Source organism: Pistacia vera, unplaced genomic scaffold (genome assembly GCF_008641045.1).
Source record: "Pistacia vera cultivar Batoury unplaced genomic scaffold, PisVer_v2 Contig155, whole genome shotgun sequence".
Classification (NCBI taxonomy): domain Eukaryota; kingdom Viridiplantae; phylum Streptophyta; class Magnoliopsida; order Sapindales; family Anacardiaceae; genus Pistacia; species Pistacia vera.
The window spans coordinates 767,571-838,960 of NW_022195630.1; the positions used below are offsets into that span (position 1 = coordinate 767,571).

At 36.3% G+C, this 71,390-nt stretch overlaps 6 protein-coding genes and 1 non-coding gene across 8 annotated transcripts; 3 read left to right on the forward strand and 4 right to left on the reverse strand.

Moving 5' to 3' along the window:
- The first annotated feature begins 10,066 nt into the window (after positions 1–10,066).
- On the forward strand, positions 10,067–12,127 carry LOC116124757 (solute carrier family 25 member 44-like). The gene has a single exon (XM_031410494.1). The coding sequence runs from the start codon at positions 10,787–10,789 to the stop codon at positions 11,825–11,827; it is 1,041 nt and encodes a 346-aa protein (XP_031266354.1). The 5' UTR covers positions 10,067–10,786; the 3' UTR covers positions 11,828–12,127.
- Positions 12,128–12,731: 604 nt separating this feature from the next.
- On the reverse strand, positions 12,732–16,955 carry LOC116124684 (PHD finger protein ALFIN-LIKE 4-like). 2 transcript variants are annotated; one of them, XM_031410422.1, is made up of 5 exons: positions 16,476–16,955; positions 16,337–16,369; positions 14,717–14,945; positions 13,692–13,767; positions 12,732–13,347 (listed from the first exon to the last, which is right to left on the reverse strand). In XM_031410422.1, exons 1-5 carry the CDS (start codon positions 16,819–16,821, stop codon positions 13,075–13,077), a joined length of 957 nt encoding a protein of 318 aa, XP_031266282.1. In that variant the 5' UTR covers positions 16,822–16,955; the 3' UTR covers positions 12,732–13,074. The 2 variants fall into 2 exon arrangements, with proteins under 2 accessions (XP_031266282.1, XP_031266281.1); XM_031410421.1 differs by having other exon boundaries at positions 12,744–13,347; positions 13,632–13,767; positions 16,476–16,889.
- A 251-nt stretch (positions 16,956–17,206) lies between these two features.
- Positions 17,207–19,266, reverse strand: LOC116124704 (pentatricopeptide repeat-containing protein At4g11690-like). Its single transcript, XM_031410442.1, has 3 exons — positions 17,607–19,266; positions 17,424–17,499; positions 17,207–17,228 (listed from the first exon to the last, which is right to left on the reverse strand). Exons 1-3 carry the CDS (start codon positions 19,264–19,266, stop codon positions 17,207–17,209), a joined length of 1,758 nt encoding a protein of 585 aa, XP_031266302.1.
- Positions 19,267–34,997: 15,731 nt separating this feature from the next.
- Positions 34,998–36,835, reverse strand: LOC116124706. The gene is made up of 4 exons (XM_031410443.1): positions 36,439–36,835; positions 36,088–36,347; positions 35,709–35,894; positions 34,998–35,573 (listed from the first exon to the last, which is right to left on the reverse strand). The coding sequence occupies exons 1-4, from the start codon at positions 36,833–36,835 to the stop codon at positions 35,571–35,573; spliced, it is 846 nt and encodes a 281-aa protein (XP_031266303.1). The 3' UTR covers positions 34,998–35,570.
- A 552-nt stretch (positions 36,836–37,387) lies between these two features.
- On the reverse strand, positions 37,388–38,965 carry LOC116124707. The gene is made up of 6 exons (XM_031410444.1): positions 38,572–38,965; positions 38,381–38,486; positions 38,055–38,242; positions 37,870–37,943; positions 37,610–37,759; positions 37,388–37,522 (listed from the first exon to the last, which is right to left on the reverse strand). Exons 1-6 carry the CDS (start codon positions 38,963–38,965, stop codon positions 37,388–37,390), a joined length of 1,047 nt encoding a protein of 348 aa, XP_031266304.1.
- Positions 38,966–39,569: 604 nt separating this feature from the next.
- Positions 39,570–44,762, forward strand: LOC116124697 (omega-amidase, chloroplastic-like). The gene is made up of 10 exons (XM_031410437.1): positions 39,570–39,861; positions 39,960–40,076; positions 40,242–40,466; positions 40,932–41,025; positions 41,648–41,722; positions 42,664–42,742; positions 43,352–43,367; positions 44,127–44,207; positions 44,319–44,401; positions 44,529–44,762. The coding sequence occupies exons 1-10, from the start codon at positions 39,613–39,615 to the stop codon at positions 44,605–44,607; spliced, it is 1,098 nt and encodes a 365-aa protein (XP_031266297.1). The 5' UTR covers positions 39,570–39,612; the 3' UTR covers positions 44,608–44,762.
- A 19,101-nt stretch (positions 44,763–63,863) lies between these two features.
- Positions 63,864–63,970, forward strand: LOC116124775. The gene has a single exon (XR_004127256.1). It is a non-coding gene; the product is annotated as a small nucleolar RNA R71 (small nucleolar RNA).
- The last annotated feature ends 7,420 nt before the right edge of the window (positions 63,971–71,390 follow it).

Consider the following 71,390-nt stretch of genomic DNA (forward strand, 5'->3'; position numbering starts at 1 on the left):
ACCTATTCAAAAAAAATTGACTATTCAAAAACATAATTAATTTATTTGACTCGCAAAAATTATAAGTAAACTCGTGATCAAGTCACCGAAATTAACCCTTGAGAGAAGGGACAATGTAATTACAGATTTCTCTACAGCTCTTTCACCAATATTGCAAAAGGTTTAATTAAATACTAAACAATTCCCCAAATTATGGGACTTTTCTTTATATTAATTAATCTACAGTTGTTTCTTTATATTAATTAATCTACAGTTGTTTATAGAGATATTAACCATAAAGTAACAACAGCGAGATGTTTAAAAGTAGATCAAAGTTTCAAATCGTTCAATTTAAGAACACTTAATAGTTGGTTGATGTTACACATAACAGTATATGAGAACAAATCAACAAATCAATAATTACACGTTATATAAGTTAAAAAAAAAAAAAAAAAAAAAGAGAGAAAAAGAATTAAAGTAAGAATATTTTATCCAATGAATGTTGAAACATAACCTTTAAAAAAAAAAAAAAAAAAAAAAAAGGAAAACTAATGAAAAGAAAAAAAAAAAAATAACACAATTAAGAAAAAGGACTTTTATGAAAACCCTTTGTAGATTAGCGATTACGCACCCACAAAAATAGGAAATATGGCTTAGCCCCCATTATGTTAATAAAAATCCACTAGATTACCAAATATATTTTTGCTCTTGATCATCTTTTACAAAATTACAAACAACCCCCAAAAGAGAAATTTCAAATACCCCCATCACTAAAAAGGTTGTCATTGCCACCTCCAAGGCCATAAGGCACTGTCGGAGGCTCCAAGGCCTCAGACAACTACTCGAGGTCGCAAGATGCCTTGCAAGAGCTACAAAAGTTAGGCTGTGCAAGATGCATTTCAAGGCTAGATAAGGCTTCTTAACAACCATTAGATCAAGCCTCTTGGTGTTGGTAAAGGCTAGATCCGATTTCCAGGCAACCAATATGTAGGTTGTATATGGAAAAAGAGAAGAGAAAAAAAAAATTAATAATAAGAGGAGGAAGGGGAAAAGAGAGAAAAGGAAAAAAACTATGGGGGGGAAGAGAAAAATAATCAAGGTTATATGGAAAGGTTAAAATATCAAAAATACTCTTCTTTAAAGTGAATATATCTACTGCAATTAATTAGTATAAAAAATTTAAGCCAAATTTTTTAGTTAAGATAGCCTAATCCTTTATATATATAATTCAACATGTAACATTTTATTCGGTCTTTTATTTAAACTTTATGTTAGAAATAACATAGAATAACATATATCCTAACATTATCCCAAGATCATAGTCATCATTGCAATCACATTTGTACATAAATAAACTATAATGAATTAACACAGCATAAATACCTCATTTCCTTATCTCTGAAGCAACAAAGTAATCTGGAAGAAAAACCACAAATCGTATTTCTGTTTTCCAAATTCTAGAGAGAGAGAGCGTATATTCTTTTTGCGTTTTTTAGAGTGACTGTATATATGACTCAAAGAAAGAATTTTTCTTTTATAAGTAGCGGTTAGAGAGAAACTGCATTTGGCAGTTTCATCTCACACACGTCGCTTGGGGTAAACCCATGAACCCATCATGGGTGTACCCTTATCCAATACTTTATTATAAAAATTCTATGTTATTAAAAGAAAAGTATGCACGGATTTTAAGTTCTTTTTTTTTCTTTTCAAATTTAGAATTTTGCAAAGGTTATGAGGCAAAAAGTATTTTTTTTTTTTTTTTTGGAACTTTCTTTATATTTTAGGGAGACCAACATTTCCCACCCAAGGTTTGGCCAAATGACACTTTCCCACCCAAAAATCTTCAAAACGCCACCTTCCCACCCATCGTTAAGATCAATCTGTCAACTTTAACTGAAGAATGATAGAATGGTAAATCACTTCAATGTCCATCCCAATTCTACCTCCACCACCAACTCCATGCCCTCCACCAACCACATGTGGCTCCTCTTCCAACACCACCACCTACATCTGCACCTCTTCGTACACCTCCATGACCTAAACCTTTACCTATTCCTCTTCCACATTCATCTCAGCTACTCTTCCACCACCTATGCCTTCACCAGCTCTACCTCCTTATCCCCTACTAGCACCAAAGCCACCCCCATGTCCAAATCCTCCACCTAATGCACCCTCAACTCCTTTACCTCCACCCCTACCATTATCACCTCCTCTTCTAGCACCACCACCAACACCACCGCCCACACCTCCTCTAGCACCAAAGTCTCCATCATTTCCAGAACCACCACCAACTCCACCACCTCCTCATCATGCTCCACCATCACCACCAATACCATCTTCAGCCCCACCACCAGCACCACCCCAGTTCCGAAGCCTCTACCTTACTTGAACCACCTCCAACGCCTCCTCCTCCACCACTAACTACACCTCCTCATCAACCTCAGACTCCAATTTTCTAGTTTTATTATTATTTTTTTTAACAGCCATACCCCATCTCGATTCCCCTTTCACAAACAAAAATCTTCATCACCAAATATTTGAAATTATCTTAGTTTTTTTTCACAACCAAATCTCTAACAACTTACCAAATCAAATATTTAACCATGTTCACACTCTCCAAAATGTCAATATACAACTTAAAATTCATAGGATCTATTACCCTAAAGTGAAAAAAATAAATCTTAAGAAAAATGTATTAAAAAATTGGTGATTGTCGCCCAATCTGGCTGCTGCCTGACCACATCATGCCAGCATGATCTGGGCAAGCGGTGGCCAGTTTGTGACTGCCACGATCTAGGCAAGAGGCAGCTAGATAGGGTCGCCAAAGTTTGGGCAGATAGGGCCTTGGAGAAGGAAAGGGAGAGAGAAAGAGAAGGAGAAAAAGAGAGAAGGAGAAAAAGAGAGAAGGAGAAAAGAGAATGGTATTTTCGTCTTTACACTATTTGTACCATGTATTTTACTAACACATCTTAATGATGGGTGGAAAAGTGTCGTTTTGAAACTTTTCGAGTAAGAAAGTGTTGTTCGACCAAACCTTGGGTGGGAAATTATTGTTCTCCCTATATTTTATTATAAAACTCTATGTCGTTCAGGAACAACATTACATGTTATATTGAACAATAAAAAATAAACCCTATTATTATAATAAAATAGCCATTATATGATACGAAAATGCTAGTTGGATCAATTGATCCTGATCTAATAGGGATATGTTTGACTTTTCATAGGGTGATCCATGTATAAAAAGACCTATTTGCCCTTGGTAAATTAAGAAGTAAAACAGTGATTTAATGGTGAGACAAAGAATGAAATGAAATTTCAAATTTCGTTTCATTCTCTCTCTCATCATTAAGTCTAGAAATCAAATTTCAAGGAGATATTTTCCAAATCTTGGATTTGTTGTACAATATTGGATTTGTTACCAAGAAAATTTAAATGTTATAATAAATCTATCGTAAATAAGTTTGAAAGTCCTTTTTAACTGCAACACAAACTACACAATTGTATTTATCAATTTGAAATCATCTTGGCATCCTTTTATTTATTAATTAAATTCACCAACATAATTGAGTCAATTTCTACTTCTTTTTGAACTCTAAGAGCAATGATGCTTTTTTTTTATAATTAAAATAAATTACATTACGCAACGTTTAAGATATATTATTGGATTGAAAGAGATAAAGGCAAGTAGAAAATTTGATACAAAGATAAAAATCAATTAATTAGCAAATATATACTTCAACTGGAATTTGTTAAAAATGTGTGCCTTCAAGAATCTCATAAAATTATCTCATTCGAATCTCTTCTAACGTACTATAAGAATAAATGTGTATAATGTATTAATGTGTGAGGCTATCTAATGATTTTTTTTTTTTTTTTTTATCTCTCCCTCAATTGTACCAGGCTTGTAATATAAGATCATCTCATATTTTATTATATTTTTCTTATTAAAACGTTTTAATAATTGATTAATTTATTCTTTGAAATACATGGATGTCAATTACAAAGACTAATAATTGATGAACAAATATATAATTTAAAAAAAATAGAAAATGAGTAGGCCAAGTAAATGTTTAGAAAATTAGAATAAGTTGCGACTTTACATCTAGATTTGTAAACAATATTTTCATTATCATAGTGTTTATAGATGAAACGCCTAAACCTAACAACAGACATACTGTTAACATGCAATTTTCACATAATTGTTATCATCAGTCATCAGAGCAACGTCATTAACCATGATTGTCTTGTTGTTCACATTTTAAGTTAATAATGCAGAGATCGTATGTTACGTAGCCCAACTTTTTTTCTCATACTTAAATTAATTTAATTCTACAACGAAAGCTACACAAGCTCTTAACCCATATAAATACTATGTACCATATTTCCTTTCATGTATATCGATAACTGTCACTATATATATACTTTCACTATAGACAACAGTTTGATTGCAAAAATTGAACCTACCTCCATTCTTAACTAACAATAATACACATGAACTGCAAAAGATTAAATTTTGAAACAACAACAAGATTAAACAAAAAGCCATCCACATGTGACACAAAGAAAATATTTCACTAAGCCATCGACATGATTAAACAAAATCAAAAATAGAAAATTGCAACAATTAAATCCAACATTTTTAAACTATTAATGCCTTAGAACTTGATGTATCATTTGAGATTTCAATTATTGGAGGGGCTATAGACTGGGCTTCATTTAGTTCTTCAAAAGCATGGTAGAATTTGACGATGGGGGACTGGTTCAGCAGAGTCACTTGAATGTATTTCATCCCAAAATGTTTTATGCATCGAGAGAGAAGATAATCCAATTCTTTCTTCAGCTCGTCGAGTTGGTGCTTTTTGGTTTTGTACAATGTCTCCAGACCAGCTGGAGAAGCTGGTAGAGAAGGTGTTAATGGAATTCTTCCTTTAATAGGTATTTGATCCATGGGCTGTCAAGAGAAGAAGAAAAACAATAAAGGACAATTGTTTGATCCGTGCTACTTTATACTGCATCATGTGGATGCAAATATTAATTGCAGGAGTTGTGCATGATGAGTTTTTTTTCATCCTTACCCATGAAAAGATTGGAGCTTGGACATTAATTAAAGGATTTGTTGAAGTTTTCTTGGAATATGAATTGGCATGCTAAAGAAAATTAAAGTGGACGTGTGAAGGAGAAAAATAAATTCCTACATGACAATAAATGACCAAGTGACGTGTTTGAAACTTTTGAGTGTTGTGTGCTTTTGTTTAGTATTAGTATTGGATGGGGCTTCACTTTTTAAAACTTTAAATGTAATACTCCTGCCCATTAATCGGTAGGAAATCATATATAGCAAGTAGTAATTGGTAAGAAAGAAAATGTTATATACATATACATGTTACATCTCAACAGTTGTCCATCTTCTATATACTTAACTTCATAAGTAAACTATTTGCGATACCAGTCATTCACTATACATCTCTCCGTCACCTTGTACTTCTCAACACCATCTTACTGCACTTCTTCATCGATATGTGGAGTAACATTGTAGTACAACATGCGCCTTATTTTGTCCTGAACAACTTTGAACATTCCGTTTCTGAATGCTCGTTGAAACTGTCTCTCCCATTCAAATTCAGAAATGCACTTAATCATTATATCTTTACTTCTAAAATCAACATAAAATTCCTTTTCCATCTTATCTTGCATAGCAATCTCATACTGATCCACAAATTGTTTAAATGTGCTCATCAAATTCATGTACCTATCAAAATATGCATGCATACCCTTAATCCTTTGAGTTGATACCATTTTGGCCCAGAATATATTTTTCAAATAGATTGGCACCCAATTCGCCCTTTCCATAAAAAGATTCGACAACCATTCATTTTCCGATAGCCCATGGCTCTCCACTAACCCCTTCCAATTGCTCTTGAACATCTCAACAGTTAAGTTGTCATATATGACAACTTTAAACTCACGAACTATAGTACCATAGTCTGCAACACTCTTAAACTTCTCTAGGACTTTACATAGAATATGCCACAAGCAAAATCTATGAAAAGTATTAGGCATGACTTCTAAGATGACTTTCTCGATACTTTTGCATTGATCAGTCATTATGGCTTTTGATTGAACAACTCCCATTGTTTACAGCCAATAAGTGAATAACCATTTAAAAGTATCAACATCCTCATGTGAAAGCAAGGCACAACCTAATAGAATGGATTGTCCATGGTGGTTGATGCCCATAAATGTTGCAAATGGCATTTTGTACTAGTTCACTAAGTATGTTGTGTCGAAGCTAACAACATCATTGAACTCCTCGTTAGCAGCTTTGGAACGAGGACCAATCCAAATGACATTGGACAACCTAGAATCACTGTCAGCATCAATCAAGTGAAAAAAAATCTATATCCCTTTGCTGCATCCACAAGAATAATTGGTGGATTGACTCAACATCACCTTCACTGAGTCTCAGCCTCTTTTTTTTTTCAATGAAATTTCGACAATGCTTTGGCAAACATGTTAGATTATCTGGCCCACCAAATTGGACTTTAAGCAACCTAATGCTTTTGCAAGGCCTAATCCTAGCAATATCATTAGCCTCTAGATTTTTCCTCACTTCAGGATTCAAATTCTTGTGCCTTGCCATGAGCCTACACATTGATGGATCCAAATCATGATTGTGATTTGTCTGAACTTTTGTAACTTGCCACTTTCCATTAGATCTTAGAACCGCGCTTAACCTAGCAAGACAATTTATCCTCTTTGAGGACTTCTCAAATATGTCTTCCTTCCTTTGTCACAATTAATAATCTGATATCTTCGATCACCATTCCTCCTCTTACATGTTGATTTCTTCGCAATAGCAAAGCTTTTATATTTTGCATGCTCTTTATATGCCTTGAAAAGAGATTCCAAGCTACGAAAAAACATACCTGGCTAAGGACCATGTTCAACAGTCGCTTATGTTTTATTAGTACTTGTTTAGGTATCCGAATTTACAATTTCATTGCCATGGGTCACTCCACCCTCGTTCATGTCATAGGTCATTGAGTTGTCATCTTCATTGTTGCCAAAAATTGCTTCCAATATTGTGTTTTGCTCTTTGGATTCCATAGTTTCCTTTCAAATTGAACAATGAATAATGCTTTCCTTTCAACATGAAAATTAGTTGTCTAAATTATTGATTCTTACATTACAAAACAAACTTCATGATTTCTCTTTAAAGTAAACCAATTTCATTACAACTTCTCTAGCTGTTAAATGTTTACATGTCCACTATTTTTGTCTTAAATTTCTTTCTTTCCTCTTTAAAGTCTCAAATTCCCAATACTAGATTTTTATTTCGTATTTAACTATTAATGAAATTAAACATAAATCAACTTAATTAAACTAAAGAATTAAACTGTATAACCCTTGAATCAGTAATTTAATCAATAATTGTGTTTTTTTCTCAAAGAAAAAGAATAAGGCAAAAGTGAAATTATAAATAAGAAGATGGAATATGAGATAAGTCAGAAGGGAGATTTATTACAATGGAGTTGATTATTAGTAATAATAAATATTACATTTAACCCTCCGATGTTGTAAGAATTTATGAAATTATGTAATTAATAGAAAACAAATAAAAAAATATACAAAGACCATAGAACAAATAAACGGAATTAGAGAACATGGTCCACGCTTGTTGAGCCAAAGCAATTTAAAGAAAAGCCAAGCATATATATATATAGTTTCAATCCAATGCTCTTACCAATTTCAAAATATTATTTCTTCAAATAAAAAAGGAATTACTATCCATCGTCCCAACTTTCCTTCTCAAAATATTCACTACAAACATGAAAACAAGTATTGGATAACAATAATATCTCTTATTCTTCTTCGAAACTCTTAGGTTTTCAAATATGAACATTTTTTATCCAGCTTTCTCTATTTTATCACAATATGAACTATCATTTTTTATCCAGCTATCTCTATTTTATTATAGTATGAACTAACATTTTTTATCCAGCTATCTCTATTTTATCAATATACATAAAACATTGTAATCAATATACAGAAACATTTTTTTATCATGTTCTCTCTATTTTATCAATATTTAGATCAATATACAGAATACATTCAGATCAATATACATAAAACATTGATATACGAAAAACATTTTTTATACAACTCTCTCTTTTTTATCCACACAACATTCAGATCAATATACATAAAACATTTTTTATCCAACTTTCTCTTTTTTTTCCACACAACAATCAAATCAATATACATAAAGCATTTTTTTATCTAGCTCTATCTATTTTATCCACACAACATTCAGATCAATTACCGAAAACATTTTTTTATCCAACAACTATTTCATCATAATATGAACTAGCATATTCATTTGTTGGCGAAAATGAGATAAAACAGTGTACCTTTGTATGAAAATGTGTTGAAAATCAATGCATTTCACTTTGGGTGCTTCTCATAAGGGATTACACTTGAAAATGGTTCTGAAACAAGAAAAAAAGCATGCACAATCTCGGTCATCGTCCACATCCATGCATTTCTACCCAGCTAATCATCATATTGCTTAGCAGTCTTTACATTGTCTATACCTTATTTGTATCGTACCAACACTTGCAAAATTATTAACTCTATTTCTTTCAATGTTCATAGTTCATTGCACCCATCTATTCATATACTCGTATCTCCAAAACTTGTAGCTTCATTCATCTCATTCTTTCCACCTTTTATTATAATGAGCCGCCACTGAAGTTTACCTATTTTTTTTTTTTTATTTATTAGTGGTGAAGATGAATAGCAAGATGTAGAAGAGGAAAGAGTTTACATGTTTTGTTTTGTTTATTTTTTTTAAAAGAAATTTAATTATTACAATAAATTAATTTCATCTTTCCAACTTCTATTCTTGGAAATATTGATGTAATCATTACTTCTCTCTCATCATTCCATAATGTTAATGGAGGAAATTGTTTTCCCTCTAAAAGACAGGGTTTAGGAGCCGAAAATAAATTTATTTTACTAAAGGGCAAATTTGTAAATTTACCTTCCCAAAAAAGTTTTTGATCAGGATCAACTGATCCAAATAGCATTGTCCTATATATAATAAAAATCATAATACTAATCTTGCAAAGATAAAATCTAAGGGTCCGTTTGACACACTTTTACTATCTTATCCTATTCATCATCCTATCCTAAAAACCAAAAAATGCATTTGGTTTAAAATTCTCAAAATCTAATCCTATTCAGTTCAATTCAAAATATTTAGATTATTTTTAACCCTCTAGATTTGTTAATTTAACTAAACACCCTCAAAAATAAAAGTTTATAAATTGACAAAAACACCCCCACCCACCCACATATTGTCGGCAGCCAACCATTATCGCCGATAGGTGGTCGGAATCTATCGGAATGGTGCACGACAGGCTGGATTTGGCTAGTCGTGCACTGATTTGGCCTTTTTCGACCAGATCTATCATGAATCTAGCTGGAAAATGCTAAATTTAAGGCCAGATTTGGCCACATCTGGCCATTGACGACAGCCATAACTTGGCCGTCGTTGACAGCCAAGATAACGACGGCCAAATATGTGGCCTATTTGGTCAAAAAAAGTCAAATCAGTGCACGATCGGTCAGATCCATCCAGTCATGTGCTATTTTGGTAGATTTCGGTCACCTTCTGACGGTAATGGCTGACTGTCAGCCATAAGTGGGTGGGTGGGGATGTTTTTGTCAATCTATAAACTTGTATTATTGAGGATGTTTAATTAAATTAACAAACCTAGAAGATTAAAAATCATCTAAATATTTTTAGTAAGTACTATTAAAAAATATATAAAATACTTCTCAGAATCCAATCATACTTAAAAAAAAAAATGCTAAATAGCATAGAATGTTATTCTAATTACATTTGTAATGCAAGTTGCAAGGTGGCCCCATGAATGAAAACCAAATGGTATTATGTGAGTAAAATGAAATGGCCAAAAACACGAACCCACTGGCGCAAGATGTTGATCACCCCGGCAGGCACCCACAGTTAATTTATAACCCACAAAACAGAGGGCAGAGGCTCTGTCTGGTCAGAAACTCAACCTCATACCAGGGCGAATATCTCGAAAAGTTCTCGAAGTGATAACTGACACGTGTCCTTTTACCTCGATCCACAAAACCCTCGCTCATATCCATACTGTTGTCCTCTCTTTCCGTTAAAGTCCCCCTCTCTTCTCCTTCTCTCTTCTTAAATTAATAAATACAATCAATCCACTTTGCCTTCTGTGATATCCACAACTCTAATCTCCTTCTTCACTTCAGATCTCACTCTCACTTCATCAACTTATCAACATGTACCATATCTATTGACTCTTGAGTTTTTCTGTTTAATTAATTAATGTTCCACCCATTTATGTTGACGCACGTTCGCTCTCAAATCTGGTTGCGCAAGAGGAAAAGGTTAAAATCCAACAATACCCTTATCTGAATTTGTTTATTTACCACTTTTTATCATACTCGTACATCAAATCTTCAATCTTTATTTTTCTTCTATATTTTTATAATATTTTTCAAGGTTCTGCTGCCTATGGTTAGTTGTTGGTTAATTTCTTGCTTTCATACTGATTAGTACTTGGAATTGTATAGCGAGTTACAGTTAATTAGATTAAGGCACTGTTGGGTGGGTTTAGTTGATTTAGTTGGCTTTGTAAACCTATATTAGGAGTTTGAGTTGGGGCAAGGAGAAGGTTAAAGTTTGGGTTTGTTTTGAGGATCAATAGAGAGTGAAGTTTGGTGATTGGTGTCAAAAGTGGCGAAAATGAGTTTGGGCACTGCCGAGGATGATTCGGCATCAGAGATTCATATACCAGCGGATATAGATTGGCATATGCTTGATAAATCTAAATTCTTCTTTTTGGGTGCGGCTTTGTTTTCTGGTGTTTCTGCTGCTCTTTATCCGGTCGTTGTGTTAAAAACCCGTCAGCAGGTATCACATACTCCAGTTTCGTGCTTCAAAATGTCATATACCATTATGCGTTATGAAGGTTTTAGAGGTTTCTACAGAGGATTTGGTACCTCTTTGATGGGAACAATTCCAGCTCGTGCACTTTACATGACGGCACTTGAGGTTACCAAGAGTAATGTTGGGACTGCAACTGTTAGATTAGGATTTTCAGATACTACAGCCACTGCTATAGCTAATGCTGCAGCCGGGTTGAGTTCAGCTATGGCTGCACAGCTGGTTTGGACCCCAATTGATGTTGTGAGTCAAAGATTAATGGTTCAAGGATGCAACAATAACAGTAGCAAGAACATAGTCCCTAATATAAGTTCTTGTAGATATAGTAATGGTCTTGATGCATTTAGGAAAATCTTGGTTGCGGATGGTCCAAGAGGATTATATAGGGGATTTGGGATATCAATACTGACATATGCACCATCTAATGCAGTTTGGTGGGCGTCTTACTCTGTGTCACATAGGCTCATATGGAGTGGTTTCGGTTGCTATATGAGTAAAAAGGATGAAAGTTCTTCGAGTAATGGGTGTTGTTACAGGCCTAGTTCAAAGGCAGCAGTGGCAGTGCAGGGTTTAAGTGCGGCCATGGCTAGTGGTGTATCAGCTATAATTACTATGCCACTTGATACAATCAAGACAAGATTACAGGTTTTGGATGGAGAAGAAAATGGGCAAAGAAGGCCACTGACTATCCTGCAGACAGTTCGAAATTTGGTGAAGGAAGGAGGATTGGCAGCTTGTTACAGGGGATTGGGGCCTAGATGGGCTTCAATGTCTATGTCTGCAACCACCATGATCACTACATACGAGTTTTTGAAACGACTTTCTGCTAAGAGCCAATAGCACTAGACATCATAACAAGAGTAGCCACAAGAAACATAAATTTGCCCATCTATGAGCCCTGTAGTTTTTGTTTCTGGGTGATTATTGTAAATTCCCTGTTTTGTTTCCCCTTTGTTGTTTTCTTGATCATGTTGGAGATCACTGGAAATCAATGTAAACTTGTACAGTAGTAGCCGGATGCCACTATTTCCCTATCTGTAATAATGTACTTTTCAACGCTCATCTATGTCCATACTGTACAAGTATGATGTTAACGGTTAACAAGTTTTAATTTTATGTGTGTGACTTGTTCTGCATCGAGGGCTGTGAGTCACTGTTATCAATTTTCACTTGGTAATTTGTTATTATTGCATAATATCTCACTATGGCTTAAAGGGAGACAAACTTGGGTTCTTGTCTCTTTGCAATATAATTAAGTTTATACAATGAAAGATGGTAAAGTCAGATCGTAGAAAGGGCAAATCCGCTCCGCCCCTTCTCTCTTCTCCAAAGCCAAGCAGAGAAGAACTTTTTTAACTTTGAGCCACTTTTAAGTTGGAAGGTTCCAAATTCCAATAACCCAAATCTTTAAAGAATCAAAGTCAAACAACTTGTTTGCCCACTATGTTTTACATGCAGAAGAATTCGAGTGGAATCGTTACTTGTTCTTAGAATACCATTAAACTACAAAGAGTGAAGTAGCATTATATTTAAATCTTTGAAAACACACTGTTGGAATTTGTAAGTCCTGTTACAATCATATCAGGCATTCATTTGGTCTGCTTTTCACTACAGGACGATCAAAAGAAAACCAAACGAGCACATAGGGAAAAATAAAGCACATGGACATTTGACAGTCGTTGCTCTCCAACATGGACTGTCCACTGACACCCAATTTTTAACATTCAAACTTGACCTCAAATTACCGCAAGTTCAAAACAAATGTTAAAGTGCCTTGATTTATATGTAAATAGATTGGAAAACTAAAACAAATTTCCAGAATGGGCATAAATTGCATATAAACATAAGAAAATTCTGACATAATAAACAAGTTTTCCTCCAATGGCTGGGGAAGGGCAAGATAATTCCCCTCTTGACCAGAAGTACTCTAATTTTTGATCTAATAAACAGAAAATTTCCACTCTACACAATATCCCAGATGGAGACCCTAGAAATGCCTGACTAAGAACAAACCTAACTTACAAACCTACTAGCAGTTAGAAGCCCCGTAATTCCAGAATACACACAGCCAGTGGCCCAGCAAATCATCAAGGCCGTGCTCTCTTGTTGCTGCTACAAGATGGACATTTGTAATGTTTAATATGCTCAGCCCTTGCCGGGGTCATCTTAACACACTTTCCATGGAACCATTTCTCACAGGCGTCACAGCAAATCCAGAATTCATCAGCTGCATAGTTCTCTCCACAAGCCCCACAGAGTGTATCCCCATGCTCCTCATCATCTTCCTCTTCTAGACCTTCCTCATCCTCATCCTTGGCTTGCATCACCTTTGTATACTTGGGCTGAGATTCTGAGCCTCTCTGCATATGGCAATACAAAAAGATAATTAAGTTTCAAAAGTATTCTTTCTGAAGAACAAAAGACACAAACGTGGAGAACCATTTCCTCCAACTAATAGGCTTACTTTCCCACCTTAAAGCCAAAACGCACCCATAATATCCTATAAAATAATTTTTAATACGTACTATAGACCAATCAGTTAGCTTTAATCAACCCATGCCAACATCAAAATCGGTAACATACAAATAAGTACAATAAACAACTATGGTACTGATACACTAGGCCAACGGAAGTCCTTCTATACCTTCGGGTTTGATTTAGATTTGTTGCTGCTGTGATTTGAGACTGAAGATTTTTCCTTTACCTGTTGTTTCTTGGCTGTCCCTGTCACAATCTCAAATATTGTTGGAAGATCATTTATCATATTAAAAAGCCGTTTCCTGCACCAAATATGTCAACAAAATAACATTAAGGAAATAATAAAGGTCAATAATACAAACCACCTATTAACAAGTTCACACACACACGAAATGTTGCCAGAAAAGTGATATTTAGTATTTACAGGTTACAGCCATTATCAGAAAACTTCAAAGAAAACAATTTAAGACTAACTTCTAATACCCTTATTCCAGACACTACAGATTTAAATAAATGAAAAATAAAATAAAAAATATGCTACTGACTATCTACTAGGGAGTCAACATGAAAGCTACAATTCATTCTAATATTAATAGTTAGAAAATTTAAAATATAGGCTAATCAGTTTAAAGCTTTGAATAGTCTTATCCCAAGAAATTGTATAATGATAAAATCTTGAGACAAATTGTTCCATAAAACAGGAAAAAAGTCTCTGGACAAGACCAGTAATCCAAACCAAATTATTCTAGTCCCATTAATAAGACTTGTCCAATTTTAGTCCAACCTTTCAAAAAAAGTTTTAAGGTCCAAATGTTGTTTATTGGTCAAATTTGGCTATTCAAGGTTTCCTTAGCCAAAAGTATATCTTCTACTGCTCAAGAACTAAAACATATTTCAAATCTAGCATTTAATTCACCAATCAGCATAAACATGCCACAAAAAGAGACAAGAGCATAAAACCAAAAATAAATTTTCTGAAGTATAAATTAAGTAATTTGTCAATTGGGAGTTCTAAAACATTGAAAACTAGGACATAATAGTTTTAACAGAAATCAATAAATCACATAAGAAAATAAGTATAGTTATCAATGGTAGGCACTTTTTGTGAGTTTAGGGGAAAGAGAATAGAAAGTGATATAAGCACCCTGAAAGAGGTGCAACCAACACCAAACTACCATCAAAATTCAAACTCATTCACACTTTTACAAAGCCAAATAACATATTCATAATTTTCCATAGAGAAATGCTTACCTATCAGCTTTATCAAACCCAAACCTAGCACCAAAGTAGAAGGCCACAGAAAGTAGCCAAGCATCACTGTGGACAGCAACCAAGGACAACCAATCCTTTTCTTGCATCCCATCTCTGGCAAAGTTTATACCCAGTGCAGGCTCTGGAAGCTCTGGAGGCACCTCTTCAGCAGGTAAATTCACCTCCCACTGCTCACTGGGAAATCCATACAGGCAAAGATTTTCCTTCTCTGTGATTAAAAAAAAAAAAAAAAAAAAAAAGAATCAAATTTATGAGAAAACATGATATTTGGATGGTATACAAAGACTACGAAAGTAGTTCAGGGTAATATACAAGTTTATAAACTATGATGAATTAAACAGAAAAGTTTGGCAGTAACTGTTTCTTTCTTGAAAGACAAATAAGATAAGGGAAACCCCAAAGAAAAAGACAAAGATGTATCAGCAATTATAATGCATTAGAATTCGACGATTATGAAGGAAGTCATAACAAGGAAAGAAACCACATTTGAACTTCCAAACTAGAACTCACAAGGGTCATCTAATTTCAAAGTTATCAAGCCAATCACTTCAAAAGAACCACCAAAGCTGTTCAGACGGTTGCAACATAGACGCAACGCAGATCCTTAGAAGAGTTGGTCAGATGGAACAATCAGTAAAATGCAGGCAATCTACCCATGATCAAAATTCATCTACACAGAATGAAAAACTGGCAGACCCTTTCTGTAATGTCCACCTCTGAAAAGTGATATTCACACTTATTCCCTCCCGACTCTCATTTTTCATCTTTGACCATGCACCAAACTATGAAACCTGTATTTCTAAAACTCCTAAATATTTTAAATGATTTTAGTACAATATACAAACTATCATAAACGAACCTTTGATTAAATTACCAACTGTCTAATGGAACCGACCAATTCCTAGTTGACTAATAACAAATAAACAACTCCGCTCACATTTATTTCTCTACTTCCATTTTTATAGGAAATCTGAAACATATTAAGTATTAACTTCTTCACTCTATTCATCCACAGTACAAGATCTCTTGCTTAGTGCCTCTTCATTAGATAAGCTTCGCAAAGTTCCAATATTCGCTAGCAAAATAAAATATGTGCATCAGAAAGAACATAAGTCAATCTTCTAGAAACATCAAGCGTTGAATGAATTCAGTTTTGTTTAATAGGTAAAATTACGTTTGGCATAAAGATCCCACCATAATTTCTCTGCAGGTAATTCCATAAAATCAAATTAAATAACAAATTAAAGCATATAACTAATAAGAATTTCAAAACCCAAGTGAGAATACTAATTAAATTCGTGTTAATACGTGAAAGAAGTAAAATTCCAGTTAACCAAAAATATTAGCCAACACGAATATAACACTTCCCTTAGTATATACCAAAACGACATGAATCCAAACGACATGCATGCATTACACACACAAAACAATTCTCCCGGTTAATCTGTTTGGTTGCAGAGAACACTGCGCCTTAACAATAGGCAACGAAAAATTAAATTAAATTAAATCAAAGATTTGTTTCCTCTATCTACCTAAAACAAATAAAAAACAAACACATATTAAGGGAAAAAAATGGTTTTAGAAGAGAAAAACGCTTACCAGGGTCACACTGCTGGTAGAACTCTTCAACATCTACAACAAAAACAAATCTCCATAAAAAGACAGAGAGAGAAAGAGCCAGAGAGCGGAGCATGAAATAAAAAAAAAAGACAAAAAAAAAAAAAAAAAAAAAAATTACCAGAAGTAAGGGCTTTAATCATGCCAGCTCGTCGGCCTTTGAAATCTCGAAAGACTTCTTCCACCGTACGTGGATTGTAAGCAGCGGCTGCGTCCATCGCCCAATCAACTCCAAAGTTTAGTCTTCTCCTTCTGTACAAAAGAGAGTGCGAGAGTAAAGGAGGGAAAGATGTGAATATTTTTTTACTGTGTGAGAGAGAGAGAGAGAGAGAGAGAGAGAGAGAGAGAGGGTGGTGTGTGGATTTGAATCGGAACGAAAGTGAATTAATTAACGGGATTTTATAAATATGGCAAGAATCCGTGATTCTATGGGATTCGGTTTCGGCCCAATTACTATCCAAATTCATAAAAATAAAAATAAAGTGTTAATTTCATAACACAGTTTAATTAACGTTGGGTTAAACAAGATTAATAATTAGAAATTTGTATCTTAATTGAAGTAGAAAAGATGAATTTGAGGAGCGATGATGTGAGCCAAGAAGTAGTGGGTTGCACAGCATGTATGATGCGACCTGGGGGACTTTGCCATCCAGATCTTCCCACGTCCTCGATCATGTGGGCCACAGTTCGTGTGAAAACGAACCATATATATGAAGAGATATTGTGATAAGAGGACACGTGTTTTCGAGCCTCTACTTAGAGAATAAAATTTCAAACACGCTCTAGATGTTGAAATTAAGCAAATCTCTTCTATGCTGGCAAAGCAAAAGCTTACTGCGTATCAGGCTTCTATCATTTGGTAACATCATAGCACCTGCATTGACATGACATAAAGAACAAAGCTCCATTCTGAGAAATTTGTTTGTCATGAAATTAGCTAATGTTGGAAATGCTTGTGATATCGGAATCAACATGGTCAAAGCACTGCCATTGATCATCAAAAGATGAATGGAACTGTACAAGTTTATTTACAGGACAAAAACTTGTATTTGCAACACTGACTACATACCTTGCAGCCATGAGTTCTACTCCAACTCCCAGGTTAATGGACACAAAACTTAAAAGCAATATCAGATTCCACACTGCTGTTAATGAAAACAAAAAAATTGTTACACAATTGTTAATAAGATTTATATTTTTTGTAATCGTCAAGAATTCTGTCCATATTCATTACGAATCCCTTGCATAATACATATTTGCTCATCTAAGATCCTTCTGTAATTATCCTTATCATCTACAGGACATCTGACGCACATTTCAAAAAGTGTTTCAGCTTCAGTAAATTTCATCTTTGCACACAACTCCTTGAAAAGAATTGAAATGCTCTCCAGATTGATTACAAATTTCTTGCTGACCATTTCATATGCAATTCGCATTGCCGCTTCCAAGTTACCATCCTCACAATATCCTTTTAGCAAGCAACTATACATGGTGGCATCAATGTTGTGACCACTTCTAAACATGGCATCAAGAAGCCCTTCAACTTCTTGCATCCGACCTTTAGCCATACAAAGACCACATATTATTGTGCTATATGAGATGAAATTAGGCGGGCAACCCATTTTAGGCATCTTATTTAGAAGTAAAATAGCTCTATCAAGCTCCTCATTTCCCACAAGAATCCTAAACACATCATTGAAACTTGAAACATTCGGCTTGATGCCTCCTGCTTGCATTTCCTTCAAGAGCGATATGGCTTCATCCGATTTCCCCATTTTGCAATAGCCATTAATAACAACCCGATATGATATCACATCCGGCTTCATATTAGACTTAGTCATGTGCTTAAGATATATACCAGCCTGCTCTAACTTCCCCACAATGCAAAGCCCCTTTAATATACTGTTGTGAGTGGAAATATTATCCTTCAATCCATCTAATCTCATCTTTGTAACCATAATCTTCGCCTGAGTGACATATCCTCTCAAACTCAGACCATAAATCAACGCATTATATGTCAACACATTTGGCTGGCAACCCCTTCTCACCATCTCATCCATAAACTTCATTGCCTCTTCTAACTCACCACTCTTACAATACCCATCAATCAAAGTAGTATAAGTAACCGTGTCAGGCAAGCAATCTTCACTCGTCATCATCCGATTCAAAATCGATCCTGCACTCTTCATATCACCTTTTTTACAGAACCCATTCATCATAGTATTATAAGTAACTAAATTAGGCTCAACCATCATTTCATCAAACACCTTTCTAGCATTTTCTATCATACCCATTTTACAATATCCCCTAATCATCGTTGTATAAGTTGAAACATCAGGTTGCACCATATTATCCTTAAACATTTGATCAAAAAAAGCCTCAGCTAATTTCATCCGATTTCCTCTAACCAAAACCCCCAATATTGAATTGTATGAAAACAAACACTTCCCATTTTCAATGCTTTTAGCTTGGTTAAACCAAAAGATTGCAGCTTTAAAATTGCCGCAATCACCATAAGCTTTGATGATTTTACCAATGAAGAAATCAGAGAGCTTACTAGATTGTTGAAGGAGTGAAGTGGCTGTGGACAAGAGGGAGTGAGAGAGCAAAGTGTCAATGATGGCTTTATAGCATAAGTGAGAATGGGTATAATTGTTGGGGTTAGGGTTAGGATCTGCCGCCCAGTTGAAGAAGAAAAGAGCATGAAATGGGTTGGTTTGGTTTTGGATGACTTTGAGGACTAGCTTACTGTCTAGGTGATCGGAGAATTGGTTAAGAGAGTTTGAAGTGAAATTTTTGAAGTTATGGTTTTGTGGGTTTAGGTGTTGGAGAAGGGAAGTTATGGCGGCGACCAGCGGTCTTCTGTCTGGGGTGTGAAATGCGTTGTTTAAGGTTGGGGATCTAGACGGCATAGCTAGTTTAGATGGCTCGCTGGAGCTTTTGCCAACTGAAAATGTTTCTATTTCATTAATCATTTGGGTCTTTTATATAAACAGGCAGGAAGAAATTAATAATAACATAATACAATTTTCTCATTAAAATAGTCACATTAATAATAAACAACAGGCTCACTTAGTTGTAATTCTCCAAAAATTTCTCATTTTGAAATATTTCTGATTCGCAAGTGTCACAAAATTGCATTGAGAGATGTGGTTCCTTAAGAAGAAGCTCTGTTTATTTGCATCAATTTGAAAATAATAAATATGTATTTAAATTTATTGAAGCAAGTGAAGTTTTATGGTTTGTAATTTGGCGGCAGCCATCAAAACTATGGTGACGTGGCTTATGTTTTGCCACGATGGAGTCAATTTATTTATATAGAGTCAAAGGTTGGAGCGACGTCGTTTAAGTTTGGGAAAAAGAATGTTTTCGTGGCATTTGATCCTGCCTTCATTTCGGGGCATTTTATTAAAAGGTATTAAAAGGTCATTTGAAGTTAAATTTAATTAAAAGGCTATATAGTTTCTAAGTGTGAACTAAATAGCCTTGTTTTTTTTATTAAGGTTAATTAAATATGATTAAGGGTTAATTATGATTAATGAAGTATTGTGTAATCTTTTAAAAATTATAATATGTCCCCAAAGAGCCGAAATTCTTGTAAACAAACCCAAACACTTTATTCTTCTTCCTCCCGCCACATTAACGCATTCCTCCCCTAGTTGTTGTTTCTTGTAAGCTTTGTTTACATCTTCTTCTTCCTGTACATCTTCTTCTTCCTCCGTCCTATACATATTCTTCTTCCTGCCATTAACACTATCTTCTTCCTCCGCCATTAACATCTTCTTCGCCACAAATCCTCCTCCTCCTCCTGACATTTCGTCCAGGTATGTGTATCTCCCCTTTCCATTTTATATTTCATAAAGATTTAATGATGGATTGGGTTTGACTTATGATTTTGATTTAGTTGTTTAGGTTGTTAGGTTGTGTTTGATGTAATGGAAGTTGAAAGGAGTGAAATTTGTTGAATATTTTCTTGCATTGTGGGTATCTGGGGGTGGTAGCACCGATTGTAGGTGGAGATGACTGAAAATGTGTTCTGGATATGATGGATTGCTTAAGCGATCTGGTATGTCTGGTATAATGCAACAGTTCATAGATCGCTTAAGTGACCAGGTATATGGCAGAAGATTGCTTAAGCGATCTGTTATAAGTTTGGTGTATAGCAGCAGATCGCTTAAGCGATCAGGTAAATGGCATAAGATCGCTTAAGCGATCAGGCTTATTTATACCGGATCGCTTAAGCGATCCAGTAAACGATATACCAGATCGCTTAAGCGATACACCAGATCGCTCAAGTGACTCTGCAGATGCTTTTTAAAATCTTTCAGGCCTTAATACATCAGTTAATAATATTATTTTTTTTCCTTGCATTATAGGTACTTGGCTATTATTAGACATGAGACAAGTTGTTTTGGGTGTTGAATATTTTGGTGAATAGGTGGAGGAAGAAAGTTGGAAGTGGATTGGGAAGAGCAAAGAAATACCAACTGCTCTGAGCACAGAGGTTAGTTTTGATAAGTTGATTGATGAAATAATTAGAAGAGGTGATTTGAGTTGCTCACGTAGTGATATAGTTGTGAAGTATGTTTTAAGTACAGTTCCTGAACATTATAAGGTACCTCCTACTATATTAAAGTCGGATGAAGGTGTGAAGTTATAAATGATTGATGTGGGCGATAATGGTTCGAGGCCGATTTTAAGGGTTTCATTTGTAGATAAACCTTTGGAAGTTGGTTCAACGGAAGGGGATAAACGAGGAAGTTGGTGGAGATTTGGCTGGTTTTAATTTAAACTACGAGGGCATTGATTTTTTAGTTGAAAAATCAAGAGTAAGCGGTGATTTGGGTGGTGAGGAGGACACTATGGAAGAGGTTGGTCATGTGCGGCAGAATGAAAATGTTAAGGAGGAGGACCCCGTACATGTTCCCATAAATGTAGAGATTCCTTTTAATACAGATTATGCAGAAGGTGTAGTTTGTGAGGAAGAGAACACTATGGTCCTTTATGCAAGTTCAGAGGGGGCATTTGCAGGTAGTAGTGAATCAGCTCATGTTTTTACGGATAGATCGGAGTTATGCATAGGGTATTTATTTGACAACAAAGAGGAAGTGGTGAGGAAGCTAAAACTTGTTGCCGTGAGAGGTAATTTTGAGTTCATCACCAAAAAGTCTAATTCATCAGTTGTGTCGGTTGCATGTCGTGACCGAAAGTGCAAGTTGCGGGTTTATTGTAGAAGGTTGGCAGAGTCTGAAAAATTTATTCTTAGCACATATACCTGTGACCACACATGTGGTTTGAGACATATTTCAGGTGAGCATCGACAAGCCTCTGCTGATGTTATTGGACAATTTGTCAAAAGTCAGTTCATTAAAGGGAAAGGTCAATCTCGTAAAGACATTCAGAGACTTGTGCGCATAGAGTTGGGATGTGCTATTAGTTACTGGAAATGTTGGAAAGGGAGACAACATGGACAAGATTTTGTGAGGGGCACGGCGGAGCACGGGTACGTAGTATTAGAAGCATACCGTTATATGCTTGAGTTGACAAACCAAGGTAGCATGACGACTTTGAAGTGGGACAAGAATATGATGTTTAAATATTTTTTTATTGCTTACGGTTCTGCTATAAGGGGTTTGGTAAACATGAGAAAGGTGTTGGCTATTGATGGTTGCTTTTTGATTGGAAAGTATGGAGGTACATTGTTGGTGGCCACTGCACAGGACAGCGAGAATCACGCATTTCCTGTTGCATGGTATGTGGTTGACTCTGAGAATGACAAGTAGTGGACTTGGTTTTTTGAGCAATTACGTACGATAGTGTTGACAGTGACGAGTTGTGCATAATATCCGATAGGCACAACTCTATAAAGAAGGGGATTGCCACTATTTACCCTCAAGCACATCACGGATTCTGTATGAGACACCTTGGTGAGAACATAAAGCAAAAGTTTAAGTGTGCTGGCCTCCTTCAAACATACTACATGGCAGCAAAAGCTTATCGAGTTGATGAGTTCGAGGAGCACTTTCGGCAAATCCGAATCAAGGATGATAGAATTGCTAAGTATCTTGAGCATGATGTTGGTTTCGAGTAATGGAGTAGAGCTTACTTTCCTAGAAGAAGGTTTGATGTCATGACTACGAACATAACCGAGTCTATAAATTTGAAGTTGTTAATAGAAATAGAGTTTCCAATAGTTTCCCTTTTTGATGCAATCCAAAGGACATTGTCATGGTGGTTCCATGAGCGTCGTACGGAGTTAGATAATTTTACTACAACCCTTGTTCTGTCAGCTGAAAAATTATTGCGAGAACGTATGGAACTGTCAAATGCATTGTTTGCCTATCCTCTTAATGCTCAAGAGTTCACCGTGCGCGGCTATGGTCTGGATGCCCTAGTTAACCTTGTTAGTAAAACTTGCAGCTGTAAAGTGTTTGACATTCAATGTTTACCTTGTCCTCATGCACTAGCAGCACTGAAACACCAACGGAAGCCAGATTTTGGTTCAAGAATTTACATGGAACTTTGCTCCCCTCTCTATATGGCAAATCATTACATGTTGGCTTATTCAGAAATGATATATCTAGTTCCTTCAGAAGAGCAGTAGGTAGTACCGCCAGAGTTGGCTGACATTATCATCCATTCGCCATTCAAGAAGACAGAAAAGGGGAGAAAAAGAGTTAAACATATTCCATCAGCCTCTAAGGTTCCCCAGAGGATGAATAAGTGCTCAATTTGTAAGCAACCTGACCACAAGAGAAGCAGTTGCCAGAATCAATCACATGCAGATTCAGAAAATTAGGTTCGATAAAGGATGAAATCAAGAGGGTTGCCAAGGCCAATTGTTGAGGAGTTGTTGTTTTCAATTTTTTATGTTTTAAATTTTATTATTACCTTGAATAAATCATCCTTTATATTTAGTATTCTTGTTACATGGCCTTGATGTGTTGATGCAATTAGGTTGTCAAATTCAAGAGAAAGTATGGAATTCATATGTGTTGGTGATTTTAGTTTATCAAAATTTAGGAGAAAAGCTGGAAAAAAAACGTATTGCTCATGATTGTTTAAGCGACACAGGGTTTTTCATAAAGGATCGCTTAAGTGAGAAAATAAATTGCTTAAGCGATCGTGCATTTGGACAGAAGTTTATACTGTCATGGACTTGATCGCTTAAGTGATTTCTTATCGCTTAAACGATAACATAAATCGTTTAAGCAATCATGCATCTGGGCAGATACTGATTTTCTCGGACTTAATCGCTTAAGCGACCAAGAGTAAAAGCGAAGAATCGCTTAAGCAAGATAGTAAATCGCTTAAGCAATCGTGCAACTGGCAGATCTTGATTCTGCCTTGGACTTGATTACTTAAGAAATCCATAATCGCGTAAGCGACCAAGGGTAAAAGCGAAGAATCGCCTAAGCGATCGTGCATCTGGGCAGTCTTAATTCTGCCTCGAACTTGATCGCTTAAACGATTATGTATCGCTTAAGCAACCAAGGGTAAAAGTATAAATCGCTTAAGTGAGAATGTAAATCGCTTAAGCGATCATGCATTTGGGCACATATTGATTCTGTTTTGTACAAGATTGCTTAAGCGACCAAGGGTAAAAGTGAAGCATCGCTTAAGTGATCCTGATCTTAGCTTGTAAGTGATCGCTTATGCGACTTTATGTGATCGCTTAAGCGAACATACTAGATCGCTTAAGCGATCCACTATACTCGGATGAACTTGATTATACCTTGTACAAGATCGCTTAAGAAACCAAGGGTAAAAGTGAAACATCGCTTAAGTGATCATGATCCTCGCTTGTAAGTGATTGCTTAAGTGACTTAACGTGATCGACTAAACGACTAACTCTGAACATACTGGATCGCTTAAGAGAGACCTGGGATCGCTTAAGTGATCCACTGTACTCGGATGAACTTTATTCTGCCTTTGACAAAATCGCTTAAGCAACTAAGGCTAAACACACAAGTTCTCTTAAGCGAAAGAATATATCGCTTAAATGACCAAGGCTAAATAGACGGGATCGCTTAAGCGATAAAGGTAATTTACTTCAATATTTCTTTTCCAAGTTTATGGACCATGTTTAACATGGACATAAAAGATCTAATTTAATTAAAATATAATCATGGTCATGGTCCACTGAAGAAATCGTACGTCATATATGTTTAATATAGACGTAAACATTCTACACCATATATGTTTAATATAGACGTAAAAGAACTAATTTAATTAAAATATAATATTGTTCATGGTCCACTGAACGAATCGTACACCTGATATGTTTAATATAGACGTAAACATTCTACACCATATATGTTTAATATAGACGTAAAAGAACTAATTTAATTTAATATAATTTAATTTAAAGAAAATCAGTTAAGTGATATAAATAATCAAATCAATTGACACAAGGCAGATCCTGGTCAACTGAACTAATCGTGCACCATATATGTTTAATATAGACATAAACATTCTACACCATGTATGTTTAATATAGACGTGAAAGAACTAAATTAATTTAATTTAATTTATAAAAAAATCGATTAAGTGATATAAATAATCAAATCAATTGACACAAGATAAATCATGGTCCACTGAACTAATCGTACACCATATATGTTTAATATAGATGTAAATATTTTATACCATGTATGTTTAATATAGACGTAAAAGGACTAATTTAATTTATGAAAAAATCGATTAAGTGATATAAATAAACAAATCAATTGACACAAGACAAATTTTAGTCCACTGAACTAATCGTACACCATATATGTTTAATATAGACATAAAAGAACTAATTTAATTTTAAAAAAAAATCGATCAAGTGATATAAATAATCAAATCAATATGGGACAACCTAATACAAAAAAAAAAACATAAAAGGAATCGCTTAAGCGATCCAGTGTTGATAAGCTTTTATCGCTTAAGCGATCTTGTGAAAGGCAATAAAAATAATCCGAATACACTGGATTGCTTAAGAGATTTAATTTCTCGCTTAAGCGATCCTCTGTATTTAGCCTTAGTTGCTTAAGCGATCTGGTATCGTCGCTTAAGCGATCATGTACGTACAAGCAAATCTTAAGATCACTTAAGCGATGCTTCACTTTTACCCTTGGTCGCTTAAGCGATTTAGTCCGAGGTAGAATGAAGATCTGCCCAGATGCACTATTGGTTAAGCGATTTACGCTATCGCTTAAACGATTCTTCACTTTTACCCTTGATCGTTTACGCGATTATGGATCGTTTAAGCAATTAAGTCCGAGGCAGAATCAATATCTGCCCAGTTGCATGATCGCTTAAGCGATTCGTCGGTTTTACCCTTGGTCGCTTAACGATCATAGATCACTTAAGAGATCAAGTCCGAGACAAAATCAAGATCTGCCGAAGTGCACAATCGCTTAAGCGATTCTTCTCTTTTACCATTAGTCGCTTAAGCGATCATCGATCGCTTAAGCTATCATGTCCAAGGCAGAATCAAGATCTACCCAGGTGCATGATCGTTTAAGCGATTCTTCGCTTTTATCGTTGGTCGCTTAAGCGATCATGTCCAAGGCAGAATCAAGATCTACCCTGGTGCATGGTCGTTTAAGCGATTTATGGTCTCATTTAAACGATTATTCGCTTTTACCCTTGGTCGCTTAAGCGATCAAGTCTGAGACAGAATCAAGATCTGCCCAGTTGCACGATCGCTTAAGCAATTTATTCTCTTGCTTAAGCGATTCTCTGTTGAAAACCCTTTGTTGCTAGTCGTTTATATATCGCTTAAGCGATCATAGACAATACCTATTTTTTCCAATTGTTCTCCTGAATTTTGACAACCTAATATTGTAACACCCACATCCTTAGTTGGATTTCTTTGAAGTTACCTTAGACAAATGTGAAGAAAATTCCTTAAAACTTCATTAGGGGTAAAATGGTCTTTTCACTCCTTATTAGATGAAAAAGTGGGAAGTGAAAAGAAGCAAAATAATGTGAAGAAGATAATAAACATGAGGGTATTTTAGTAATTGACTAAAGGGCATAGATGGAATTTCATAGAAAGTGCAAGGGCAAAATGGGAATACATGCATATATTATTAGATAAAAGGTTTCATTGAAGAAACCCTAGCCATGTCTTCAGCCCTTGTACATGCCACCTTCACCCCATTTTCTCTCAATTTTCTTCACTAAATTTCAAAAGGAAATCATAGGATTTGGCTTGGATTTTTATAGATTTGCAATCATAAAGCATCCAAAGGTAAGATTCTAGCAAAATGAGTGTAATTAAACTTTAAAGTTTTAAATTCTTATGGTTTTTATATGGTTTAGATCCAAGAGGAAGAGACTTTAAGCAAAAGGAGGTGGTATCACACATTCAAGATAAGTAAACCCCAATTTTAGCCTTGATTTGAGCAAGACTTGTGTAGTATGATTCTTGCATATTTTTATGTGATTGAATGTGAGAATTGTTGGCTGTTTTTGATGTTGAATGATGTGTAATTTCCAGCCATGAGAAGTAGTGTATGGTTATGTGATGATTTGGTGAAGTTATGAAAGAATTAGTGTTGAAGTTTTTTAAGTGTTGAGAATTGTTGAAAATGGACAGGTTTGATGCTATAATTAGTGAGTTTTTGGCTCACATTTTGGTGGAATTAGAGAGATGTGAAAGTGTAGCCAACTTAGTAGTTGTATGTGCATATGAAGTGTTTGATGAAAATCCAAAGAGAAAATGCATGCATGAGTTGGCTAAACCCTAATGAAGAAAGGGTTAGAGAAAGGCAAGGATTGAAGTAGGAATATTATGTTTGGGCTTAACCAAGTGTAAATGTTATTATTCAAGAGTGCATATTGTTATGCCAAAATTTAATATATCACTTGGTCATGTTAGTTCCATGAGAGAAATGGCCCTTGGTGCTTGGTTCTGGTTACTTGAACCTTTACTACTTCTTGAATAGCACATGAAAGTGTTAGAGAAGAATTGCATGTTAAAGTGTTACTTTGATATGGCACTTGAAATAGTAGAGAATGGTAGAATATGTCATCACATACCATTATGCCATAATTAATTTGCAAGTTTGTATATGTGAACTTGGAAAGCATATTAAAGAATGGGCTTGATCATGCATATATTGTGCATATGATTTATATATAGCCTTGATTTAGTAAATGAGAATATGTTAGCAAAGAATCAGAAAGAAAGAAAGAAAAGAAAATGGCTAGTAATTTTCTTTAAAGCTAACATGCAAGTATGTAAATTTTCTTATTTACTAAAGAATGCAAGTGTAGAATTTTCATAGCTTGGAAATTCATGTTGAAATGTGTATAGTATCTTTTTCTATTCTCTTTCTACATCATGCTATGTTATAAGGTTTTTACGATGGGGAACCCGTGAGTGATAGTAATGCCCACATACACGCCACCACGAGCGAGTGACCACAGCAGAGATACAGTATTTGTATAGTCCGTCAGTAGTGTATGTGGATAAGGACTGTACCCAGCAGAGTATATCTACATGCATGCAGCCACGAGCGAGCGACCACAGTAGAGAGATACAGTATTTGTACAGTCTGTCAACAATGCATGTAGATGAGGACTGTACCCACTCACATGGCTAGGGTTCCAAATCTATGCATCAACCTAGTCTGATCGGCAAACCAGAATAGAAGAAAGAAATGAAAGAGAAACAGAGAATAAAAAAAAGAGATACCGCATAAGAGACAGAAAACAGAAAAGAAAAGAAATTTCTTTTCTCAGGAAAGTGTATTATTCTGTATATGTATTATGCTACCTACATGATTAAGTATTTCTTATGTGCTCGACGATGTATAGTTTTATTCATTGTCTTTGCACGTTGATAAGTAGCAAATCAGAATATCAGAAAAGAATGCAGAATATCAGAAAAGAATGAAAATATTAGCAAAGATTAAAGTAAGGAAAGGAAAATCAAAACATGAGTAATAGAGGAAGAACAGTCGTGCAGTATGGTTTACTTACTGACCAATTCGTGCTCACTCCGTTATTCTACTGTTTTGCAGGTACTTGAGGATTTACGATTGGTGGGATGTCAAGAAGTATGGGAGTTTGGCGGCACTATCCAAGACTACCTTGTACTATCAGTTATTTTGTGTATATGTTTATATGAATTAAAATTAAAATTTTCGGATTTTACGTTATGTATATATGTTTATAAAAGTTATTTAGTGGATTTTATCATATATTTCCCAAAGAATTACCAGCTATACAGTATATTACAAATATCATCAACACATATTAATTCCATATTTTCTCCTGAATTTGACAACCTAATATCATCAACACATCAAGTCTATGTAACAAAAATACTAAATAAACTCAAACTCAAAAGAGGGAAAGAAATACTGAATGGCTTTTGTATTAATATGAAATATGTCAATTACATTCAATGACAACATTATGTACAACAAATAAATAAATCTCCTATATACACCGAAAAAAAAGCAGGGCACACCTTTAGCATCAGCACCACAACCCAAGTATCAACAAATAAATCTTCATCATTCTCTTCAGCCACTTCTCCATCCTCCAAAATTATCCGGCACACCTTTAACATCAGCACCACAGCCCAAGTATCAACAACCTAGCGCCTAACAACACCAGCTGATCCAATTCAACATAATCCAATTATTCAAGACAGCCTAATAAGACAACATCACATAAACTACAAAATTCTAAGTCCAACTTCCATACCTTTTGCTGACAGCATCAACAATGACTTGGATTGGGTTCTGGTCAGTTAAAAGGGATCCATATGCCCATGGAAGCACTCAATAGTCCAGCGCTCCCGACAGTTGCTCATTGTTTCAAGCCGTCCATCGGGGTGTTGGTCATGTCAAACTCAATAAATTTCAGTGCATATGCCCCACAATTAGCATTACAATAGAAGGAAGACATTAGTATTAGAATTAGCTTATAGAACAATTGTATTATGTAAGTTTTATACAAATTTTACCTTGAGTCATTTGTCGAGACGGGAAGGTGCTTGAGTGGCCATTTTCCTGTCAATACTTCATCACCGAAATGTTGAAACATCCCGCTGTCGTGCAACAACCACGGGAACAATACATACAGTGGCTTCAACTCCGTCTCCAACTGCCTCTCTCAACAAATATTTGGGTTACAGTCAAGGATCTTTAGCAAGCCCTCTTCTAGAAGTGCGACGACGGTTATCCAGTGCATATCCTTGATGTTGAAGATGCAGTATACTCTTTTAACCTTTGCCAGGCTATGGCCATGTTTGCGCCTTTCCCCTCGTACATGCTGTATGATCCTATCATCAAACTGAAAATCATCAAAGACGCCGTTGAAGTCATCTATGCCCAATCTTTTTCACTTGGCTTCTCTTGCTGCACCTTTACCAATGACCTTTTTTTTTTTTTTTTAATTAAAGTGTCATATGTCGTTGCTAGCGTTTGGCCAAAGGCCACATCGGTGATGGCACAATTGGGATACAATATATCACTAGTACTGCTCTGTCGTAGCCTCATGAGTGCCAATACCTCATCGATATGCTGCATCAAATAAAAATAACATGATAAGTATACAATACATCATGGAAAACATAAGCAAAAATAAGGGAAAATAACTCACCGAGTTGTCAAGCCACCTACCCACTGTCAACATCTTTTCAAACCAGTCCCGGGGATAACCCTCGGTCTTGCACTTCACATGAGCATCACTTCCAGATTCATTGTAATAGACATAAAAGAGTTGTTTCTGTTCCTCCTCTATTTGCCTATACAAATCGACCTTTAACTCCTCTGTTTTCGCTTGCCCACTTCCTCCCCCTTTCTCCAATTGTACATCCCCACTTTCTTCGCATCCCGCCTCACCCTCCTCCATTATCACTTCCCCACTTCCTTCAGCAACCTCCTTAACCTCCTCCATTTTTGCTTCTCCACTTTTGTGGACTTTCTTAATTTTTTTTTTCATTTTCCTCTTCTTTCCATACATTACTACAGTGTAAGGAGATTTGACAAACTTACTCTTTTGGCTCTCTCTTTTCAGCTCAGGTTGCATTTTAGCCGCTTTCAATACTCCACCAACTTCCTCCTCCACCCTACCAACTTTCTCTGCCACCTTATCAACTCTCTCCTCCACCCTTTTCATTCGCTCTTCCATCTTCTCAAACCTCTCATAAACGGCTATTGTAAAACTCTCAAACAGACCGTTTATGAGGTCAACCACCTCATTCTCTCGACCCTGACGCCTCAGCAAAGCGATACTTGTTGTACCGGTTTGCCAATTGGGTTGAGGTGTAAGAACCTCTTCCTCCTCCTCCTCCTCCTCCTCCCTCCCACCGATTGGAGCTTCATCATCCTTGGCGTCAACAACATTCTCAAGCAGTGGCCCTGCAACTGCACTCACATGTGTGACCCCTTTTAGGTCCTGCATTAGGCAGTCTATCCCTTCATCTGTTTCATCCTCCAGTGCTTCGAAAGATGTAACATACTCCTCTCCCGCTTCACCCTTAGTAGCGGTGAGGAAGGGACAGACGACTCCCTGCAATAAGAAACAAAATCAATCAGATTTAAGCCACATTTAAAAGCAAGTGCATATTAAAAAGCTTAATCCTTTGATCTTACCTCAACTGCTTGAATTTCGATGTTTATTTTTTCGTAATCCCAATGGGTACACTTCTCGATGTGCCACCGCAACATCCTAGGAAATTGCAGTCACTCATTCGAAGTCTTTATCCTCCCCTTTGCCTTAGCTAGGATAGGGACGACCTTATACATCCAAGCCTATATTGTAAAAAAATAGTCCATATCATAATTAAAACACATATAATACAAAAAATATAACAAAACACCTCTAATATTTACCTGCATTGCCCATGGGAAGCCAAACAAATTGTACGTGCTTGGTCTATTCTTCTCGACAGATTGGGACTGCTTTAACGCCATGTCTTTTCCTTGTAGAGAGTCCATGGTTAGCGTAAATGATACCTGTCCGCACGGATAAGCATTAAAGAAGTCCAAGTTGCTTGCAAACTTCACCCAATTCATATTAACAGCTTTTGTTGAGTCCGAAGCTATTAGGATCGAATGCACGAACCATACCAGTCACATTTTGAACCTCTTTGAAGAGGTATACCCACATTCTTCTAACCTCTCCTCTAAATCGCGTCCTGTAATAGACGCTTTCTCCCCCAAAACCTTTTTAGCCAAATTTTTGGCTGCCCTACTGTTCTTTATTTCATTTAGCTCTGTCGCTTTTGGTAATTTCCCACATCTTAAGCCTGTCATCAAGACATATTCTATCATCTCAAAACGTAGTGGCTTTCCATCCACCACGAACCATATATATATATATATATATTTTTTGCTTTTAACTGAGTGCAGCAACAAATAATGCACTCCCTGACCCCAGAACGCCTTTTTCCAATTTTCTCCGATCTTTGTAAAATGACCGAAACAACTCTATTTGAATTAGTCTAAACCATTCCTCAGTTCCCATAAAATCTCCATTATTCTCATAAAATCTTGCCAACTCAACCTAACTGTCATCCTTACAGGGAAGTACGGTACCTTGTCGCTTACAACCTCCAACCCATAGTCTTTATAGTTTATGCTTCGGAAAATCTGCACAATCGATATAAACTAAATATCAGCAAAAAAAAAAAAAAAAAAACAACTAATACGCTGCCAACATACTTTGTAAACAAAGAAAAAGTATCATACAATGAACTTTTCAACTAATCTTTTCAAGTGTATGACCAAAAAAATAAAAGGCTTTTTGTGGTTTCATTGGTTCTGTTTGATTTAGAAATTATGGTATAAAGTTGAGTGGTGATGGTGAGCCAACCTAAAAGTAGTGACTTTCTTCTAATAATAACCTACTAAACGTACAATGAGATTTAATATTTGTCCTTCAATCATCTAATGTTTTGACATTCAATCAAAATATAACAAAGAAAGTAATTTTCCCATTATATAATAAAGCAACAAAAAATCTAATTCATCATAGCCAGCCCTGCAATTTAACACTTCTAACACAACAATCATAGTCAGCCCTGCAAACAATCATGCAACCCCTACAATCCTATAGTAGGGCTTGCATGATTGTTTGGTACAATCATAGCCAACAATCATGCAAGCCCATATTGGCAAGGCTGGCCACGCACAGCGTGCGTAGTGCAATGCAGGGCAGCCCTCTAGCCCGCCAAATTCGGCCACCTCCTGCCATCCCCAGCCCACCAAACTCCTTGAAACAACCTCCCAACGGCCTCCCTTGCCTTCCCTTATCCTCTGGAACCCAAACAAAGCCACTCCACCAATACCCGCCAACTGCTCGACAAAACGACACAACCACATCTCCCCCAAATTCGCACAAATCAATCCATTTTCTCATCCAATTAAAAAAAAAAAAGTAAAAATACGTACCATTTCTTCATCGACGTCCTCCTTCTCGCCTGAATTCTCGCCCACGTCCTCCTCTTCAGAACCGTTTTCCGATTGTTCTCTCTGATCTTGTGCCGCCATCATCTCCTCTGTTTGTGGACCACCTTCACTCATCAGATGATCCACTGGAGCGTCGTCTTCGATAACCTCTGAATTGCTGGCACCACCAGAGTTTAGGATTCAAAGTAGGTTTGGGTTTTCCTCCTCTTTGTAAATGTCAGCCATGGTTTTGTGTAAAGAAGCTTTAAGATTGAAAATGGATAGAAAAATTTGCCGGAATTTAGGCACTGTAGTCGCCGAAAATCGCAGAGAAAGGAATAGTCTTCGTCGGTCGTTTTTTGGGTAACACCTTCGATTAAGCGATTTTGAAGGGTGGGGGCTCATTTTCAAATTTCAAATTTTAAACAACTTTTATTAATTATTTTTACCCATATATGTTTAAATCTTTTCAGTTTAACCCATTTTATATGTTTAATGAACCCTAAGTGTGCCACGTCGGCTTTTCTAAATTTAAAAAAAAAAAATCATTTGTTAAATACAAACTTGGGATGTCCGGGGAGTTAAATTTCCTCCTTCATCTCTCTCTTTCCTCATTTGTTCTAGAACATGCTAATGGAGAGGACGAATTCTGTTACTCATCTTACGGCTGGAAATCCTTCAAATACAAGTGGAGGCTGATCCTGGAGATGACTCTTGGGTATATATTGATTCTATTTGATATGGATTGGCAACAAGGGGAAAAGGGAAGAAAGCTAGGGTTTCTTCAGGTTGTATTCTTTCCTTGCTCATTTGCTTATTCTTGTTCAATACTCTGTAAATTCCCTAGTTGACTTCGATAGAAATGACATCTTATTTGCGCCTTGAAGAGTGGATGTAGGCTTTAAAGCCGAACCACTATAATCCTTTGTGTCGATCTTAATTTTTTTACTTTATCTAAGTTTAAATGCTTCCTGCTTGTTGGTCTCTTGCATATTAATCTGTGATTGCTTTCTTGTTAGAAATTTGTTAGTTAGTCTGAGAGCTATAATCTGTGAAAACTTGATTCGAAATCCTACAAATACTTCTTTAAAACTCTTTTTACTGGTAATCTCAATTATGAATGGCTAAATGAAGCAGAATGTAAGATTGGTGAAGCAGAATTCATTTTAGTTAAAAAAGCAGAAGAAGAAATGAAAATTAGCTTATTTCTGTTACAGCGGGGACAAAGAAGACTAGTTTGGCAAATACTTAAAGACATTTGCACAGACATCTACAGGAACGGGACAAGAAGGAAACAATTTACAAACCAGTGAACAATAAATGCTAGAACAAACATAGACATTAAACGAGTTTCTTATTTATTTTCTACAAGTCACCAGTACAGCCCCGGAGGTGGTGGGGAGCTGTAATGATAAATAGGATACTCTTGGTGTGTTAGCGGCGGTGGAGGTGACTGGTAACTTACATATGGGTACGGACCCCATTTATGGTCGTCGTGGTGGTGGGGCTTTGGCTGCGGAGGAGGTGGTGGCGATTTGTACTCGTAAACATGGTGAGGTGGTGGTGGTGGGGATATATAGTTGAACATTGGAGGCGGCGGTGGTGACTTGTAAGTGTATAAAGGAGGTGTCGGGGATTTATGATGGCATTTACGATGTGGTGGTGGCGGCGGCTTATAATATGGTTTTGGAGGTGGTGGCGGTGGTGTTCTATGTTTGTAGTGAAATGGAGGAGGAGGGGACTTATAGTTGAGCCATAAGGCAGAGCCAGAGGATGTTCCAGTAACTAGGCAGTTTGATAAGAAGAGTGCAAGAGCTAGGCAGACGTGAACAAACAGAGAGCACTGGAGCCTCATCTCTAGCATGTCACTGTGGTGGATAGATGAACAACTCTTTATATAGGAAGTCTTCTGGAAAGTTAGTGATGACTGATGGAGATAGAGATAGAGGTAAAATAAGACAAAAGGGGGTGTTGATTAATTCTGCAAAGGCACAAGAATGCATGTCTTTTGCAGGGTATGTGTGCACATAAAGCCTGAGACACAAAATGGAGAGCAGGGAATTTTGGTATCATGACGACGTGGCAGATCTTCTCCTCTCTTCTTCTTCTAAGTACTATTGCAATGATTTATTGTGAGGCATTGAGAGCACAATCAAGCACAAAAGAGGAAAACAAATTTAAAATCGGTATGAAGACAAATGTCAAGCTTCAAGGCCAAGTAGAAGATGGGATATAGTCTGTTGAACAGTAAAGAGATTACCCAGCATAGGCATGGGGCATGCTTCAACTAAACAGAAAAACATAAGAAGTGAGCTATAATTCTCACTACGCGTGGGTTCTTCTCATTCTGAAAAGGAAACAAAAGCTGGTAAAAAGAAAATTATTCTCTCATGCCATCTCTGTCAAAGTTTCTGTGATACTTCATACCAGTAGCGCTTTGTCTTCCTTTAAAACATTATGGAACTCTTTGTCAAATCATGCCAAATTATTTCTAAAGTGAAGAAGGATGATAATTAGATCCAATCAGTTAGGAGGCAGGAGGGCTGCAGCATCAATTGCTCGAGTAATGGCAGGGCGAGTCCGGTTAGGCCAGGCCATAATGTGGACATGAATTCCATCCATCCGATAAATTGCATTTATGAGGGTGTCCCTAATTTCATTATGATCACAACAGTGTAAGAGCCCATCAGAGCTAGCACTAGCAGGCATTAAGCTCTTGCCTTCCAAACGAGAGATCACAAGTAAATGCCCAGTTGCATTTGCTTCTTCGTATAGATGCCGCATTCCTGCACGGTCAGCTGCTGACCCTTTTGCTACTGAGTACACACAGATGAAGCCCTGAACACGTTATTGCAGATATAAGAATAGAGATTAATCACTGATCCTTTCACATACTAGAAAAAATGAAAACCAAAGTATACAAAGGAAAATTTGAGGTGCAACAGTGTTACCTCTTCAGTCCGTTTAATATCCATCCCAAATCGAGCTTCTCCCAGTTCTGGAAACATTTCAAGTAAAACTTCGGAAACACCTGGTAGAAACCATAGTCTTATTCCCTGCACTATTTGCATTGTTGTAGTGTTGTTTTGCTGCTTTCCCTTACTTATTTTTTCTTTTCCTGTGGTATTGGTTTTCTCCTTCAAGGAAAGAGTTTAAGAGAGCAAGTTCACAAGGATTTAAACAAATAAATAAATAAATAAGCTTAATCAATGAATTGCTGATTTCAAGTTATAACCTTCCACACAATAAATAATTCTCCTCTTACCATATAACAAAAAACTCATAAAATTAATCAAAGAATTGTTAATTACAAGTTGAAAGGAGCAGTACCGAGGTCAGAATTTGTTCTGTTTGGATATTGACAAACACAAGAGGAACACCTGAAGAAACTGTTGCAGAAAACCAGGCCATGCATCTTGCTGTAGTGGCTTCAGTATTGTGTTCAACCTGTAGGGGTGAGAACAAAATTGAGCTAACAACCGTGCATCGTTGGTCCGGCAAATAAGTACCCGTTTTCATTTTCCAATCATATTTCACACCCTTTTTGCTGAATCCCCGATAATCTAAACTCACCACCCTCCTGCTCATTTCTGCACCGTCAGAAAGAAACCATCTTACAATGTTGATTTATTAGCACTTTGAAAATATGATTTATTTAAGTCACAAAACGAAAAACTCAACCTTGCAGCTCAGTACATTGTTCTAAGGTCAAGTCCCCCAAAACTGCAACATGCCTTTCATCTAATTCAGATGTAATTGTATACCTTTTCTGCAGAATCGAATTCCTGTCGAGAACCACTCGAACGGGGAGTTTAAGTATGTTATCACCCCTTCGAACCTTAACCAGTATGACATCGACAAGATGGCTAATCTTGCCAAGCTGTGTACTAAGTTCCGACTTCGCTTTAACCGGAACAAACAACTCATCAACATCATCAAAACCTTCAACAATATCTCCAGGCAATGGCATGCTCTCGTCCCAGTCTTCCGATTTCTCTTGCTTCACCTGTTTCACACAAACCAGTGTTTGCAAACTGCCCATATCTTTCTTCTTGAAAACAGAACAATATTTTTCCATGGAATGTAACGAGTTTATATTGAAAAAACAACGATTTCATGGAGGTCCTAGAACTGCGCAATATTTTACGAACTCTTCTAGGATGTCAATTTTTAGAACTCTACGTCGAGGTCATAGTGAAGGATTTTCCAAAGCAATTGCGTCTAATTTTTTTGTTTATGACAAATTTTCTATGATAAATAGGACGGCCGATTTTGCCAAGCTAGTTATGTGTAATTATTTGTTTATGCTGAATGAGACAAGAATAGCCGGCATCTGGCACTTGTTATCGAGTCTGAAAGGCAACATAAATTGCAAATTGTGAAGGAAACAGATGTGAACAAATGAAGTATGGCTTGCTGTTCTCATTACAATTTACATTGCCTAGTAATTTAAAATAAAATGCCCACAAACAGTAAATCAAAATCGTACAAGAGACAACACTATGGTTGCTGCTGATGAATTTCAAAAGTACTATATATCCACTCCTTCCGTCAGAAATAACTTGATCAGCCTACTTTTAATTTTCAGCCAATGTTCTTCAGCATTGAAAAAAAATGTACATATTATCATCTAGTTTCCAGCAGATGCAGTATCAATTTCACGTCGAAGCCTTTCGATTTCTGCTTTAGCATTTGCCCTGTCTTCTGGATCATTTGAATTCAATCTCGGAGTTGCAGTTTGTATCTGCCTCTCTAGGCTCTTGATCTGCTTATGCCAAAAGGACTCCAATATATGTTAGATTTAATATTAAGTATATTATAAGGAAGAATGAATTGAGTAAGAAACAAAAACCTTTCTATAAGGCCACCTGTGTAAACCATATCTACGGCATATCTTCTTCACCACAGTGGGACATAATCTCAACCTCCTGGCTGCTCCCTCGATTGGAAGATGAAAATAATTTCTTAAGTCTTCCAATGTCAATTTTCCTGTCCTCTCCCTCTGCACTAATCCCCAGCGCAACAAGAAAGTTCCCAAGTTAGAAAATCAATGTACATGGCAAAAAATTGAAGATATGATATTGATATGACTGTAGAGAATAACTATATAACCTGTAATGCAAGAGAGGTCCTTGGAGGCTTTTCAGCGTCATTCTCCGCCTCCGGCTGATCCATTTCATTTGCAACTATACGGAATTGAACATTCTTCAGAAACTCCTTTTTGATAAATCAAATGAAATATTTGATATATAACATGAACTCTGAAAGACTTTTGTATGGCAGAGAAACAGACGCACCTGAGTTGTTGGGTGGTGGTTGAGGGAAGTCATCTGTTGTTAAATTTTCATCCATGTCCAACCCAACACATAAGGCTTCATAGAAGACGGAGAGGGGATCCCGCGACATGATAAATCCTGCTTGTTTCCTCTCGTCACAATATTGAACAAGATAATTCTTCACATCCTCCATGCTTTTCTTGCAGAAACTGATAAAAGAGAAAAATAAGTTTAAAAACCCCATCATTAAATATATAATAAAATGTTCAGAGCGGTTCAAACTTCAACCCAATACTATCCGAACTACAGAGAAATTGAAATATATTTTGACTAAAATAGTAACTTACTCAATCATTTGATACCGATAAACTGCCAAACTTTGATGAATCGCAAGAATAGCATGACAGATCATTCCAAGTCTTCCATGAATCTCAAGTTTTGTAGTTTCATACCCTATACCATCAATACCAAATTAAACTGAGCAACAAATGTTAATTTTCACTTCAAAAACTACCTCTCAAAGTATATGAACATGTACCATTAGTATGAATAATTTCTCTAAGCACCAGGCAACAACTACATAAATATGGCACGGCTGGCACCGGCCACATTGGTATTGTCCTCATATTTCCACCATTGACATTCTCAGGACATCCTTGATTACTCGTTTCGGCGCGATATTCTGAAGGACCCGCCTGAGAACTCCCTCCATTGATATTATTTGTAATACCCCACAAAATTGGATCACCAAAAGGATCATCAGCATCTTGGATGTTACCAGGATTACTTGAGGATGGAAGCAAAGAAGGATCCTCAAGAAGTGATAAATCGTCAACAGTAGGAGTTGAATTGTTCATGTAATACAAAATGTCATCGATGAAAGAGGCATCATATGGATCATGGTAGGGGACAACGGACCTGGGATCTGCCATGCATAAGATGTTATATAAATTTCAGAGTGAAGCTCTGTTGATGATGATGATGATGATATTTGGTTATGGCGGCGGCGCAATGAAGTGAAGCGCCGCCACTGGTGCGAATGAATCGAGTGATTGTAAGAATCAGAATTGTGAGAGTTTAAAGGGGGGGTATGGCAGGAGGGGGCGCGAGAGAAACAGTTAAATTTCCGTTGTGAAATAGACGGTTAAGTTTTTGAATATGTTTGCGAGTGGTGATTTGGTGGTATGAATTCCATGTTATGGTAGCTACACCTGCTGTCGAACGTTCATAGATAATCAGTAATAGCAAATAAAACATAGATTAAACAAAATTTTAAAAACTACTATATATTTTAAATAAAAATTATCAGTGTTGGTAATTTTTTGTATATACAAAATATTTTTAAATTTAAAAAAGCTATCAAATAACAGTACTATTTTTTTTTATCAATAACTAGCCCATTATGCCCAACAACATGGGTCCAAACATGTTGTGGTAAGCCCATTTGATTCGTGTTGGGTTGGTGTACCGGTGCGTAGACTCGTGGCCCCTGCAAATGAAATCGTGCGAAAATGGATGGACCAAGTCCCCCTATCTGTGACACCTTCTAACGGGTAGAGAAAGTGAAAGTGAAAGTGAAATGAAGTCAGCTGCCTCCTCACTTCTGGGCTCCAAGATTCTTCTCAATTTCAATCACTCTCCTCTCCCTCGCTCCTCCTCTATTTTCTACGCCAAATCCATTCCTCACGCTCACGCTCACTCTCGCCCGCCCTCTTTCCTCCGCACTTATTCATCACGAACCTCTGCTCCAATCATGGCTGCTTCTTTCAACCCTGAACAAGCCAGGAACCCTCCTGCTCTTCCCTTGCCCACTCCTCCACTCACCAAGGTAACCCCATTTTTCCTTTCTTTCTTTCTTCCTTTTTATTACTTTCTAGAAGAATTTAATCGTGTTGATTAATGAAATTATTTTTTGATTTTTTGTAGTTCAAGATTGGATTATGCCAATTATCTGTGACGGCCGATAAAGAGAGGAATATTGCGCATGCTCGCACTGCCATCCAAGAGGCTGCTGAGAGGGGTGCCAAGCTCGTTGTTTTGCCTGTGAGTTGTTTTCTTTATTTCATTTTTTTTATTTTACATATGATATGCGTTTGTTCTACTATTTTACCGCCATTTTAATTTGGTTAATTTTGGCTTTAGAGGAGAATTGTGGGTGTTATAATTTCTCAATCATCAACATTGTTGGCTTCGATTGTTGTATTTCAGGAAATTTGGAACAGCCCATATTCCAATGACTCCTTCCCAGTTTATGCTGAGGACATTGATGCGGGTGGTGATGCATCACCATCTACGGCTATGCTTGCTGAAACTTCTCGTCTTCTGAACATCACAATTGTTGGTGGTTCTATACCGGAACGTTCTGGGGATCGGTTGTACAACACTTGTTGTGTATTTGGTTCTGACGGAAAACTGAAAGCTAAGCATCGGAAGGTAGTGTTTGATGCTCACCTTGGATGCCATTTGTTATTGTAGAGAATATGCTTATCTTGTTAGATATATGTTTAGAAACTTGTAATTCCAGAAGATAGGATTGATGACCAAATGGCTGGATTCACAAATTAAAATTTCCTGCAGAGAGGCATCTAAGAAAGTTGATGATGTCAATATACCATGTTAACTGACACATGATAGAAAGTAATAAGCCATTTAATATTTTGGATATTATTGTATAATTTTATTCATAATCTCCAAAGTTGGTTTCTGTTATATTAAGTTTCCTAATTTCTGCTTTTAGATACTTTTTTTTCCGTTGTAAGAAGATAGCTCCCAGTTAGAGGTGTCTTTGTTGAATACTAGATGCTAAGCATTTGGAAAAGAATCTGTATTAAGTAGTATCTTCTTGAAGATATTTTTTTGTTGCTGATTTGCAATTTCTGCTGTTCTGTGTAACTACAGATACACCTTTTTGATATTGACATTCCTGGGAAGATTACCTTTATGGAATCTAAGACTCTTACTGCCGGGGAGACTCCAACCATTGTTGATACAGGTTTGATGTTCTCTTTGAGTTAATATCTTACAATATATCTCCTCCAGAGTTGTCCATCTCTATCTAATGGCAGACTCTTGTATGCTTTTTCATCTGTATTTTTCGTGATTCATCCAAATTTCTGTCGCTGGCTTTTATTTGATTCTGTTTTGTCATTCAAACTATTGTGACAACTAGAAGACTCCTTTCTAGATGGCCCCTGTGCTACCTGGATATGCTTGACAATGAGAACATTAAATAAATTATGGTAGTTTCTTCAGATTAGCCTCCTTTTTCAACTTGAACATTTAAACTATTGTGACAACTAGAAGACTCCTTTCTACTGTTGATTTGATATGTCTTATACATTAATATCTGGTTGTGTTGAAGTGTTTTAATTTGCTAAAGAGGAAAAAAAAAAAGGCTAATGAAAATTGTTGGCAGCTTTCAGAATATCATATTTTTTTTCTTTATTCTGCAGTGATTTTGCTTTTATGTTTTGCTCATCTTTATATCACTGGATCACCCTCTTAGTTCATTCTTTTCCATTACTTTTAGTCCTTTGCTTGAGGGAAAAAAAAAACAGGTTTCTTTTGTTTTTCTCATACCAGTTTGAAATATGACCAATAACTGGTTCATGCAGATGTTGGGCGTATCGGCATAGGTATCTGTTATGACATTCGGTTTCAGGAACTGGCTATGATATATGCAGCAAGAGGTTTGTTTTCTTTGTATTTCCATTGGCCCATGAGATGATTGACTCTAATTTTCTAGCTGTGGATATTCCCTGCTTATCACTAAACATCTTGCTATCAGTGTTACAACATTAATTTATGTAATCATCTCAATGGACAGACTATTAAGTTCCATAACCAGAAGGGTCAGCCCGGCAATGGTAATGGTAATAATTTCCCTGGTATAGATACCATAATAAGGCCAAAAATATAATATTGAGTATTAAGTGGTAAATTTGTAATAATAAATATTTCAACAATAGGATAACAGTCACTGTTCTATTTACAAGTTTCAAGATAGTTATGGATGTAGACCCAGCATCATCGCCAGATCTTAATCAGAAACATGAGATTTCTGCAGCAATATACTCAATTTAACTCAACAAAGCCTTGCTTACATTTGTACTGGGTCAGCGACCAGAATCCTTATTTGCGATTAAATACTTATCAATCTCTCTGTGTTGTTATTTTTCAAATTGAAAAGCACTTGAATTTCATGAAGGAAACATCCTATGCATAGGGTTGTAAGTGGAGGTTATTAGTATCTCTCTCTCTTGGGGAGTATCTTATGACATTTTTTAATGGAAAGGCCTCAAAAACTGACGAGCTTACCCAAAAAGATAAATAGAAAAAAACTTTCAAAAACATCCTCTTTGAAGCCCTTCACATGGGCTCAAGTACACAAATTCAATTTCAAAAGAGTGGTCAATTCATGAAGCTATTGCTTGGGAATGTGCCCACCTCACCAAGATCTTGCTTCAATGTAACCAGCCCTGAGCAATGGCCAAGAACATGTTTTTCTTCTATTCATCATTCTGATATGGTTTTAGTATCTTCCCATCGCAACTTGAGGTCTAGAGTTCTGGCACTTCTAGAAATTATTGCCCTGTTCACTGATTAGCTGACAAATTGATTGTAACATCAGGTGCTCACTTGCTATGCTATCCTGGGGCATTCAACATGACAACTGGACCACTGCACTGGGAGTTATTACAGAGGGCAAGGTACTGTAATCTATGTTTTTGTGTTGCTTAATAATAAGCGCAGTTGGGGGTGTGGGTAGAGATATGGTACCAGTAAATGCAAAGGCTCCATTTGCACCATGCGTAACAGTGCTTCTCACCTTTTTGCTTCTGGGGGTGCTTCAAATGACAGAATAGTACACAAATTTGGATGCAGCTCTTGCATCATTAGTTTCAGATTGTGGATACTCTCTAAACACATTTTTATCTTTAGCTACAGTCATTAAATATGAAATATTTATAGCACTGCTTTAATTTTACATCTATGCCGTCAAGATAAATGCAAGATATAATCTTTTCAGGAATAGCAGCAGTTTTATTTGTGAAATTCAAATGATCTGGAAATATTCCTTGGATTGTTTATGAAAAATCTCATATAAAGCATCCCCGCTTTAGTGCAACTATATTCTGTTTAGTTATTCTGTTGCATGTTCTTTTCGGTTCAACTCTAACTTCCCCCTTTGCCGCATTGTCTCCTTCAGTTGATGATTCACTAATTTCATGTCCCAATGGGGACTGGTGTAGTATAAAATTTCTTTTATATATGATGGTTGTGATCGTCTTTGATTTGCTCTTTGATTTCATATGCAGGGCTACAGATAATCAGGTACTGCATTAAAGTCCATTTTTATTGTTTTATATGATTATAGTAGCTGCTTTTTACATCTTTCACAATTAGTACAATAGCCAGCTGTAATAGTTGTCTTGATTCTTATACCAAAATGTTTAAGGAGAAGCCTTAATTGGAATGGCAGTGCCCAACCATGTCTCCTTTTTACAAACTTGTTCTCTTGAAAAGTGAGAAAGAAAATTACCTGGACACAAGAAGTAAGGAAAGTGGGGAACAGTTATATACAAAATCTTTTGATTTTTCGATATGCATACATTGTGGAACTAAGAGAATGGGGAGAAATAACATCCATAACGAGCTACAGTATATAATCATTTTTTGCTTCTGGTGACATTGGAATTGACCATCAGAGATAGAAATGAACGATCATCTTCTGGTCTTAACCAAAAAAGGAAAATGGATTTATAAGATATTTGTGGTTACTGTTTGGCATATTCCTTTTAATTATAGGTTTTTGAGGGATGGAATCTTCAGTTCATTAGTCCTGGTAGTTTGATGGTTGCTGATTTTTTAACATGATGTGCCTTCAAGGCATCTTGCTTTCTTAATTACAAAAAGAACAGTAATGATAATAAGAATAATTTGAGGCATCTTACATCAACTCTTCCCAAGTAATTAAATATTACCAGTAATCTTCAAGAGATTGCAGATTTGCAATTTGTGTTTTATGCCAGTTAAATTACATTTGATACACTGGTTTCCTGTGCTATACTTGTGAGTCTTTTCCAATGGCAGTTATATGTTGCGACCTGTTCCCCTGCCCGAGATGATAAAGGCAGTTATGTAGCCTGGGGCCACTCCACTCTCATAGGACCAGTGAGTTCAGATTTCTTATAAATTCTCTCCTTAAAGTTATAATTTGTTGTATAAAAGAGGATTGTAAGTTCTATGAGTAGAAGTTTTAACTGAACTCTATGAATATGACAGTTCGGAGAAGTTCTAGCTACTACTGAACATTCTGAGGATATAATTGTAGCGGAGATTGATTATTCGCTCATGGATCTCAGAAGGTGATGCTTTCTGACCTAGCAGATAGTGGTTGTTTCAAGAATATATCCTGCCTAGGAAAATTATTATCAAATGTTCTGTTCTATTTTCTCTTACTATTATTCTGATTTAGTTCTTTGCAAATTCCAGGGAAAACCTTCCATTATCAAAGCAACGCCGAGGTGATCTTTACCAGTTGGTAGACATCCAAAGGCTTAATTCTCAGTGATTTGAGGCAGGAATGTTAAAAGATTTGTATGGTGCACAGAAGAAGTTTTATTGTGGAAGAGGGGCACTATGATTAAAATGATGAGACTAGCATTGCCTTTGAATCTATTGAAAAATCTTTGATTTGGTAATGTGAAGTTGAACATTTAAGTAATTACCAAAAACTCAATCCTGTCAGGAGTATTTTTGGTATTGTGTTGCTAGTTGGTAAGATAAAGAGGTAGAAGGCGTCCATAGAATTAGGAAAGAGTGGATATGATATGAATACATGTTTATTCTCAGAATGTGCAACATGCAAGTACTGCATAAAGAATAAAACGTCATTAAAGATGTATACTCTGTGTAATTGCCTGCATTACTGATGTATGACAAAAGTATTTGTGTCAAATCAGTTTACTTACAAAACAATTTGTAAGAGACACAGAAGGTAACAAAACCTAAATGGACAGAGATCTAAAATGCTTTGTTTTAAAACCCAGACTGAACCGGCCGGTTTGACCAGGACGTGGCAGCTTCTTCGGTCCGGTTCAGGGTTTAGGGGGGTATTTGTAATATTTTAAATTTATAGTGAATAATTTGTAATTTTTTAGGGGTGTTTTGGAGATATGTCAAAAGTTTAGGGATTAATTATGTTTTGGGGTATTTTTAAAATAATAAATAAAAATTTTAGGGATTAATTTTAAATTTTTTAGAGATATTTTTGAAATATACTAAAATTTAAGGGATTAATATGTAATTTTTAAAAAAATTAAATTATTGCTGATGTTATCGATCCAATTGGTTAGACCAATTGACCTGTGACTCGAGTAGCAAAACGAGTTGCCCTCCACTTCGGGTTTTAAATAAATGTTAAAATGAGTTCAAACTCTTTAAATTACTTTCACTCTCTCAAAAAATTGAGTGCATTGATTGAATGGATAAACAGAAGAAAGAGAGTAGGATATGGGATATGCTTCTACATTGCATTGGAAACGGAAGCATTCAATATAACACCACCTGCCGCTGCAATCAATAAAAATCCTTTAATCTTCATTTAAAAATGTATGCTGAATCAAAAGCAACAACGTTCTTATCCCACTTTATGTCAACTTCACTTGTCATTGGATCCAAACCAACAAATTGGGTCCTCATCAAAATACTTTTTCAAGCATTTCAAGAGGCATACAAATGCAATACGCGTATGGACACACACTCTCAACTCCGGAAATCGGTCCACATCATCCCCCCTGCACGTGCCTGCACCACCCACAACCACAACCCCAAATCTGTCCACATCAGATGTTGGCGTGTCCATGCCATGTCACGTTGTACTCTGCTGAGGAGGCAATCTCTGGATCTCATTTCTATTTATGTTCCCCATTGATTGGACGGTCACCAAGATTTTTCAGACAACGAAGGAAACAATTCAACCCCAAATTGATTATTGTTTTATTTTAATCAGTTGCGTATTGCCAATTATTCATTTTCACTGTTTAATTTGCATTGTTTTTTGTATGTGGTTATTATGTTACCATCTTTCAACTTCTAATAATTTTGATTGATAGCCCCAATCATGTTACCCTAATTAAAGGTTATTTATAATGAGATGCAAAGGAATAAGTGGACGTAGATGAATCCTAAGATGCGAAAGAATCAAGGGAAGACAATCTCCATGCGTACATATAAATAAATATGGGAGAAAGTTATTATTAGGGCAAAAAAATGTCCTCGGCCTCAGTGATCCCGAAAAAGCGAAATACCTTCAATAGAACTCAGATCCATGGCCCAATTCTGGTTGGACCCACAACATAATTCATGTAATAGGTCAGCTCATTACACTCATCAGGTTGTTTACAGATTGAGCCAATCACTAAGGCCTTGATTCACTTAAGTCTCACCATCAGTTTATCTAGGCCTAAGTCCATTGATCCAAGATCACCTACTAGACCTAGGATTTACTTAGACCCCAAGGCTACCTACTTCCTAGTTTGATACCATCCAGATTCTCTCGAAGAGATCCATCTATATCCTAATTCATCTAAAATCCGAATCTTAGACTAAATAAGACTTCCTCCCCTACTAAGGCAAGTGAATTGAAGACTTTCTTGTTCACTAAACCTCAACTATTATGGACTCATAGTCCTACTAGGATTCGGAGATCCTATGATTGCTATATAAACAAGAGGCCTGCCCTCTCACAATTCATTTAACATTACACCTTCAAACCTCCTAGTTCTCACCCTTGAGAGCTATACACCATTGTCATAGTTCTAGTCTCCAACTAAACTTCCGGTAACCCTCTCTTTCCCTTACCCTCACTAAATTAGTCTCACTTAGCCTTACTGACTTGAGCGTCAGAGTGCCTACAACAAACACCACCCTCGTGTTTCCCGTTCACTTCACGCCCGTTTCTTTATGTGTGCAGGTGCAATGAATTGCTAGTGGCTTCAACCTCACAAGATCAGACCCCCCTGTCCGCAACCATAGATTTTATCATCTACAGTTATTACAAATTGTTTCACATCAATTCTTGTCAAGAGAATAACTGTAACGTTTTAAAAACATTCATGCTTTACTCAAGATTAAAGAAAATGGTCCAAATTTCGTAGTATGTATCTAATGATACCAATGTCATTCTTGAATCAAAATAAATATTAAATGTTTGTTTGTGTTCTAAATATATTATCATAATGAAAGAATATGCATTTGATTTTCTATTAAACCCCACCTTACTTCTTCATTGGCACACTCAATGCCAACAAGCCAACCTGAACATCATAACTGCGACTGGTATGGGGTTCACCAAGAATTGCCAAAGTAGTGGTTAGAAGCTTCAACGATGTTGAACCCATAGTGGAGTGATGTTTCTCAAGCTTGCTCGTATTTATGAGTCGAACGAACTCATGCATGATCATCTCACAAGAAACTGATGAGAAGGGTTCTTCAAAGCCAAGAACACCTACTACAAGAAAAATGGCATTCAGTATCTAGCAAATTTAGACATAGATAGTCGATTTTAGATGGTGAATGTATTGTGCCTCTAAATTTCCCTTGTCGCACGGTAGTTGTAGTATCTCTGTCCTAGAAAGTATGGGCTACTAAATTTGTTGTTAGATGCAAACAGTTTTTTTTTTTTTTTTTTTTTTTTTGGGGGGGGGGGGGCGGCGACTAGCAATTTAGTTACTAATTGTCGTTGGAATTAGTCCCCGGGTTAGACGCTAATGTGGGTAAGGGTAAAATGGTAAAAGTGCATCACGACTATTGAATTAGTTGGAGAATGTATCTTTTGGTGACAAAAAATTTGGTTATAAAATCCCAAAAATTTAGATGCTAAATTTAGAAGGACAATTTCATCAAACTAGTCCCCAATTAATCTATTAGTTGTAGAATGTATGTTTTAGTGAGCAAAGATTTAGTCGTTAATTTATAAAACTTTAGACACTAATTGTTGATTGCAAATCTAGGTATATTACCTTTTGCTACTATGACATTAGTTGCAAATTGTGTGTTTTAGTGAGAAAAATTTTAGTTGCAAAAGCATATCATTTTTAGTTGGGGAATGTATATTCCCAATTTTGTTTCTGGCATTTCTTGACTACTAATTTAGTTATTAAAATTGATTTTTTGCATCTAAATAATATAGTAACGGATTGCACATGGCTTTTGGAAACTAATTATTTTAGTCAGTAAATATTGACTCTAGTTGCTAGTTGGTTAACATTTAAATTGGCAACATTTTGAAAGAGTGGATGTAATTTTTAATATCCATACATTCAACCTCAACAAAATAAGAGTGACGCAATATTAAAATATATATCAATAACATAAAATATCTTCATTGCATTTAAAATTAATAATCCATACATGGATTTTTCTACATGATGAGCAATAAAAATCCAAAATGCACTATCATGTGTGCATAACCAAAAAAAGAAAGCACGCACCCCACATTTTCATTAGTACCTACCTATATGTGTAGATCCCCAACAAACAAAATGCCCACCCCATGTACACCATCTAAGGATATGTGCAAACAATCCGAAAAAGACCAAATATCATTGTCCTAACCCCATGTCAATATATGTACTGCCCATACAACCAAAAAACTAGGAAATCAGTGTTACCATCTCAGACATTACGAGTTGAGGCCCTAGAAGCAGCTGTAGCAGATGAGGAAGACTCATCAGCTGTAGGAGATGGGGATGGTTGTCTAGTTGGTTTGGTAGCAAGTTGCACGTGTGCAACTGCAGCAGTCATGTGAATCAACATCTCAAACAATTTTTCTTGTTGTTCTTCAAGCAATTTGATTTTCTCCTTTTGTTGATCAAATAGTATGAGCTGCTCCTCTAAATACTTAATCCTATTTTATTGTTGTTCAACTGTGTGCCGTAAATCTGTTACATCTGATGTATCATCTTGCTCAGTCACATAAAAGGCAAAATTCTGGTTGAAGCCGGAAGCTTTACCAAGCACTTCCTCGTAGATTTCAGCTTCAGTTCTTTCACTTTCCGCAGCCTGTGTCTCATCTAGCATCTCAATCATTTTCTCCTACCATCAATTCAATGCATAATGAACAAGTCCAGCTAGTAACGGAATAACATGCATAATATAGAGTCGCATGAAGTTTGTAGCATTACTAGCATATAACAGAATTTGTGGCCACAAAAAACAAACTGGTATGTAGGAGTTGACTTTTTCAATTAAAGCACACCAAAAGAAAGGCTATGATATATGCAATATTTGAGCAGAAAAGGGAATCTAGCAAATTGAAATCAGAGCAGGGTAGGCAAGCAATATAAGTAACAAGAATCCAAATGTACAAGGTAGGTGATGCGTGCTTCCTACAACATGTATAATAGCAAGTACACTAGTCGCACAGGTAATAAGTGATGAGTAGAGTATCATTCCACGGATAGTGTTACTAAGAACCGATTTCCCTAGTTTAAGTCCTAATTGAAGAAACAATAAATTGGATTGATGAAAATTAACAACAAAATATAAATGAATGATAATGAAATTAAAGCAAAACCCAACAACTTAACTAATTAAACAATGGTAAAAAAATGCTAGGGTGTTGATTTCACCTAGATACGCTAACCCAAATCATAGAATCTATTACCCAAGTTCTAATTCCTTGATTGAAAATCGAATTCCCTAAGTTGTAAAACATACCTTCTCAAGCTACATTTCCCTGCTTATCCCTATTAAGCTTCCGCACCCAACAAATTGAAGATTAATAGTTCAAAGTCTTTTAAGATTTATGGAATTCTATCTAGATTTCATAGATCGCTAAACCTATCTCTAGCGTTTGCTTAATCTACGGTATTTATCTCAAGAGGCACAATCACAAATCACCTCTCAATCTCATTGTGAACAACACACATTTGAATGGTGATCAAGCATCCAAAAGTCATTAAGCAAAGCGATAAACACTCAATCATGAAATTAAAACTCAAAGTAAATCAATTCATATAAATTTGAATCATTGTATCAAAGTTACATCAAACCCTAGCTAAACAACTCAGTTCATACTAAAAAACGAAATAAAATAACAAAAACAGAGTCATCATTGAAAAACAAGCAAAAGATGGAGAAATCTTCTCTAATTTGAAGCCCAAATCTTCAATAATCTTCTCCTTCCATGAGCTGCCTCCCAAATGATGAACCAAGACCCTTTTCTCTTCATTTTCGTTCTAATTTATACCTCTCTCACTTAAGGATCAAGCCCTAGCAAGCCAAAACGCGTCGTTTTATTTTTACAGCTGATGCAGGTTTCGCCGCGGTGAATACTTTTGGGCCCAATTTGAGCATGATAGAGTCTGAATATGGACAAGTGTTAAACATATGAATTGTAGCCCTTTAAATTATCTTTCTGGTAGTTCAATAATAAGCACAATCCGAGGTCTAAAGCTCAAGTTATGGCAGAAATACTGAAGCACGTCCAAAGACGTTTTTCTTCAGTTCTCAGGGTACTTTTCACGACTTCAAGCCAAGTTTTCACCCTTTTCCAGTCAGAATTAGGAAAAACCCAAAACATGAAAGTTGTAGCTCTTCTTCTAAGCTTTCCAAAGCTTCTAAATTCAGGTAATTCCGAGTTTCCAAGCTCAAGTTACAGAATTTACTCTCAAAACTGTCATTTATGCTTAAAATCATTGTTTAGGTCTGCAAAGACAAATTAATAGAATTAGGTAGCAATTATGGCTCAAATTGTATGAAAAGTATCCTAAATCCTATCAAAATTCAATGCAAAATCATAGTGTAAAATATAATTATCAGTAGGCAAGCAATAGGAAAAGGCAAAAAGGAAAGAAAACTAACACCTTAATTTAGCACATCCAATAAATTCAAAGCATAAACCGAAAAACCAGATTTAATGGAGATGAAGTATCAAGAAAATAAACTCCCCTAAATACCAGTTTTGAAACCATGATTGAGTGCTACTCCAAATGTTCTGATATTTCGCGCAAGCCATACTGCCCATACACTTCAATGAAATAGAGGTAACATTATGCAAGTAGTAGGAAGGGAATGTTCCTTTTCTTTCAAAGGTAAGCCATCAACCCTATTAATGACCTAATAAGCCTAGCTCAAGCTTAGCCTTCTCTTTCTGAGGTGGATAACAAAGATAAGTATAAGAAGTACTCAAGGCAGACAAATCTAGTACATGAGACGTTAAAAGGGAAACTAATTCAACTAAGTTCACAAATCAGGGAAACTATGCGAAATTATTTGTTTAAAGTTCTTTATAAAGTAATCATCAACCTAACATCAACTATCCATTTCAGCCACATTTACCAATCTGCATATATTAACTGTAGCTGAATTAGTTTTCTAATAACCAACGGATCAGCTGATCTACCTTTCCACTATCTACAAATTTAACATATAAAAAAAGCAACCTTACTTCGATAATTCAAAGTTTATGAACTTACATATAGATCTTTGGCTTGTTCATTAACCCACCATTTCTCGACGCTCCAACAAGTGTCATGAAATAATTGTATAGGACCAATAGATTCCCCAAGTTGCGTAGCCTTGACAATTTAGGTTGTCATTGACCATTAATGCGTGTTTTTACAGCATGCAATGTGTAGCAAGTGTACTAGTCGCAACAAGTAATAGAATAATGAGTAAAGTATCGTTCCCATGAGGATTGCGTGTCAAGTACTAATTTTCCTAATTTGTATCAAGTTGGAGTAAACGTAAATGATTGGATTTGCGGGAGACAATTAAGCTGAAGTTAAAAAAAAATCAACAACGTAAATTAAAAATCTAACTAATGAAGGCAAAATCAATTCAAGAAAATATCAGTTCAAGACAAAGCAGTTAGGGTTTTCACTTCAGTAGGATTTTCTAGTTTAGTCCACGATTTTTGTTGCTTCTAGGTTCACATGCAAGGATTATAAATCGGACACCCTAATCTGCAAAATATACCTTCTCAGGCTATATTTTGCTACTTATCCCTACTAAGCTTCCGCACCCTACAATTTGAAGGTTAATAGTTCCAAGTCCATTAAGCTAAGTGGAGTCCTAAATTGATTTCATGGATCTCCAAACCTATCTTTAGCATTCAACCAATCAATGGTATTTACTCTAAGAAGCTAATACATGAATCGCTTCTCAGTTTCATCATGCTCAACAATTAAATTGCAATTAAAACAAGAATAAATACATAATCCAAGCAATAGAATATGAAAGCAACATCAATTTATAGATTAGACATTAAAATCCCAATTACATCAAAACCCTAACCCAAAAGTGAGTTAGTTCATACTAAAAACAAAGCAAATCCTAAGAAAAACTGTAAAAACAGAGTTCAACATGCTAGGAAAACGGAAAAAGAATAAAATCTTCCCTACTTGATGAACCCAAAGGCTTCCAATCTTCAATTTCTCTCATTTTCCTCCAAACAGTGTCGAACCCCTGTGAAAATTGTTAGAGTAGATGCCCTAGAGCCAATCAATTATTGTAGAATTGACTCTTTGTAATAATGTTCATTAATCAATAATAAAAGGAACTTTATTCTATATTGCGTAAATCATTATTATTGCAATATGTATTGATATATGTCCTTAGAATGGTAGAACCGTGACGAGGGTATCAAGTGTTTCAAATCTTGATAGTGAGAACCCTATGAGCACATAAGGTGGCCATTCTAGAAATGTCCGTAGCCCCAGTATTATTCTGAAGTAAGGGCACAGATAATACGGTAAGGCTATCATAGTGTTGAACGACCCTGTCGAAAGGCAGTGACTGATCTCACTTGTCAAGGTTGTTTGGTGACAACCTGGTGCAACACATGGGTGCTTGTTGTAGGCGAATATACCGCAGCAAGTTCACTGGACTGACCCACCAGAGGATTCCATATGGATGGTAACCCCAGTGTCTATGGAACAAATCCTCTAACGAATGGTGGTGCATGTGATCCTTAGACTTGAGATCACCGGAGCGCCTTGTGCACCGATTGGTACAGTTTGACACTAGCCTAACGCAGTTCTATTCAGAGCTGTCAGTACGGTGGTGATTGGCTATATCAAGGAGTGTATCAAGACTATGGTGGATTGACAGAGGATTCATCACTCCCGGGTACGGGAGAAGTTATCTCACGGCGCAATTCAGTATATGGCAATGACACTAAAACTGTGGCCACAGTGGGATTGAGTTGTTGCTCTATCCAGATTATAATACGGGTCATTGGTCCAGAAACTGAATATATAATATCGAGAGTAACCGAAGGTTGACACTATTTCTATGCCTTCGTCTCGTCGAGATAACGTATGATGAAAGGATCGTATTGTACGGTAACCATATCGTTGAAAGGTAGCTACTTTGCTGAATCCGAATCTATCGGGTGGCCATGATGCCTTGCTAGGGGCCAATCTTGGTCTGTGTATTAGTGAGACGATTAATTGGTGTTAATCGCGATACTATACACTACCGGTATGATGAGGAGCCTATGGGTCACACACATAGAAGATAATTTAAGAGCCAAGAAGAAAGAAGGGCGTTTTCGTCTTTTTAGGCGAAAGGGTATTTTGGTAATTTCACAGTGCAATTAAATTTGCTGAGGTCGTAGCCTTTTATTTAATTTGTTAAAAAATTAAATAAGTGAAATTACGGTTAAATGTGTGTTCGCACATATTTAATTAAATCATCATTATTGTTAAATGTTAATTAAATATTAATTGATTTTAATTGAGATAATGATGAATTAAATTAAAATATCTAATTGGGAGTGTTTGGCAAATTTGGGGGTGTTTGGGTTGGAGCCCAAGCCCATTCCATATGGGAATAGGGCAACTAAAATAACACTATAAAAGAAAAGGTTTTAGTTGAAAATAAAGTGTGTGTTATTTTATTATTTCATTCTTCATTGAAAAGAGAGAAACCTCCAGCCCCAAAAACTCTCCCACGCCACTTTTACTGTTTCATTGAAAATTAAATACTTCGTTTGTTTTCTTCTTGATTTCTTAAAGCCAAGGAGGATCTAGCAAATCTCTCATTGGTTCTTGTTGATTGTCTTCGTGTGGACCTCTATGGTTCGATCCTACACTTGGATCGGTAGCAAACACGTTCAGAGACAATATTGGTGGAGCCTCCAAACGTGGGTATGGTTTCTTAAACCTTGAACTGGTTTTTCTGCAGATTTGATTATTTTATATAAACTGTGATTTTTGTACCCGGATCTTGGTTCTAAGGAACGATCCATAGAGTTTATGTTTTTTTTTTGTTTTCTGCTGCGTAACTGGGTCGTTTACTAACAAAAATGGACAAGTCCTTCTTAAATAGTCGACCCTAAAACCCTAAGACTCGTCCAATGCAATTAAAACGCACAGTTTTAATAAACTGAAAATTCGCAGTTTTCGCCATGGCGAAGAATAAACTTTGCCGCGGCATCGAGTTGGATTTTATCGAACTATCTAACCCGAGACTTTCTCGCAGTGGCAAACTTTTCTGAAATTACAAAACTGCCCTCCGCTTGCTTCTTTGCTTGAATCTTCAATCTTAGTCATCCCCAATAGGAACAAGCTTCATAGTGCTTCCAATTCAAATCAGAATTTTCCCGATTTCTGAAATTCGCTTGATTCTGGGTCCAAAAACTCAATTCCGCTCAGTTTTGCTCTAATTGCACATTTTGGCCTAAAACGTAAAATATATGAAATTAAGTTGCAATTCAGGCACAAATTTGAGAAGAAGTATCCCAAATCCAGCCAAAAAAGCATAGATAAAACAGTATAATCCTAGGATTATCAAATACCCCCAAACTTAAGGTATGCTCGTCCTCGAGCATTAGGCACAAAATTCGACTAAAGAAGAACAACTAACAAACAAAAAAAGACAACAAATTGAAAATGACAAAGGAAAATTTAGAATCAAAATCAAACACAAAGAAATGCCTAGAATTGATACAAGTCTCAAAAATTGTTGAAACATTATTACGAGAAAATGTTTAACACTCCAAGAAGTTATAAGTTGATTGACTATCTTTCTCTATCGGCCCCGTAAGTAGGTAATCCCCACTTCAATCCACTTTCCGACTTCCCAGATTATTTTATGCAGAAATGTGAAGTTTATCAAATGGTGCTAGACTCCATAAGCCTAAGTATCGAACTACTCTCCACTAATGAGGACTAGACATCACTAAGGAACAAAAGGTCTTTGTTGGCTTATAACGTTAGGCTTGGGTGAGTGGCTCAAAAGAAAGGATAGGAAAAACAAAGTAAGGGAGCTCTGTTTTCTCATGCAAACACAAAGAGCAAAATCCACACCACATTCATTTCATTATCCAAACAAACTTCAACAACCTCTTTTTTTTTTTTTTTCACAACCCCCAAACTTATGCATTTCTTATTTTTGTGCTAGAAATGCATAAGGAAATCAGCAATGTTAGTGACAATTATAAACACAGTATTTTTTTTTTTTTAAAAAAAAAAAGTGAAAATTTTAATTCAACACTTCTTCACATGCCTCTCAACTCTTTTATGCTATACACGAAGTCCGGAATTTTCCTAACGGGTATGAAACGTGTTTAGGGTGAAAGGTATGGGCATTTTTTGTTGCACAAGAAGAATAAGGCAGTGATAATCTCATAAGGCTCAAATGGGTGACTAGGGAAAACTTTATTCATTGTCGGCTAGAAAGGCTCAAACGTTTCGAAAAATGCCTAAATCGTTTCCTCAATAATGTCTATTCCTAGAATTTTGCCTTAAGCACTTTTGAACTAGGTTCTAGAGTCCACCAACTTTATCAAGACTTCACCTAACCACATAAAATGTTTCTAAGCATGCCGAAAGAATGAAAATGGTGGTTGAACCACTCAACAAACCTCCAGAAAAGAAAAGTTAATCAACCAACCTAAACTTGAAGCAATGCTTAACATTTTCCATCAATAAAATCTCAACAATCCTATTCTCATCATAGACTTATGCAATTCATCATTGGCAACCACAACACGAAACACACCACATACTAAACAAATAACAATCAACGAACTTAAAATAAGAAGAAACACATAAACAAACTAAACATAAAATTTTTCAAATTTTCCTATCCCCAAACTTAAAATGACATTGTCCCCAATGTCACATCATGCACATCTCTAGAATAGAAAAACAAAAGTAAAGGGTACAAGATATTCCCCTGATTAATCCGTGAAGGCTGATTTTCTTTCAACATCCTGACATTCGTTCCTTGGCTGCCTCATCATCATCATCTGTAAAACAAATGAAAATCTATGGTGCCCATTGTGTTAGAAATCTTCATTGATTAATACAAAAAAATTACAACCTAATCTCAACCTTATCAAACTAAACCAGAAAATCCAAACAACAACAATTAACGATCTAACAAAAGAAAATCGGTTCCAATTTACAAAACAAAAAGAAATGAAAATAGAAACTACAAATAAAAGTGTTTTAGGCTTCATTCTTCATCTTCCTCTTCCTCTTTGACGTCATCATCTTCTTCCATGGCATCATCTTCTCCCTCCTCTTGCCAATCTTGCCATTGGAAATTTGATACATCAATGCCTAGATTGGTGCAGTAGTTGTATTGCATCTTGTACAGCATTCGAGTTTGACCTACCATCCAATCTTGACGTCGTTCCATTCTGTTCACTTTTTCCAAGATTTGTTGCAATAGCTTAGTGATGGCAATGGGCTGGGCCGGGACTGGGTACCCCTTGGCCTAGGCCCAAGCCCGACCTCATGACAAAGGCCCAAGTAAAGCCCAAGCTCAGCCCGACTGGTTTTTTACAACCTCAGGCCCGGCCCAAGCCCGCCCATTTTTATAATGTGAATTTTTAAATATTAATAAATTTCAATTTTTTTTATATTTTTAATTCTAAAAATAGTTTTTAAATATTTATTTATTTTTTAATACTCATCAAATGGGATAAGATTAGGGTTTGGGAAAAAGTGGCATATATATGTAGGATAATCTTGTAATTAAATATACAGTATACAGATAATTTAGTAAAATTAATACTAAAATTGTAGGGCCGGGCCGGGCCAGGAGACATACCCCAGGCCTGACCCGTACCCGAGGTCGAGCCTTAAAATCAGGCCTAGGCCCAAGCCCAAGCCCAAGCCTGCGAACACGAGGTAAAGCCCGATCTTTTGGGGCCGGGCTGGGCCGAGTACCCGAAAATATCGGGCCCATTGCCATCTTTACAACAGCTCCCTTGTCGTGGATGTTGATACGGGTGTTGTGGCAGTTGTTGTGGTTCTTGGTCTTTTCGAGCTAGAGCTGGTTCCTCCACTGGTAAGACACTCTAGGAGCTTGAAATAATAGGCTTGGTCGAGGACTAGGCCAGGATGAAAAAGTGGTTCATCATTTGCCTTCTTTACTCCAGCTTTAGTGCAAATCTCAATGATGAGATGTGGGAAGGCAAAGCTCGCTCTCCTTGGTTTGGTTGCATGCCTTATATTCTTCATTATGATATTCCCCACATCTATCTTCTTTCTAGTGGCAACGGCATAAAGTAAGATTGCTCACTCAAAAGCCACTGAATTGTAGTGTGTTTCTGGAACCATCCTCGCACAGACAAAGTATTGCCAAATTCTAGCCATAGGGATCAAATTAGTCCCTTTTATGCTTCTCCTTCCCTTCTTCGAAATTTCCCAAGAGGTACCCGACTTTGCAATAACCATAAGAATCTCATCATAGTTAATCTCCTTAGCCTTGAATACTACATACTCATCACGGTCAATTGGATCAATTTGGTAGAATTCATTAATGATTTTTGCACTAAACGACACCTTAATACCCCTCACATATACATGCTCGGGCTCACACTCAGAGAAGTTCACATAAAACTCTTTTACAATTGGCTCTATGGCTAAATGCTTCGGTTCATGCATAAAGATTTCCCAACCTCTCCTTTCACTCCATGCGTTTGCATTGACAGTGGTCAATCTTCTCTCGGCAATAAAACCTTTATCTTTTCTTTGAATTGCTTCTTCGTAACGCTGCCTAGCCTTCTCATTCATAAATCTATTATCGACATGTTTGCCTTTACCCTTAGGAATAGCTTTGAGTGGTATTTCGTCTTTCAATAATGTTCACTAAAGTCTACCCCCAAACTCAGCGATTCAATTTGAAAATTCAACACTAATGCACAATTTCTATAACCCAAAATCACTTCCTCACTTCACCCTAAGTTTTTGAAATGGATACTTACACCCTAAAATCACCAATCTTCCAAACACAATCAATCAACTTTGAAATTACAAACCCACACTTCCTCAACACACACACTTCCTCAAACTCCACAATTTTCAACCCAAATTCACCTCACAATTTGTAACAATTCAAACTCAAGCACTTCAATCAATTCTTAAATATAAAGCAAGTATAAACTGAAATTGATTGAATATCAAAGCTGGATACACCAATTCGTACCTTGCCACCTCAGATTCACTTCGATTTCGCCAATTTTTGCCCAAATTGAAAGATCCCCAAATTTTAGTCAACCTAGGGTTTTCGAAAATTCTTGCACAATCCTTGAAAAATTGAGATGATTTAGTGTTTATGAGGGTTTAGGAGTGGAGTAGTGAGAAAAATGTTTATTGGAAACGATTTGGATTGAAGGTGGAAGTGTTTAGTTCTTGGAGTCTTTTTGCTTGCTTGTGAAAAAAATGGGAGAGTGACACGAGTTTATATAGAATTTGGACTTTGCTGCGGCGAGCTAGAAATTTCGCCGCAGCGAAGTTCTTGATTTTGCTCGATGCCACGGCAAAGTTTTTTTCTCGTCGTGGTGAAATCTGGAAAATTTTAAAACTTTGATCACCGAGAGTTTATCGCCGCGGCGAAATCCATTCTTTGTCGCGGCAAAAACTTGAGAACTCAAAATACGAATCTGGTCGTGAGTTTATTGTCGCGGCGAAGTCTGGGAAATTTTTGCTTCGCTCTAATTTTCGATCAGTCACCTGAAACACAACAGGAAAAATGAAATTAAGCTATTTCCTAAGTCAATTAATCATAAAAACAAATGAAAAACACTAAAAATCAGAATGCTTGGGTTGCCTCTCAAGAAGCGCTTGTTTATAGTCGGAAGCTCGACTGTCTCTAGGAATCTCATTCTGGAATGTCAAGTCTGATGGGCAGTGACTTGCAACTCAACGCCCCATCAATGTATGGCTTCAAGCGCTGCCCATTCACCTTAAATGTACCTTTTTCCTCATGGGAGATTTCAACAGCTCCGTATGGGTAGACTTGGGTAACTATGAAGGGTCTAGACCATCTAAACTTAAGTTTTCCGAGAAAAAGCCTAAGTCTAGAATTGTAAAGCAATACTTTTTGGCCCACTTCAAAGTTTTTCTTCCTTATATGTTTGTCATGCCACATCTTGTTCTTTTCTTTGTAAATTCGAGCATTTTCATAAGCTTCATGATGAAACTCATCAAGTTCATTTAATTTCAACATTCTTTCTTCCCCAGCAACTTGTAAATCCATGTTTAGCTGCTTAACTACCCAATATGCCTTATGCTCGAGTTCCACCAGCAAGTGACATGCCTTCCCATACACCAAACGGAATGGGGACATACCAATTGGAGTCTTAAACATAGTACGGTATGCCCATAATGCACTATCTAACTTTTGTGACCAGTCCTTCCTGGATGCATTAACCGTCTTTTCAAGAATTCTTTTCAGCTCCCTGTTTGAAAGCTCTACTTGCCCACTAGTTTGAGCGTGGCATGGTGTAGCAACTCTATGGGTCACTCCGTATTTTCGGAAGAGAGCATCAAATTGCCTATTGCAAAAATGAGTCCCACTATCGTTGATGATTGCCCGTGGTACTCCAAATCTTGAGAAAATGTTCTTCCTCACAAAGTTAAACACCACTTTAGCATCATTGGATGGTAATGCCATTGCTTCTACCTATTTTGACACATAGTCAACAACTACCAAGATGTACAAATTCTCGTATGAATTCGGAAAAAGGCCCATGAAGTCTATCCCCCAAACGTCGAAAGGTACAATGACTAATATGTTACTCAATGGCATCTCGTCTCTCTTTGAAATATTTCCACTCCGTTGACATTGTTCACATTCTTGAACCACCCGGAAAGCATCCTTGAATAGAGTTAGCCAATAAAATCCAGATTGAAGGACCTTGGCTGCTATTCTAGTCCCTCCAAAGTGACCACCGACTTCCTTCTTATAGCAATGCCTTAGAATACTTTCCATTTCCTCTTCAGGGACACACCTTCATATCATCTGATCTGCACAATGTTTATACAAAAACAGCTCTTCCCAGAAATAAAATTTCAAGTCAGAGAAGAATTTCTTCTTTTGCTAGAAAGTCATGCCACTTTGAAGCACTCTTGATGATAAGTAAGTTGCAATATCTGCATACCAAGATGCTTCTTCAACTCTCATGAATTGCTTATTCGAAAACGTCTCCTTGATTTGAGTTTTCTCATCACTTCTTTGTGCTGGTTGTTCAATCCTTGATAGATGATTTGCCACCACATTTTCTGACCCTTTTTTGTCTCGGATCTCCAATTCAAACTCTTGTAGTCGTAGGATCCATCTTATTAGCCTTGGTTTTTCCTCTTGCTTTGCCAACAGATGCTTGAGCGCTGAGTGGTTCATGTAGACAATCACCTTAGCACCTAGCAAATAAGAGCGAAATTTGTCAAATGCAAAAACAACGGCTAACAGCTCTTTTTCAGTAGTGGTGTAATTCAACTGTGCATCGGTTAGAGTCTTGCTAGCATACTGAATTACATGTAAAACTTTGTTCTTCCTCTGTCCTAAAACTACTCTTAATGCAAAATCACTAGCATCACATATCAATTCAAAGGGGAGTTCCCAATTAGGAACTGCAATAATGGGTGCAAAAACTAATAATTTCTTAAGAGTTTGAAAAGCATGCATGCATTCATCATCAAAATAAAAAGAGGCATCCTTAATCAACAGATAGCAAAGGGGTTTAGAAATTTTGGAGAAATCCTTTATAAATTGTCTATAGAACCCTGCATGCCCCAGGAAACTCCGGACTGCGAAACTCCGGACTGCCTTGACGTTTGCAGTGGTGGCAGGTTCTCAATCACTTCTGTTTTGGCTCGATCCACTTCAATGCCATCCTTTGAAATTCAATGACCAAGTACTATTCCTTTTTGAACCATGAAATGACACTTCTCTCAATTGAGCACCAAATTTGTATCTTGACATCCTTGCAAAACAAATGAAATGTTAGACAGACAATTATCAAAAGAAGAACCGAAAATAGAGAAGTCATCCATGAAGACTTCTATGAACCGCTCCACCATATCACCGAAAATTGACATCATGCATCGCTGGAATGTGGTCGATGCATTGCACAACCTAAAAGACATTCTTCTGTAAGCAAAGGTACCATAAGGACAAGTGAATGTCGTCTTCTCTTGATCTTCAAGAGCAATGGCAATCTGATTATAGCTTGTTGCTTCATTCAGTTTTCTGTAGTCGATGCACACCCTCTAACCCGTGACTGTCCTCGTTGGTATCAATTCATTACTGTCATTCTTTATTACCATGATACCTTCTTTCTTTGAAATCACTTGCACCGGGCTCACCCAAGGACTTTCTGAAATAGGGTAGATGATGCCTGCATCTAAGAGTTTTACCACTTCCTTCATAGAAAGATTCAATCTCCGTTGCGGTTGCACCCTAGGCTTGACATTATCTTTCATGAGTATCTTGTACATACAAAAAGATGGAGAGATGCCTTTAATGTCTGATATGATCCGTCCAATTGCTGATATATGCTCTCTTAACACCCGAATCAACCTCTATTCCTCCAATTTATTCAACTTTGCATTGATGATCACTGGAAAGGATTCCGATTCACCAAGATATACATATTTAAGGTGAGATGGTAAAGGCTTCAGTTCAAGTTTTGGAGGTTCTTCTATTCTTGCCTTTTCCTTCTCTTTTTCTATGTCAAAATCTTCAAATTCTGGATCTTGGCTTGCGTTTATCGGTTGAAGTGCTTCCAAAAGCCTAGCACACTTATTCTTCATCGGCTCATCTACCTTGGTTGTTTTTTATTGGCCATGCAAGCTTCTAAAGGTAGTTGAGGGGTGTTCTCTTCGATAGCATCTGCTACAAGTCTATCCACCAAGTCTACACTAAAGCATGAATTTGACTCTGATGGAAATTTTATGGCCTCAAAGACATTGTCACTGTTTCATCTTGGACCCTTAAGAGCAATTTTCCTTCTTATACATCAATTAAGGCTCTTCCAGTGGCAAGAAATGGTCGACCCAAAATGAGAGGCATTTCTTTGTCCTCTTCCATATCCAACACAACAAAGTCTGCAAGAAAGATGACTTTGTCCACCTTAACCAATACATCTTCAACTATGCCCCTCAGATGCTTGATGGATCTATCTACAAGCTGCAAAGATATGGTTGTTGGCTTCACTTTACCAATCCCTAGTCTTTTGAAAACAGAAAAAGGCATTAGATTAATGCTTGCACGTAGATCACATAAAACTCCATCAAATGTAATATCTCCTATAACATAAGGGATAGTGAAACTCCCTGGATCCTTGAGTTTTGGTGGCAGCTTCTTCTGTAGAATGGCATTGCACTCCTCTGTAAGCATTACTGTTTCCTCCTCTTCCAACTTCCTTTTGTTTGACAGAATTTCCTTGAGGAATTTTGTGTAGCTCGGCATCTGCTACAAGGCATCTCAAAAGGAATGTTAATATGCAATTTTTTAAATACCTCAAGAAATTTCATGAACTGCTTATCCTGATTTTTCTTTCTGAGCTTATGAGGAAAAGGAACAAGAGGGGTATGATGTGCCAACTCTGGTCGTATCTCAAGAAATGACAATTTTTCTTTCTTTTGCTTTGGCCTCTCTTCCCTCTTCGGTTCTTTTTCTTTGGGACTCGTTGGCTTCTCTTTAACGATGACTTCTTCCTCGAATTCTTCAGCGGATTCTTCCTTCACTTGACTTGGTGGGTTTTCATCCTTCTCTTTTTGTTCAACCCCTTCCAAAACTATTCCACTTCGTAAAGTTATTGCATTTGCTTATTCTCGTGGATTTGTCACTGTGTTACTTGGTAGGGAACCTTGTGGTCGCTCATTCAGTTTTTCGGCTATTTGCCCCATTTGTACCTCCAAGTTTCGAATGGATGCCCCTTTGTTTCTAAAATTTGCCCTCGTCTCACTCATGAAACCTATGGTCTCTTGCATGAACTTCCCAAACATATGCTGCAATTTCGACAATCTTTGATCCCCTAGTTGATGATTCACCCCAACTTGATTGTTTAGCACATTTCTTTGGTTCCATTGGTTATTCTGATTGCCCCAAGATAGATTTGGATGATTTCTCCAACCAGAATTGTATGTGTTGGAGAAAGGATTGTTCTGTTGTCTCTGATTCCTTGCCAAATAGTTGACTTGTTCTGATGATGATGAAGCTGAAGCAAAGGTGTTCCCCACTTGGCATTCATTGCTCGCATGGTTACCTGCACAAAAATCACATGTCATTTGAGGTGTTTGAATAGAATTTACCTGCATACCTCCTAATTGCTTCTGAAGTGCTGTAAGTTGGGCTGAAATGATCGTGTAAGCATCAACTTCATGAATACCCATAGACTTCTTCGGATGCATTCTCTCATTGTGTCTTTGATAGTTGTTACTTGCCAGGACTTCAAGTAACTCATAAGCTTCTTCAGGTGTCTTGTTTTGCAATGCTCCTCCAGATGCTGCATCCACCATTGTTTGCACATTTATCATCAACCCATTATAGAAAGTTTGGGCTTGCATCCAAACTGGCAAACCATGGTGTGGACACTTTCTCAGCAGTTCCTTATATCTTTCCCAAGCTTCATAAAGTGACTCATTCTCTTCCTGCAAAAATGATGTGATGTCGTTTTTCATCCTTGCAGATTTTGCTGGTGGGAAATATTTAGTCAGGAACCTTTGTGCCAATTCATTCTAGGTGGTGATTGTTCCTGCTGGTAGTGCCATTAACTATCCCTGTGCTTTATCTCTTAATGAGAATGGAAACAGTCTTAACCTGATGGCATCATCCGACACTCCATTTGCCTTGAATGTGTCGCAAATCTCTAAGAAGTTTGCAATGTGTGAATTTGGGTCTTCCTTTGGATCTCCCCCAAATTGTACCGATTGTTGGATCATTTGGATGATTGCCGGCTTTATTTGAAAGTTGTTGGCTTGCACCAGTGGCCTATTTATACTTGGACCACTACCATCAACTGAGGGCACTGAGAATTCCCTCAACGTTTTTTTTTCAGCCATCTCAATGACTATCGCCTCTCGTTCTCTTCTCTCTCTATTAAGTCTTCTTGCGGCTCTTTTAATCTCTAGATCAATAGGAACCATTGGATGATGTCTAGCTCTTCGCATAAACTACATAGACAGAAAAAGAGCGTGAGATCACAAGTGAACAGAAAAGAAACAACAAAATTAAACTAGAAAATAATTAAAACTAAAATTAAACTCCAATCTAGCTAAAACCAAAAAAATTCAATATTGACACAAAATCAATCCCCAACAACGGCGCCAAAAACTTGATGTGTGTGTTTACAACATGCAATGTGTAGCAAGTGTACTAGTCGCAACAAGTAATAGAATGATGAGTAAAGTATCGTTCCCACGAGGATTGCATGTCAAGTACTAATTTTCCTAATTTGTATCAAGTTGGAGTAAACGTAAAATGATTGGATTTGCAGGAGAAAATTAAGCTGAAGTTAAAACAAAATCAACAACGTAAATTAAAAATCTAACTAATGAAGGCAAAATCAATTCAAGAAAATATCAATTCAAGACAAAGCGGTTAGGGTTTTGACTTCACTAGGATTTTTTGGTTTAGTCTACGATTTCTGTTGCTTCTAAGTTCACATGCAAGGATTATAAATTGGACACCCTAATCTATAGAATATACCTTCTTAGGCTACATTCTACTACTTATCCCTACTAAGCTTCCACACCCTACAAATTGAAGGTTAATAGTTCCAAGTCCATTAAGCTAAGTGGAATCCTAAATTGATTTCATGGATCTCCGAACCTATCTCTAGCGTTCAATCAATCAATGGTATTTACTCTAAGAAGCTAATACATGAATCACTTCTCAATCTCATCATGCTCAACAATTAAATTGCAATTAAAAAAAGAATAAATACATAATCCAAGCAATAGAATATGAAAGCAACATCAATTTATAGATTAGACATTAAAATCTCAAGTACATCAATACCCTAACCCAAAAGTGACTTAGTTCATTCTAAAAATAAAGCGAATCCTAAGAAAAACTGTAAAAACAGAGTTCAACATGCTCGAAAAACGGAAAAAGAATAAAATCTTCCCTATTTGATAAACCCAAAGGCTTCCAATCTTCAATTTCTCTCCTTTTCCTCCAAACAGTGTCGAACACCCTTGAAAATGAACAAGTCCTTCTTAAATAGTCGACCCTAAAGCCCTAAGACTCATCCAATACAATTAAAACGCACAGTTTTAATAAACTGAAAAATTTGCAGTTTTCGTCGCGGCGAAGAATAAACTTCGCCGCGGCATCAAGTTGGATTTTATTGAACTATCTGACCCGAGACTTTCTCTCCGCGGCGAACTTTTCTGAACTTTTCTGAAATTATGAAACTGCCTTCCACTTGTTTCTTTGCTTGAATCTTCAATCTTAGTCATCCCCAATAGGAACAAGCTTCGTAGTGCTTCCAATTCAAATCAGAATTTTTCTGATTTCTAAAATTCGCTTGATGCTGGGTCCAGAAACTCAATTCCGCTCAGTTTTGCTCTAACTGCATGTTTTGGCTTGAAACGTAAAATATATGAAATTAAGTTGCAATTCAGGCACAAATTTAAGAAGTATCCAAAATCCAGCCAAAAAGCATAGATAAAACAGTATAATCCTAGGATTATCAACCATAAAATGAAATAAAATTAGTGAATGGCAAATAAAAGTTGTATATTTGTATAAGGTAATAATTTTTAATACCTTTTTCCTTTTTGTGTTAAATAAAGTTCTTGGAACCACCGCGGTGGCTATACTGCAACTTTGACTAAGTTTGTGACCTTGCCTAACATCACAAAAACCAATATTATAATACAATACATAAGAACATAAGAATTGATGCTGAGTTTACCTGAAACTTTTCACTAGAAAAAAGGTCATAGAGACATATCCAATCGTCTGGATCTTTAATTTCTTTAAGCCTATTATGTAATGCTTCCTCCTTAGTAGCATATGCTTTGAATTTTTTGTGCAAGGCACCCATTGAATCTCTTAGACATTGCGTACTTTAGCCATTTTAGTATATGGGCCTCATTGACATTGATGTCAAACTTGGTCTAAGGAGAGCAATAATGTATATGTATTTAACTATCTAGGGTATTATATATCAATTTCATATGGAAGTATGAAAAAACGTAAAAAGATATGAAGGACATTACTATGACACAAGCAATCATTTGTCTTTCCACATCGTTGGGAACTTTTACCTAAGTAGGAACTCTAACGGGGGCATAGTTCCTCACCATAATTCCTATCTCACTGCTCAACTTCGCTACATTTACTCCCGTAGGTACTCCATCTTCCTTGTCGAAGTCTACATACAACTTTGAATTGGTTGTTTGTATTAGTCTTTCACAACCGACTCCTCTAGATTTCTCTCTTACGTTCTTTGCTACAACATTGCCTACAAATTCAAAATAATTTCTATATCTAATTAATATCTTATCACAAGAATTGTCGACATGGTTGTAAACAAAAATGTATTCTTAAAAGACCAAACATTGGAGACAATATCAGAATTTTAAGTATATATTTTAGTTTAATTAAGTTAACCAATAACATCCATTTTATAGTTTGAGGAGTTGGTTCAGAACTCTGATTCATCTGATTCATCCCAACATCATTTGCACATCTAGCTACGGTCCTTCTTCTATGGATCTGCAAACATCAACAGAAGAGAAAAAAAGGCAGGTTAGATTTTCTAAGTACACAATAGAAAATATGCTTGCTTTTCTCCTAAATTCTATTATCAATTTCTTGATCTATAGACCCTATTTTTAAGCTATATCAAAAGAGTATATACAGCAAACAAATAGGTCATCAAGCCCCACCAAACAAATGGTTGCATACAACTCAACTCAAGAGGTCAAGTCTTCACAGTAAACCATGTAGACAACAAATAAAAATAAAAAAAATTGAAAACAAATATAAGCATAGAGATCCAATAGTATAAACAGTTAGTGCATATTCTTGAGGAAACCCTGGCAACATGTAGATATATCAGCATAAGAAAAAATTAATTGCAGGAAAATGTAACAATTGAAGATCAAGGAGAAAATACTTCTCAGACTCCATCCAAATAACTTCCATTCAACATCCATTTCTTTTTCAGTTCTTTTAACTTTTTATTTCCATTTTTTTTGTTTTAAACCAAATAAAGCAACATAAAACTCCAAGTCATTGGCCAAAAAAATAATTAAAAAACAAATCAAATCTCCATACTACATGCAACACACTCAGTGGCGGACCCAGGATTTTTGCCCAAGGGGGCCCCCCTTGCTCCGCCACTGTTTGTCAATCAACAAGTGAAAACATAAGAAAATAACATCCAATTCACAAGGAAACACAAGAAAATTGTTATGTGGAAAAACCTCTTCAATGTGAAGAGATAAAAAAACCACGGGAATCTAATGATCAACTTAAATCCAATATAATCAAAAGAGTTTACTGATGCGTATTTTTGACAAACATGCAAATGTAGTAAGTGCACTAGTCGCAAAAAGTAATAAAGTGATAAGAAGAGTATCGTTTCCACGAGGATAGTGTTACTAAGTACCGATTTCTCTAGTTTAAGTCCTAATTGAAGCAACAATAAATTGGATTGATGGAAAATTAACGAACTAAATACAATTTAAGAAAATATAAATGAATTATAATGAAATTAAAGCAAAACCCAACAACTTAACTAATTAAACAAAATGTTAAAAAAAATGCTAGGGTATTGATTTTACCTAGATACACTAACCTAAATCATAGAATCTATTACCCAAGTTCTAATTCCTTGATTGAAAATCGAATTCTTTAAGTTGTAAAACATACCTTCTCAGGCTATATTTTCTTACTTATCCCTATTAAGCTTCCGCACCCAACAAAATGAAGATTAATAGTTTAAAGTCTTTTAAGCTTTATGGAATTCTATCTAGATTTCATAAATCGCTAACCTATTTCTATCATTTGCTTAATCTACGGTATTTATCCCAAGAGGCACAATCACAAATCACTTCTCAGTCTTATTGAGAGCAACACACATTTGAATGGTGATCAAGCATCCAAAAGTTATTAAGCAAAGAGATAAATACTCGATCATGAAATTAAAACTCAAAGTAAATCAATTCATAAAATTGAATCATTGTATCAAGGTTACATCAAACCCTAGCTAAACAACTCAGTTCATACTCAAAAACAAAACAAAATAACAAAAACAAACTGAATCAAGATTCATCATTGAAAAATAAGCAAAAGATAAAGGAATCTTCTCTAATTTGAGGCTCAAATCTTCAATAATCTTCTCCTTCTAAGAGCTACCTTCCAAATGACAAACCAAGACCCTTTTTCTTTCATTTTCGTGCTAATTTATACCTGTTTCACTTAAGGATCAAGCCCTAGCAAGCCAAAACGCGTCGTTTTATTTTTCACATCTGATGCAGTTTCGCCGCGGCGAAGCTTTTTCCTTACCACGGCAAGAATCTTTCAAGCAAAATTTGAGCATGAAAGAGTCTGAATCTAGAAAAGTGTTAAACATATGAATTGTAGCCCTTTAAATTATATTTCTACTAGTTCAAGAATCAGTACAATCCGAGGTCTACAGCTCAAGTTATGGCAGAAATACTGAAGCACATCCAAAGACGTTTTTCTTCGGTTTCCAACATATTGTTTACGACTTCAAGCCAAGTTTTTACCCTTGTCCAGTCAGAATTAGAAAAAACCCAAAACATGAAAGTTGTAGCTATGCTTTTTAGCTTTCCAAAACTTCTAAAATCAGGTTATTCTGAGTTTCCAAGCTCAAATTACGTAATTTACGCTCAAAACTATCATTTATGCTCAAAATCATCTTTTAGGCCTGCAAAGACAAATTAATAGAATTAGGTAGCAATTATAGCTCAAATTGTATGAGAAATATCCTAAATCCTATCGAAATTCAATGCAAAATCATAGGAAAAAATAGGATTATCATTTACAACAACCACAAATCCACCAAAAATATTTTACACAAATTTAGAATTCAATTACAACTCTAACATAAATAAAATACATAAAGGTTTATAAAAAGATGGATTACAATCACTCCAAATCCAGATCCGCATGTAAAAGGAAAGTTGGGAATTGAAGAAGAAAAACTTGAATATAAAGAAGACAAAACCTAACTTTTTAATTTTTTAACTTTTTAATTTTTTTTTACCTTTTACAAAAACTTTTCAAATTTTTTTTTAGGCCGAACGACTTGTGCATACCCAAGATTTACTGTAATGACAAGTTGGTACCTAAAAGGTTTTGAAACGACAAATAAGTACCTTCCGTCATATTCTGTTACTGATTTCTGTTTATTAATAGTGAAAAGACTAAAATGCCCTTCAAAGTTTCAATTTTAGTTTTTTATAAATTGAAAAATTTCTAAAAAAACCCTCTAAGTTTGCTAATTTAATTAAACACCCCCATATATAAAAAGTTTGTTAAATAACAAAAACACCCCCAGTGCCAGATTCCGGCCACCATCGCCGGAATCTGGCCGAAAAACTACATTACGACACAGACCCGTCGGGTCTGTGTCGTAACGTGCCGATCTGGCCTTTTCCGGTCAGATCCGCCACCGATCTGGCCGGAAAAGGCAGGATCTGGCCGTCGAAGCAACATCCAGATCTGGCCTTTTCCGGCCAGATCCGTGGCTGATCTGGCCTTTTCCGACCAGATCCGTGGCTGATCTGGCCAGAAAGGGCCAGATCTACTGCCAGATCTGGCCGGAAAAGGCCAGATCGACGCGTTACGACACAGATCCGACGGGTCTGTGTCGTAACGCAACTTTCCGGCCAGATTCCGGAGGTGGTGGCCGGAATCTGGCACTGCAAGTGGCGGGGGTGTTTTTGTTATTTTATAAAATTTTTATACATTGGGGTATTTAGTTAAATTAGTAAACATAGGGGGTTTTTTAGAAATTTTTAAATTTATAAAAAACTGAAATTCAAACTTTTAAGGGCATTTTAGTCTTTTCACTATTAATAAACAGTAATAAATAGAAACCACTAACAGAACATGACAGAAGGTATCTATTTGTCGTTTCAAAACCTTTTGGGTATCAACTTGTCGTTACGACAAACCTTGGGTACGTGTAAGTCGTTCTCCCTTTTTTTTAAAGTTGAGCGCAGGGGTCCGCCCCTGAACACACTAACACAGTAAATGACGCAATCCGTACAATCTGAACCTTCCAATTAAGCTTGAACAACTCAAAATAACTTCAGTAATGTACACATTCAAAATTAAAACAACAAACTCAAAATCTTCACTTACCGAAGATAACGCACACTCCACACCCCACAGATTGTATGAAAATCATTCAAGAAAGAAAACTCATAATCAAACTAAACCGAAGAGAACGCATAGTCCACAAATTGTATGAAAATCATTCAGATAAAGAAAACCCATAATCATACTAAACCAAAGAGAAAGCACTTGAACTTTTTGTAACTTTAAACTAAACATAAACAAGAAAATTTGTACTTACTGGAGGTTAGGGAGTGATGGGTTTGAAGTTTGTGAACCGTGACTGGGTCAAATTAGATGAATGAAGGAAGTCGAGAAGGAGAATTGAAAGATGAAGCTGCGTGGAGAAGAGAAGAGAAGAGATGAGGTTCTTCACTTGGGAAATTGGGGAATTAGGGATTGGGAAAGGCATGGTTTATAGGTTAGGATTTTTTATAAATAACTTTTAAAAGTGGGGTTTTCATTTAGTTGTTTAATTTTTAAATATAATTATATTTGGCAAATAAGTGAATTTGGAACTACATATTTAGTTGCAAAAAAATTAGCATTAGTTGTCTATGTTTTAGGTCTGGCAGAAACAAATAATTTGGGGGAACAAGAATTTATCAAGTTAAATTGGAGACTAAATCGAATTTAGTTGATGTATATGATTTTTTGCAACTATTGTTAATATGAACAAAAAAATTTGTTGCTAAAAATACCTTGGGCCCTTGTAATTAGTATCCCAAAATGGGATATTTCAGTCATTTTGTTATTCTGTAACTAATCATAATAGTTACT

What these genes read in the sequence shown, in the direction of transcription:
- LOC116124757 (XM_031410494.1), top strand. Translation starts at nt 10,787, where the DNA reads ATGAGTTTGGGCACTGCCGAGGATGATTCGGCATCAGAGATTCATATA.
- LOC116124684 (XM_031410421.1), bottom strand. Translation starts at nt 16,821, where the DNA reads ATGAATTTGGATAGTAATTGGGCCGAAACCGAATCCCATAGAATCACG. An exon ending in GATTAAAGCCCTTACTTCTG is followed by an intron (nt 16,370 to 16,475) that starts GTAATTTTTTTT and finishes TTTTTGTTGTAG; the next exon opens with ATGTTGAAGAGTTCTACCAG. An exon ending in CTACCAGCAGTGTGACCCTG is followed by an intron (nt 14,946 to 16,336) that starts GTAAGCGTTTTT and finishes TTTTAATCACAG; the next exon opens with AGAAGGAAAATCTTTGCCTG.
- LOC116124704 (XM_031410442.1), bottom strand. Translation starts at nt 19,266, where the DNA reads ATGCCGTCTAGATCCCCAACCTTAAACAACGCATTTCACACCCCAGAC. An exon ending in GATCTTAGATGAGCAAATAT is followed by an intron (nt 17,500 to 17,606) that starts GTATTATGCAAG and finishes TTTCATTAACAG; the next exon opens with CAGTGTGGAATCTGATATTG. An exon ending in GTAGAACTCATGGCTGCAAG is followed by an intron (nt 17,229 to 17,423) that starts GTATGTAGTCAG and finishes ATGTCAATGCAG; the next exon opens with GTGCTATGATGTTACCAAAT.
- LOC116124706 (XM_031410443.1), bottom strand. Translation starts at nt 36,835, where the DNA reads ATGGAAAAATATTGTTCTGTTTTCAAGAAGAAAGATATGGGCAGTTTG. An exon ending in ACAATGTACTGAGCTGCAAG is followed by an intron (nt 36,348 to 36,438) that starts GTTGAGTTTTTC and finishes CTGACGGTGCAG; the next exon opens with AAATGAGCAGGAGGGTGGTG. An exon ending in CAGAACAAATTCTGACCTCG is followed by an intron (nt 35,895 to 36,087) that starts GTACTGCTCCTT and finishes CTTTCCTTGAAG; the next exon opens with GAGAAAACCAATACCACAGG.
- LOC116124707 (XM_031410444.1), bottom strand. Translation starts at nt 38,965, where the DNA reads ATGGCAGATCCCAGGTCCGTTGTCCCCTACCATGATCCATATGATGCC. An exon ending in TATCGGTATCAAATGATTGA is followed by an intron (nt 38,243 to 38,380) that starts GTAAGTTACTAT and finishes CTCTTTTATCAG; the next exon opens with TTTCTGCAAGAAAAGCATGG. An exon ending in ACCACCACCCAACAACTCAG is followed by an intron (nt 37,944 to 38,054) that starts GTGCGTCTGTTT and finishes AATTCCGTATAG; the next exon opens with TTGCAAATGAAATGGATCAG.
- LOC116124697 (XM_031410437.1), top strand. Translation starts at nt 39,613, where the DNA reads ATGAAGTCAGCTGCCTCCTCACTTCTGGGCTCCAAGATTCTTCTCAAT. An exon ending in CCACTCCTCCACTCACCAAG is followed by an intron (nt 39,862 to 39,959) that starts GTAACCCCATTT and finishes GATTTTTTGTAG; the next exon opens with TTCAAGATTGGATTATGCCA. An exon ending in CCAAGCTCGTTGTTTTGCCT is followed by an intron (nt 40,077 to 40,241) that starts GTGAGTTGTTTT and finishes GTTGTATTTCAG; the next exon opens with GAAATTTGGAACAGCCCATA.